At 40.2% G+C, this 53,495-nt stretch overlaps 1 protein-coding gene across 4 annotated transcripts; it reads left to right on the top strand.

The window, feature by feature from the left end:
* The first annotated feature begins 493 nt into the window (after positions 1-493).
* Positions 494-47,967, top strand: ndrg2 (NDRG family member 2). 4 transcript variants are annotated; one of them, XM_022214981.2, is made up of 16 exons: positions 494-808; positions 33,041-33,126; positions 36,625-36,666; positions 37,783-37,888; positions 37,984-38,104; positions 38,651-38,713; positions 40,052-40,112; positions 41,649-41,735; positions 41,951-42,007; positions 42,100-42,203; positions 42,289-42,327; positions 42,420-42,471; positions 42,609-42,656; positions 42,762-42,797; positions 43,482-43,533; positions 45,033-47,967. In XM_022214981.2, the coding sequence occupies exons 2-16, from the start codon at positions 33,052-33,054 to the stop codon at positions 45,194-45,196; spliced, it is 1,107 nt and encodes a 368-aa protein (XP_022070673.1). In that variant the 5' UTR covers positions 494-808; positions 33,041-33,051; the 3' UTR covers positions 45,197-47,967. The 4 variants fall into 4 exon arrangements, with proteins under 4 accessions (XP_022070673.1, XP_051800009.1, XP_022070675.1 ...); XM_051944049.1 differs by lacking the exon at positions 494-808 and adding an exon at positions 928-950; XM_022214983.2 differs by lacking the exon at positions 494-808 and adding an exon at positions 9,538-9,698.
* The last annotated feature ends 5,528 nt before the right edge of the window (positions 47,968-53,495 follow it).

Here is a 53,495-nt window from a genome sequence, read left to right as displayed (position 1 = left end):
AAAGGTCACTGCATGTGATGGAAAACTTTGTGCTCCAGAGGACAGAGTGGGAACCAGAAGCCCCCCTCTCCCCCAGACTTCTCCCCCAGGATGGAGGCTTCCTGTCGGGCTCCTTTAAGCACAGACGACCCCCCCCCCTTTTCCTTCCGGTCCACGTTCTAACTCACAGGTGTGTTTATTTACCTGGCGGCCTGGTCCAGGGGGGGAAGCCTCGCGCGTTCGGCTCCGCTCCACAAGCTCAATAAGACTGGACTGTACCAATGTGAACCCGGGAGAGGGGTGGCCAGAAACAGAAGCGCGCTGCTTTCAATAAAATTCACACCAAGATTTAGTCTGATCCCACTTTGTAGCTCCCACAATTTGTTTAAAGCGTCACCTTTAATGTATTGGAATTCAAATAAACCCCCTTACTTGTGTTAAATGTGAGGAATTAAGTTCTCACCCCCCCCTAAAAACTCCATGGCTCCATCTTGCCATTTTGATTGACCGCTACATATTTTTTCCCTGTGTGCTGAATTTTCCTCCTGCTGGAGAAAGCAGAAAAAAAACACACACACACAAGACTGGGGGGGCACTGAGAGCAAGAAGGAAAATAAAGGAAGTGGAGGAAAAAAGTGAAATAACAGGAGATTAGCGGGAAGATTGGAGCGGCAGGTTGGAGAGAAAGAGTGAGAAGAAGAAGAAAATTGCGCGAGTGGACGACGAGACTTGCCATATTATTATTTTTTTAACAATTCACCTGATTTATTTTAGTTTTTTCTTTTTGCACGAAGATTCTTTTTGTTCCTCATCTGCGGAATTGAAAAAGGTGAGTTTGTTGTTGTTGTTTTCTCCCTCACATGCAAATGTTTTGTGTCAGAAAAGTCAAAGGGGCGGAGGTTTTGTCATTCAACAGTCGTGCAATAAGGCAATAAAAGGTGTTTTTTTGGAGCAATGCACGAGGATGCAAGGTGGGATTTATCGCTGCACGCGCCACAGCAGCCATACACACATTCCTGCATGGATTTCTACCTTAAATGAATGCTTGCATGCACAAAAAAGGAGATATTTTCCGTGCGTAAAGAGTGCGCTTGTGGCAGGGAGAGTGCGTGTTATTGACGCGCACATGTGGCATACCCAGCGGGTCTTTGTTGCTCTCCCCTCTTGCCTTCTCCTAGTCCCTTCCCCCCTTTCTCTCTCTCTCCATAATAACCGACCCCAAGCATGACAGCTCAATGGCATGGCTTCACATCCCCAGCAAACAGAATATAGGCCACTATTGACATTTTTATTTATTTATTTTTGCATTAATCCATTCGTCTCTCCTCTTTTGTTCCCAGCCAAGAAAAAAAAGCGCATCAGTGCTGTTTTCTTTGTGCAGTTCTTCCTGCAGCTACATGGGGAAATACTTTTTAAAAATTGTTTTAATGTCAGGTTGTGTTTTTTTCTGTAAGAGGCGGAGGGGGAGGGTGGATATTGGAGTGCTGGTGGTCGAGGAAGGGGGCTCTTTGCTCGCCGGAAGAGGGAATATAATATGTGTCAATGTCAAATGGAGGTGTGTCCCCTTGTATGTGAGTGTGTGTGCGTTCACTGGCCCCTCTGCTGGCTCGGATAAAAACATCTGAGAGAATAAAAGAATATGCAGCAGTGGAGAATTGACAAAAAAGGTGCGTTTCATTAGAGTCTCCCTTCATGGATCATGTTATAGTCGGAGCCCGGCGCGTAAAAGAAGAAATATTTTTACTTCAGTGTGTCGTGCCCCAAACCAAGGACACACGCACACACACACACACACACACACACTCGTCCTCACACAGGTTTTCACTGAGCTGCACGTACCCAAGCGCGCACGCACATTCAGTGAGTCATAGCGCATTTGGAGACTCGCGGCCTCGCTGCTCTGTGACTGAAGTGGAGCCCCTGCTGATAACGCGCAGACTGCAGCGTGCGCGCGCAGACGGGCTCTTGTGAGAGTAGACATTGTTCCAGAAATTGAGATGTACAAATGCAGGCTGCTTTGCACGAGCTGTCCCAAATTGCAGGGGCCGTGTGGAGATAAACGAACCACACGAACGCACTCAAACAGGAGTGCGTTTGTGTGATGGTTTGGAATCGCTGCTGGTGGGTGTGGTGTCACCAGCAGCCATGTCTTCATGAGGCTGTTATCTCAAATAATTAAGATGGAAAACTTGCCTTCTGGAAATAAGTGAATTTTAAGAAGAACTGGGGGGTTAAAGGGTCGCAGATTTCAATTGTGATTTAGAGAAATCCGCCTGTGACATTTCCTCCTGTGCCCCGTACAACACAGGTGCATGACATTTTGGCATTTTTGTGAGCGGGTGGTCTGTCTTACATTTTTCATGCCACATTAACAATGTCACATTTCAGCGCTCCAAGCAGCACAAACATCACATTCGCCTGTGGGGTGAAGAAGAAATCTCTGATATCATGAAACCTCATTATTCCTGCTGTTAATCAACATTTTGTAAATGATAAGCAAAAGTGTTGAGCACAGAGAGTTTGCATTTGCACTTTTGCAGATTGCAGACCTTTATAAATATATCAAGCTGTACTGAGCAGTCATTTATCACATTAAGATTTTAAACACAATCTGCTGGTCTAAACTACCCAGTAACATATGGAGCACTTTCATTTTTAAACCTTCTACAACACGTTTTCCTAGACGGCTTTCATTCTGTAGCTTCAGACAGACGTTACCATGACGGTACTTCCATGCATTTCTCCACATCTGTGTACTGGACTAAATACACGCAGCCATACTCTGTCTGCTGACTGAGTTAGAGGGAAGACGTGCTTATTGACCTCAAAGGATTTCTAGCCCTTTAATCTGTAGCAGCATCACAAAATGATAAAGCATGGGTTATTTATCAAGGTCACGAGGACAGATTGTTCTGCTGTGCATTTTTACCATTAACATGATTAGGAATCAGTCTTGTGTAACGCTGACACACCAGTGACGCCTCTTCTTCATATGGATTCTTGATGCAGTCTGCATTCAGGAAACACCAGAACTGCTTAATCGATAAAATTCATACTCTCTTAGCACGCTGTTGTTCTGAAACCATTATTCAATTAATATACTGACAAAATGAGCAGTGGCCTATAGATAATAAATGTGCTCTCTCTGAGCTGATGTACATTTGAAGGGAAGTGTTGGTGTCAGAATTTAGAAAAACACAAACTCCAACACAAAATCTAGTTGAATTGGTTTTGTTTATCAAATGCGGAGATGTTAATGATTAATCAGTTAATTGCTGTGACTATTTTTAATGAATTAAGAATATATTAACTGATAAGGCAGAAAGACTTGCAAATCGGAAAATCTGTTTTAGATTGGCTGTTATGTGGTCCCTTGGACTACTGGCGACTTTGTTGGGGAGCAGAGAGGATTATGGGAGTTTAGCTACTAATGGGGCACCATGAGAAAGTCTCCAGTGATGCTTAATGCCAGCTGGCATATTAGAGTGCTATACCACTTGACTTTTGAGTGGTAGTGTACATTAAGACATGGAGTGCTGTCCGCTGGGCTTATTTTGTGATACTGACTACTCGCTTCTTTACTGATGAGGCTGCTGGTTATTGGTTAAGAAAACTGTGCAAAATTCTAATCTATAAAATGGTGAATATTGGCTCTGACAGTCCCTACATGTAGGAATTTGGTGCTCTTCATTGCGCTCCTGTTGGTTACAGAAGTTTAAGCACACCAATGTGCCATTTGTTTCTGGCATACTCTCAATTCAAATGCAGTAAAATACCAGAAGTTGTTCCATGAGTTCAAGTACAACTTCAGGCTCAGCACAAGATCATAGCAGGTTGCAGCGATGACAATGTTGCTTTGAAAGATCGTTAATGTGTCACAGCGGCGGCTTGTTTAGTTTTTTTGGAGTGGTTTCGTACACATCTGTCAGGCTGAAAATAAACCCTTCTGCTGGAACAGTTGCTCTTTGGTCTGATGCTGCATCCCCGAGTGTTTGCGCTGAGGCCAGACTAATAATCCAAGGAGATAAAGTTGTTGACATCACTAAACTGTGGCGGACGGGGACAGTTTCCTCTGAGCGGACATACGCTTGTAAATCCACTGAGAGACTAAATGGAACTATGAGAAGAAGCATTCACTGAGGATTTGTTTTCCATATTGTACTTTGGATAAAAAGATGTTTGTGACTGTTGATGGTGTCCATGTTTGTTAGCCTCAGCAGCCATGTTGAATTGTCTCTGCACCACTGAATCTGTTGGTGGCTATTGACCAGCCTGACCTCATTACTAACTGTGCCATCATCGTACTCTGCCAGTGCTCATTTGGATTTTCAGTGACAGTCTGACCTTTTGATCTCCAGACAGGGTTGACCTAAACATCCATAGGGTTCCCAGCATGCATTGTGAAAAATGCTTAATGAAGTTTTGCTGTTGTTTTGACATGTTGCAGGCTTAGGAAATGTGTTACATGCTGAGATACAAAGTGAGAGCGGAACAAAAGTAAATAGAAAATGGCACCAGTGGATGATTAAAAATGGAAGAAGGGTTGTAACACTGAGCATTAAACAGTGCGATCGCAGACTTGCTCCATTTGCCAAAGCACAAATGCACTTGCACTTGACTCCGCTATCGGTGGAAACCTACTCGAGCATACTCAGACTGTCACCTTGCCTGTTTACTCTACCAATATTAACATTTACTCCCGCAGTGTTTGCCCATCCATCATTGTCGACTGCAGGGAATGATGATATGCTTGACCTGTTACAGTAGTTGTACAGAAGTGAAGTTCAAACCGTGGCTTATTTCTGACGTTGAATACTGGAGTGAGCGGATTCACATGTGGAAAATGCAGCCCATATCCACATCTGATGCCTCTAAAACCAATTCCATGATTTATTTTCCACGGGTTTTGACTAATTTAGTCATTTTTCTGACAGCAAAACTGATTATTATTTGAAAATATTGAACGATGAAGTTAATTTCCTGCCTTAAACTGAGCAGCGATAATAAACTGACCAAATATTCTGCATGTTTAACCTACACCGCTGCAGCTCTGAGGGCTCCTGCTATGAAGTAGCTGATAACAGTTTTGAAAGGTAGATGAATGTGGATATGCAGCCAAACTAGGCCAGTAAACAGCTATAATTGGACTCCAAGTATTGCTTCAGAGGTGGATTCAGGTCCCAGAATATCAGAAATGTGAATGCTGTTGTCATCTCGCTTTCTCGGAAATGCTATTTGTCTATGTTGAGGTGTTGACGACACCGAGTTGGTCTCCTGCCAGCCGGTGGGTGTTTGAGCTCCTGCTGTGATGCACTGCAAGTAGTGCTTTTCAGTGGAGCTGCGATACCGAGCGGGCTGAGTAAAAGGGAAGTATTGTTGTACAAAGTGGACTGTGTTGTGGTGTTTGATGGTGTTTCAGTGCTGATGCTGCTATGGAGATGATGTTCGTGTCTGTGGGTGTAATTGCCTCTTCTGAGTTTGAGATTTGTTTGTAGCTGAGTGGAAGGACCGCCTTCATTTATAGCAGAAGTGCTGAAAAGTGTTGCAGGGCTGATGGCCAGTTTAATCTCTTTACCACTGAAACAAAAACATCTAATTTTGAAATATATGAGAGGAAACTTATCAAAGTTGCACTAATCAATATATTTTTTTGTTAAAGTAACAATAGATTACCCTTCTGAAAGCCTGCTGGCAGGTTTGAAACATATCTTGTCTTTACAAAATCACACAATTTATCAGAGCCAGAAACTGTTATAACCAAAAGAATAATTAGAATTTAAACCTTCTAACCGTCCTTGAACTAATCATTTGTGCCATTCAGTCCAGAAATGTAACTAAATCTAAGCTTAAAATTGTGATATATCTAGCCTCCATTTAAAAATAAGCCAAAAATAAAGTGCTTGCTTTAATCAGATTCTGTTAAAAACAAAAAAATCTGCACTCCTTGTCGCATCCATGAAGTCATGACTGACTCGGGTGCGAGCAACAGTCACTTAACAACCAAGAAAAGCACTCAGAGCACGCAGTACTCCGCCAAGGCTGCTCAGTAGTTGTATGATTTTCGAAGGATCAGTCCTGATAAGTCCACAGTGGTAGCCTAGCTGCGCTAGACAACCCACGGCAACTAATTTAATTCTCTGCCAGGGTGGGTCTAGTTACCCTCCATAAGGCTCCTGGTTGGATGCTCCTAAAACTGGCCGGACGAATCACCATGAAGTGTAGAGTCAGAAGGCGGGCGTAACTAAGTGACGACAGAGGCGTGACGATTCTGACAGAAACAACCGGAAACAACTAGCCTAGCCACGCTAGACAACCCATGGCAACGAATTTAATTCTCTGCCAGGGTCGACAACAAAAACGACAACAGTCGTTGAGCTCCATTAGCACCGACTCTGAATAATCTTTCTGTTAACATGTCTGTAATATACTTGAGCTTCACCCATTGACTGTATAAATAAGGCTTCACCGAACTCCCGCATCCTCTGATTTCCGGCGCTCTAGGAGCCTATTTGTTGCGCTGATTGGTTATATACCTACCCAATTGCTGCAGAGTGATTTGATAGGCAACCTTTTAGCCCGCCTCCCTCCCTGTCGAGCGTGCCTAGACCCTTGTGTCTTCAGAGCATGGGTCTAGCGCGGCTAGGCTACCACAGTGGTGGATTTGTAGTAGGATCACAGTCATGTGATCATCAGCACGCAGCTGATGTAGTGTTCACTTGTCATAGTTACAGTGACGCTGTGCCGCTATCTTGCAATGAAACAGAAATCTTTAACAAATATGTGGATCCAGACTATAAGCTGCCAAAATCTAATCACTTGGTCCTTGTGTCATTTCTGACCTTCCCTGAAAGTTTCATCCAAATCCGTTAGTCTGTTTTTGAGTAATGTTGCGCACAGACAGACAGACAAACAGACAGACAAATTGCTGTTCCTTGGTGAAGTAAAAATCATTTAACTACAACAGACTGAACTGCAGGTTGTGTTTTTACAGTTTTTGAACATTGCAATATTTTTTTTTATTGTATTTCAACAATCTTTAATGGAATTTATTTTTCCTTTTTTGTCACTCATTTGTTAAGTCACAACCATGTCACTAATGGCTTCACATTTTCACCAAGAAGTGCCGAATTTTTAGATTTTTTTACAGAATCTGATTGGAGCAAAGGCTTTATTTGTGATGAAATATGAAGTGATACCCATAGAATGAATCAATATTGATGCAGAGCCCATTTCGAGGCTTTGACTTGATTAAGTTTCCTGGTACGGAACTCCTCGCCATGAATGTGTAGTTCAAGGACTGTTGGAAAGTTCATTCTCCCATTTTTTACAAATACTGATACGGAACTGATAAATGATGTATTTTGGTCTTATTTCATGGCTTTCATTTAGGACTTAAGAGAATTATAAACGTCTATTAATTGTACGATGATGCTCTAAATTCTATGTAAATTGTGATTTGTAGTAGCCTAGCCATGCTACACCCATGTTTCTGACGGCACAAGGGTCTAGGGAAGCTCGACAGGGAGGGAGGCGGACTAAAAGGTTGTCTATCAAATCACTCTGCAGCAATTGGGTAGGTATACAACCAATCAACGCAACGAATAGGCTGATGTAGTTCCTAGAGCACCCGCGGATTGTGGCTAAGTCCCATTAGCTTCCCAACCAGCGAAGCCGCGGAGCCAACTGGTATATTAAGGATTTGCCATATCCCGTCGGCATAAGTCCAAATACGTCTTTCTTCTCAATGAAACACTTAAGTGCCGTCCTTTGTTTATCTTTCAAGTTGAATTTTTGCTTCAAATCTTTAAGGGCTGTGGCCAAAGCCGAGTCGAAAGATAACTGTTTATTGTGCGCCGGTTGTTTCTGTCAGAATCGTCACGCCTCTGTCGTCACTTAGTTATGCCCGCCTTCTGACTCTACACTTCATGGTGATTGGTCCGGCCAGTTTTAGGAGAATCCAGCCTCGAGCCTTATGGAGGGTAACTAGACCCACCCTGGCAGAGAATTAAATTAGTTGCCGTGGGTTGTCTAGCGCGGCTAGGCTAGATTTGTAGTACAAACCCTGATCTAGATATAATAAAATGTGTTAATGTATCGTGTATATGAAAGTAAAAACCCCCTTTGGTCTTTTACTTACACGCTCCAGTTGCATCCTGTATGGTCCACCTGAGTGCAGCTACTGTAGCTAATACTGTCTAGTGTTGCACTTCTGCCTGTTGGCAGCAACAGAAACATTGATTTTTCTCTGTTGACAGTAGATCCAGCTCAGTGTGTTAAAGCCCGGCCAACACGGCACGAGAGACCGTTAAAAGTGTAAAAACAAACATTGAAATTTGAGCTCACGGGCTACTAAAAATGAATTGTTTGGACAGCAACCAAAGCCGCTGAACATGTTTTCCTACTCAGACCTGCAGTTTTGGCCGTGCAAAGTCATTTTAGTCAGTTTTGCGTGCAGTCTTTTACCAGGGCGTGTCGTAGCATCTTGGGCAGCAGCAGATAAGCAAAATCACTTAAACGGAGATGACTTCCAAGAGGTTTTTGTCACTACAACCTCATAAATTAGTTTTCATAGCCCCGAAAATAGCATTCTTCTCCAGGTTAATTCCTTGACGCTGTGAAATATATTGTCAGTTTAAATATTAAAAACGCTCGGGGATGTAAAAGCTCTTCTGTGTTCAGATATTGCCTGGACAACTGAAGATAGGCCACTTACTTTGATATGACTACTTCTACTTCTGTTTGACAGCACTGCACTCTCATACGGGTTTTTGTAAAATGAGCTCAGTTGTGTTTTTACTGTCTGTACAGTGAAGAGAAGCACATTAGCTGATGACTGAGACAGCGTGGAACTACGCTCGCTGCGTAGGTGTTTGAAATCAGTCTAGTCGGAAGAAATTCTGACCATGCGAGGAACCTTTTCCGCGTGTTCCTCATCTGAATTGTTGTCAGATATGGGCAGTGGTAGTGTCTTGGATGTATTAGCTGGTGTAAAAATATGGATTTTTCCTTTTTATATTCTGCATGGGCGTATGTGAGCGTAACAGTCTCAGCATCTGGGTCAGAGCGTATGGATTTCATACTGTGTAGGTGTATGAGATTACAGCGGTCTCCATATGTAAGCATCTAGGCCAGCGTGTGTGTGTGTGTGTGTGTGTTTGTGTGTTCATGGGGGAGCAGCTCAGTCCTTTGCCTGATGGCTAGAGGCCAGATAGAGATAGGCCGGGCAGCACAATGCCCTGTCTGTTCCCACGAGTCCAAACAGGCCTCCACAACACCCTATTTATAGATAAATGCTCTGTCCAAACTTCATTCATATTTCTCAGGTTGGAGCGCTGTGCACATCTTTCTCACATCTTTCTTTTTCTAACTGAACTGTGTGGTGCAGTTTGTGCACTGTGACCTAAATGTGTTCAAATGTACATCCAGTCTGGTGCCGTCAGAGGCGGCGCTTCACAATATATGTGTGTGTATGCGTGTGTGTTACATAATCAGGAGAGTTTGTCAATAGATCCACAGGCAGAGAACGAGCAGAGCGGGGCAGAAAGTGAACGGCACAACCATATAAGCGGGGGTAATTCCGCTCCCTGCAGCCACGTACGCCTCATGTGAGGTGTTTTTGTGTTGAGTAAATTGTCTGCAGTTGTGTTGCAAATCTCCTAGCAACGGAAGATGGAGCCGTGATGGAGGTCGAGGTATAGCTGTAGGACAGGAGTGGACAGGTATGTAATGTAATAACAGAAAGACAGCTGCCTGAAACAGATGGTCGTGGTAGCGGTGTAACTCTGTTTAGCATTCATTGTCTGTCAGTCATCAACCATGTAATGTTTGAATCACACATAATGCTGGACGATACTCTGAGTGAATCACATTAACAACTAGAAAAGCACTCGGAGAGCGCAGACCTCCGCCAGGCCATCTCTCAATTGTACAGATGACCAATCATCATCGGAGTTTGTCTGTTTGTCTGTTAACAGCATAACTCAAGAAGTCATGGATGAATTTTCACCAAATTTTTACAGAATGTCCGGAAGAACAAAAGTAACAATCGATTAGATTTTGGAGGTGATCCGGATCACCGTCTGGATCCAGGATTTTTTTGAAGGACTCTGTACAATTGAGAGATGGCCGCCAAACAAACTCCGATGATTACATAACCTCCTGGCGGAGGTAACAATGTGAATTTCTCACAACCTGCATGTAAAAAACACACATGTATGTATGTATCTATGTATGTATGTTTTGTATACTTGGAAAATGGGACAGTGTGTATTAATGAACACTGACATGTAAATAGGAGTGATTATAGCCATACGGCCATCTCGAGTCCCATTCGCAGGTTAGAAATAATAATAAAATAACACGGACAAATGTAAGCCGATCGTCACATGACTCCACCACATTCCTTGGTGGAGTAACCAGAAGATGTACAAAGCACAACAAGGTGAAGGTGCTGCACAGTGGGGAGGTTAAGGTTCCACCTGGATGGTCTGGATGAGATATCACCAGATGTGACCCCACACAATTCCATAACTTTATCAGCCCTCTGAAGTTCATTGCTTAAGTGGTGGAGGTGGAGACACAGGACTGGGGGTGTCTTTAGACTATGAAGCCCGTCTCACAAGGGCAACTAGTGGCCGAGACATCCACTCAGGAAGGTCTGTGGGCATGGATGGGCGTGAATATAGACCCAGGTGCCTGCAGACTAGCGCACCTTAGAAGACCTGCACAGCAGTTAGAGCAGAATGATGGAGAGTAAAGGGACTCCATCTTCAAGGTGTGACAGGCTAGTATTGAACCAGACTCTTAGAGTTTGTTTGTGGAACTTTGCTTTTTTTGTGATGTGCTTTCATGGCAGTTTGCATTTGATGTATTTACGTGTAAACTATCAATCAGTTTTCTTAATGCTGTTGGTGAAGTGTCTATCGCCTGTACAGTAGACTATTGTTTTATTGGCCAGGTCTGTGATCAAATACCCACTGAGTTTAACATCTGATCCAGAAATCCGAATATTCAGATCTTAAAATATATATTTGGATACCACCATCACGATCGAATATTCGGGTCCAGCCCTATTAAGACATGTTCAGCTTTTTGAAAAGTATAGACAGTCGTAATTGTCCTAATCAAGATGAGTGGAGCTCAGAATGCAGTCAGTTTAATGACTTCCTTTGTCTGGTGTTGGATCTTCATGAACTTCCTGTCACCACTATTAGAAAGTATCACTAACAATACTAAAACAAAGCTACCATACTACTTAACTTAAGGGAGACAGTTACTGATTTCTGCAGCCGTCAGTCTCAGCTGACAGAAAGCAACAATCGCTGCAATTTGACACCTGCTGTAATAATAGCACATGATTACTCTATTTCTATCTGCTGTAAGCTCTGTTACAAGCTGACACTGTGATTAGGGAGGAGGAGATATTTAGTGTACGTTTAGCCTTTGGGTCTGGACGTCCAATCTATTATTCATTTCTACATATTAAATTAATCTGCATAATCAACCACAAACATGGTAATCCTCCTCATTAAATGTTCACATCTGGGTTCATGGCGCTGACTGACATCGTGTTGGTCGGGTTTCTGCACGGCATTAGCGATACTGGAGTAGCTGCTCTAATGATGATTTCATGAAGCACCACAGCAACTCCCCCCGCATAATAGCATCAGCTATTCTAGCAGCAGAGGAGCTGTAAACGGAGGATATTAAGATGGACCAGTGGTGACGCAGTAGCAGGCAGCCATCTTTGTGTGATTCATTTAATGCATCTCATCAGGGTGACTTGTATGGTAGATAATGCCTTTAGCAGCTATGTGACCACCGTAGGCTAAATGTGATAGAGAAGGAAAGCAATACGAAATGGTCAAAAGTATGTGGACACCCCTTCCTATATTCTGTTTGCCCCCTCCAAACCCCAAAACCTGTTACGTTTAAATAAAATAGCCAAAATCAGACAATTTTCTGAAGTTGGAACCTGTAGAAGCAGAAAGAATCTCTGATTTTAAATTCTCCAACAGTCCTTGAACTAGTCATCTGTGGCGTGTCGTTCCATTGGGAAAAATGATGAAAATCTAAGCTTAAAATCACAATAACTTGTACCAAAAATGAACTTCCAATTGCCACTTTCTGTAAAAAACTAAAAGTTCCATGCTCCTTGGCTCAACCAATGAACCACTCAGCTGCAATCAACAGTTACAAAAATTCTGGGATTATTTGACCAAACTGGGCTGAACTGCAGGCTGTGTAGTATGTAGAACCACCATTTTCCAGTGTTAGAAATATCTGTGGGCTTGTTGGAAAATATTGTATGTGGTGATTCCAAGAGCTGTATTTTTTTGTAAAAAATAATCAAAGAAATTCAAGTTTCGCTTTTTGTTTTTTTGTGATTCAGGGCATTATATCTGTAATATACTTCACAAAATACTTTTTTTTTAGTTATCTCCACTTCTTTCTGTGGTTGCTTGGCTTTGTATTGCACTCAAAAATGAGCCCGCAGTGAGTAAAAATGTGGCAGGAGCAAGAAAACGACCAGAGATGGCATGATTTTCAGTTTCTGTTTTTTTCCAGTTTGCCATCTTAATTGTAACTGAGGAAACAGTATGTGCCTCCCACTTGGAAGCAGAAATTTACTGGGATTTTTAATTACCCTAGATGATAATCGCACTCTAAAGCTGATGTTGCTCACTGACTATTCCTCTTCAATGGATATGCCCAACCTCGATTGCACGGCTGCTGCTGTGTTTATAATAAAGGAGGCAGCAGGGGCCACTGCTCGCTGTGTGAAAGCACCTTAACTGTTAGCCAGACCTTAATTCAACTGCATTAATGCTCTTGTGGCTGCAAAGGAGCAAATGTCTGCAGTCAGGCTCCAAAACCTTATGGAGATCCCTCAAAGCAGATTAGATGTAGCTAAAGCAGCATACACACGTGGACAAAATTGTTGGTACCCCTCAGTTAAAGAAGGAAAAACCCACAATTCTCACTGAAATCACTTGAAACTCACAAAAGTAACAATAAATAAAAATTTATTGAAAATTAAATAATCAAAAACAGCCATCACTTTTGAATTGTTGATTAACATAATTATTTAAAAAAACAAACTAATGAAATAGGCCTGGACAAAAATGATGGTACCTCTATAAAAGATTGAAAACTATTTGACCAGAGTGACATGATTAACTCAGGTGTGTCATTTAATTGACATCACAGGTGTTTCCAAACTCATAATCAGTCAATCTGCCTATTTAAAGGGAGACAAGTAGTCACCCTGCTGTTTGGTGAAAAGGTGTGTACCACACTGAACATGGACAACAGAAAGCGAAGGAGAGAATTGTCCCAGGACATCCGAAAAAAAATTATAGACAAACATCTTAAAGGTAAAGGCTATAAGACCATCTCTAAACAGCTTGAAGTTCCTGTGACAACAGTGGCTCATATTATTCAGAAGCTCAAGACCCACGGGACAGTAGCCAACCTCCCTGGACGTGGCCGCAAGAGGAAAATTGATGACAAATTGAAGAGACGGATCGTTCGAATTGTATCGAAAGAGCCCAGAGCAACCTCCAAAGAAATTAAAGGTGAACTCCAAGGCCAAGGTACATCAGTGTCAGATCGCACCATTCGTCGTTGTTTGAGCCAAAGTGGACTTCATGGGAGACGACCAAGGAGGACACCACTGCTGAAAAAAACTCATAAAAAAGCGAGACTGGAATTTGCAAAAATGCATGTTGACAAGCCACAAAGCTTCTGGGAGAATGTCCTTTGGACAGATGAGACCAAACTGGAGCTTTTTGGTAAGGCACATCAACTCTATGTTCATAGACTCAAAAACCAAGCATACGAAGAAAAGAACACTGTCCCTACGGTGAAACATGGAGGAGGCTCAGTAATGTTTTGGGGCTGCTTTGCTGCATCTGGCACAGGGTGTCTTGAAAGTGTGTAAGGTACGATGAAATCTGAAGACTATCAAGGCATTCTGGAGAGAAATGTGCTGCCTAGTGTCAGAAAGCTTGGTCTCAGTCGCAGGTCATAGGCCTTCCAACAGGACAACGATCCAAAACACACAGCCAAAAACACCCAAGAATGGCTGAGAGAAAAGCGTTGGACTATTCTAAAGTGGCCTTCTATGAGCCCAGATCTGAATCCCATTGAACATATGTGGAAGGAGCTGAAACATGCCATTTGGAGAAAACACCCATCAAACCTGAGACAACTGGAGCTGTTTGCTCATGAGGAGTGGGCCGAAATACCTGTTGACAGCTGCAGAACGCTCATTGACAAATACAGAAATCGTTTAATTGCAGTGATTGCCTCAAAAGGTTGTGCAACAAAATATTAAGTTATGGGTACCATCATTTTTGTCCAGCCCTATTTCATTAGTTTGTTTTTTTTAAATAATTATGTTAATCAACAATTCAAAAGTGATGGCTGATTTTGATTATTTAATTTTCAATAAATTTTATTTATTGTTACTTTTGTGAGTTTCAAGTGATTTCAGTGAGAATTGTGGGTTTTTCCTTCTTTAACTGAGGGGTACCAACAATTTTGTCCACGTGTGTATTAAGCTTTGTGCTTTTGAAATGAGATGAGTGAAGTTGGAGGGAAATGGAATAATGTCCAATTTATACACTGGACAAATGAAACAGAATGAAATAATAGGCAAGCATCAAAATGGAGTAAAAAATACCTTTGGACAATGATCAGTTTACTGTATTTTGGCTTTTTTTGACAATAATTTACAAAACAACACTCTTACTATGTACTAAAATGATGGGGTTCACTCTTAGTTTACATTTTTTATTATAGTTATTTGCCATTACTTTGTAGAAGCCAGTTTTTATATACAGATGGAGAATATATCCCCTTTGCGCCCCACAATCCATTCTGTTTTTCAACAGTGTAAGCTGATCCGTTCCAACCCCACAGTGTTTGGAATAGCATCCCCAACTTCCAGGCATGATATCCCAATTTTCCTATCTGGAATTCTGAATGGATGGCTGGTTTTATTAATTTGGAAATTAAGAGAAAGAAAGACCTCACTGGCTCTAAAGGCAGCCAAAAAAGGTGCTGCAACTGGTCAATGTTCACACCCATTCCCACATTCCTGCCCCCCATTGGTTACCTTGTCTCGACCAGTTGTATCCTCTTCTACCTCCTTTTCTTCCTCATAATTCTCTTCCTTATTATTGTTCATACCATTTTGTTATCTCCCTCCTTTTATAGAGTCTTTTTCTGTAAGTTCTTGTTAAAAAGAGCTCAAATTGACCATGATTCAGTGTTGAAAACCAATAGAAGAGAAAAGCTCCCAATGTGGGTGAATACTTCATATACTCACTGTATGTCACAGGGAGTTTCTTGGGTAAATGCAGCTACTAAAGTAGGTGTAGACTCGCTCGATAAGGTTCTAAATATACAGACAGTATATAAAATCAGTAGAAATAGCACTCTTACATGTGTAAGTCATCAATGTATTATTAAAGCTGAGTGCTTTGGGAGCTGCTGCCAGAAGAAGAGCTCTTCCATGTTTGGCTGCAGCAAAAATTCTGCATCACTGTCTATTTATCTCTATCAGCTCTTAACCAGTGGCTCCTACATATCAATTTACCCCAGCTTGAAGGTCAAATAATGTGTGTGTGTGTGTGCACGTCTGATTGCATGGGACTCTGTGATGATGTCTGTTCCCAATCGAAACAATTGATTCACCCGTCTAAATCCCTTTCGAGTCTTTTTTTGTTTGTTTTAAATAGCTGAACAAACATTCACATATCTGACCTGAACAAGATGAACCACTGTCTGCTGTACAGTCACATCATTATTCAAGCTAATTGCTGGTCCTCTTCATGCCCCACTCTGATGCATTCTCACAGCTATTGAGCGGGCAAACTAAAAGCCTATCAGCCGGCTGCCATTAGGCGCTTGGGGGGTGAACAAAGCTGAATGAGAGAGAATATGAATTTCATAGACAGAACACAAAAGAAGAAGCACGTACTTGTTCAAGCAATTTGTTCTCCTGTTCAGTGTGATGGACGTCTGGAAATTCATGTTTGTGCTCGCCATTGAATTAACAAAGAAATTAATACCGTTATTGATTATTATTTATTTCACTAGCTTTGATTAGTTGACAGCATTTTTCCTGTCTTGATCTATTAATTGCTGAAGTAAAAGGTGACATCTTTGAATACAACAAAAAACATGAAAATTTACAAATCCAGGCTGGAGACCATAGTTTTCTGCTGGAAACGGGTGGAGTGCTCATGTCTAGGTTGGGGGAAGTTGCTGCCCCGAGTGAAGGACTTTAAGTATCTCAGGATCTTGTTCGCGAGTGATGTAAGATGGATAGACGGACTGGTCGACAGTATTGCAGGTATTGTACTGACCTGTTGTGGTGAAGCAGCTGAACTGAAAGGCAAAGCTCTCGATTTACTAGTTGATCTGGATTCTGAGCCTCACCTATGATCAGGAGCTTCGGCTAATGACCGAAAGAATGGGGTTGCGGATACAAGCGGCCAACATGAGTTTCCTCCATATGTTAGCTGGGTTCAGCCTTAGAGATGAGATTTTCTGGTTTTCCGGCCGCGTCCTGTAAATCACTGCAAATATTACATATCTCATCTGGCCTAGGAGAGCCTCAGGATCCCCCAGGGCGAAATAGAAAAGGTTGATGGGGAGTTGGACGTCTGGAATACCATGACCCATCCCATATATGTGGAAGAACAGGGATGGATGGAACTGAAATTTGTAATATGACACAAATGGTCCTCTATGGCACATCATTGATTGCCTTTAGCCTAAGATGTATATTTTTCCCTTTTTCAGCAAGCCCAAATATTCGGATACCAAAATTAATATCCAGATACCGCCATACGAATATTCGGATATTCGTGATATTCGGGTACAGCCCTAGTTTCTGTTTCCTTTTTCAATGCTTTTTTTCTTGGGGGGACTTTGTATAGTGGCGGTGGAAAGACAAAGGGACTGTATTGCAAGAGAGCAGGGGAATGGCATGAAGCAAATGGTCTGCAACTGGTCTCTAACCAGAAAATGCTGCTCAGGCCACTTGTGTCCATGTGGCATGAACCCCAACTGCTCTACTACTGCAGCACCCAGTGTGCCATTAACAGTTTAAGCCATCTCTGGCTGAGCTACATTCAACATTTAGGAGGAATAATTGTGTGGTTAGGTTTGTGTTCCCATTAGGAAATGTGAGACAACAAGCCAGGCTAAGTGTTTACCACTTAGAAACTTGATGAAGCCCCACTAGACATTAGTTCTTGGAATCTTAACACCAGCTGAGTCATTAACCATTCCCACATACTCAGTTGTTGGTTTGTTCCACGACACAGAAAGTTTTAGCTATATTGCAAATTGATGGATGGCTCTCTGTCATGGGTCTAATTGCAGGAAAAGCAAACGAGTAGCAACGAGTAACCTCAGTGCTCCATCCATTAGCCCAAGATTTCAAATCTTAAAACAGACTGATGTAGGGAATCACGGAGAAACTCAAATTTGTTGTTTGTGAGTGGCTGTTGAAACTCAAGTATATTTAGCGCCTGCACCCACTTAGATATTGAATCTAATTAGCAGTTCTGAGATTGAACAAACCCATATATAAATACATGTAGGTGCTTCACCCACCTCGTCGAATGCTTCAACACCACCTCCAAATTGCAGAGGAGCTGAAACAGTTGAAAACACCAGACTTTTTTGTTACTTTTTTGTGTTCCAATGAAAGAAATGTGAAATCCAAGCACAGATGAAAAAGTGTTTTACAATATTTTAGTGTTTCAGTTGTGCTGACTTTAATATTTCACAGCAAGTAATCCTTCTCTGAAGCTAAGTATATTAAAGTGACTGTTGATGCTACGCTAAGTTAACTATCGGGTGAAGAAAAAAGAAAGAAGAAGAAGAAACTGTTGCACTGTAATCCTTTACAACCTGCTGATACATTGCATACAGGATTTTTTTGAAAATATGTGTAAATAAGTGTAAAAAAGGAATATATGTACATTACAGGAAGATGCATTGATTACAGTTACATTTATGGCAAAAATGAAACTTATTTCAGTTTAATTTCAGGGATTTTTGCAATAGATGTGTAATATAAGTAGTTGGAAAATGGCTTCAGCTCACAATGTCATATCCGTACTTTCACAGCGATCTTTCTCAGGCCTTAATGGATCATTTGCTGTGAATGACCTTTGTCGAGTGTTCATTCACCTCCTTCTAGAGACTGGATGTCTGAGTGGAGGTGAGGTCATGATGGAGGGAATAAAAGGTGGCCTGACAATGAAAAGAAGAGCCGAGCTGAGCTGTTGAGCGATGGACGACGGAGAATTTGAGGAGACAAGAGGCCAAAGTGATGTGCTGAGAGACAGAGAGAGAGAAAACAGGATTTTCTAAGGCCTTGGCTCGACGACGAGATGAGGGCAGCTTTGGCTCCTCTCTGGGTCTCCATGGTGGCTGCTGTTGTGCTTTCCTTTCTCTCCAGACGTTTGTCGCTCATTTTTCTCGCGCCGCGTTTTGTCCGGCAGACCTAGCAACAGGCCCCCCGCGAAAAGCCCAAACGGTTAACCTGACTGTAGGCGAGTGTTTAGAAATGTCCACAAGCAGCCGTGAAGGAGAGCTGCTATGTGTTTCATGAGATGCTGCTCACTCGCAGATTGTTTCTTGCATCAAAGCACAGAATGAATTCTCTGCTGATGCTTTAACAAGTTAATACTCGGAGAAACTTTTGTTCTTTCTTTCACTGAAGCCTCTGGCAGTCACATAGAGCCTGAGGGGCGATATTTCATTTTCATCTCATTTTCAGGTGCAATATTTCATAATCCTGTGTGATATTACTTATTACGTCAGTATAATTGCCAGCATTACTTTGTACTGTGCTTTTGCAGCCTTATTTGATTTCAGAATAGCTTTGTACTTGTATCCTTTTGCTTTTCCACTTTTTCAGAAAGTGCATTTCTTATCTTAACTTATCTTATACATGTTGATCTGTTCTCTATGTCTTACGAGGATTTCCATGTAAAAATCCAGTCCGTATAATAAAAAAAACAGCAGTATTCACTAAATTCTTCTATTATTTTGCTTTACTTTCATGTTTGAAGATAAGTTTATCCAAAGGAATTTCGGTTTATGGTGACAACAAGACTCAGGAAAGTCATTATGTCTCTCACTTAGACCTTCATCGCTTTTCCGACACACTTTTTTCTGGGCTGGCTGTTTGTTGTCGTTCCTAGTTGCTAATATCTCCTGGCTGTATAGTTTTATATTGCACAGGTACAGTGGTGTTTTAGCAGAAATGCAGTGAAAACTAGGACTTTCTGTTGCATCTTTCCATGTGTTTACGATCTGTGTACGACTGTGGTGAACTGTAAAGAAGACAATTTGACTCCAGCAGACAGAGCTGCACATCACTGTTCACTCTGTACACATAAAGCTGCCATAGCAGAACCCAGGTGTGACAGCAGTGAAGTACTGCAGACTAACAGGATTTATTTCAGGACAGGGAACAGATTCAGTCCTAAGAGTGTTTATGTCCTCAACACCTGGGTCTCTTAACTGGGTTTGTATATATATATATATGTGTGTGTGTGTGTGTGTGTGTGTGTGTGTGTGTCAGCAGGATGATAAAGTTGTGTGTCTGCATGCTCACACATTTCATTATTGTCAAGTGGAATTGAAAAATCTCCTGTGATTTTAGTTTTTTAATTGCAACAAAGCAGAAACAAACAAACCAAAAAGCGCCCTAACTTTAAACCATGTTACTATTTTCCAGTGTACCAAAGGACAACTGCAGTTTGTGTTTTTTGGGCAACTTCTGACCATCTATCACAGCCTCTGTTTTCACTAATGACCACCATATCTACCTGTGTTGTTACTGTAGTGCAACACTTAAAAATACCAAAACAATAAGCTGATGCTACAACACTTATACTGGAGGAAACTGTGGAACTGGATGATAATTCTGAGTGGGTTCATCACTACAAGTGGTCTGTTTTACATGAGAATAGTGATGTTATCTTTTGCTAATTTGAAAATATTTCTTCAACTTTTCACTTCACTGTTTTGTTGCACTTTATATTTGAGCTACAATTAGCTCTAAATGAAAAATTTGTGATCAACTTATTTGTAAGTAATAATGAAAAGGAAAAACAAATGACAAAAACAATCCTATATATTAGTCCAAATATGATTTACCATATCAGTGCTATACCGGCTTCAAACAAGCATTTATCTTTTGAACATACATTCTTAACTAATCTACGAGGAGTGATCAGTGTATAAAAAACTATAATGTTCCCATTGAACTCTGAATTAAATTAGCTGCCATTCCCTTTGAAGTAGTCTTGTGCTGCTGTGGTGTACTGCTCCTAGTGCTCCTGCAACGCTTCTATAACGCTCCTTTGAATTCCTCTTAAGTAAACATGTCAAGTTCCATGTGTGGTGATGAATCTCCTGTGTTAAAACAGCAACCCTTGAACTTCTATTTCATTTTGGGGGAAGGGGAAGAAGTCAGGGAGCCAAATCTAGCAAGCAGAACGGGTGGGGGTTGCTAGTTTTGCAATGTAGCCAAAAAACGCGGTGATGACGCTTTCTAGCGTCCCGAGATTTGGATACAGACCACAACAAATAGCGATCGCCAAGTAATGTGAAGGTTTTCGTTCACTTCTCATCTCTCGTATGTTGTGGGACACTCGTTGAGACGATCCGAGCCGGTCAGTGTGGGAAAAAAAGCACGTTAGGGCGGACTTTGATGCGGGGGGCAAGTTGCCCATACTTTTTGCTAGCTCAGCTGCCTGCCTGGCTAAATACTATGTCGAAAATTCATTTCTCCATCATTCACATGGATGAAATGACATATGAAAACAGACCCCAGGTTGAAAAAAAACGAAGTTCTGCTTTAAGTTTGACCATAGCGTAGTTATGTCATCTTGACACAAAACCAGTGTGCATAGAAGAACTCAGACTGGTTTGGCCATGCTGGGTCACATTATGACACAAGATGTGACATTTACAATCCACAATCTGTAGAACATGAAGCCTCAAAGTTTTTTTTTTTAAATTTTAAAATGTCATGGACTTTGAAGATGTTTGAAAAGACAAGAAGGAATTAAGTACAAAGGCCTTTACCTGTTCATGTTTGACCTCAAATATTTTACTACCCTTCACCCTCTTACACCCTCGATAGCAACGCCTTCCCGTGTTGAAGCTGCCGCGCTTGTCCTCCAAATGCCACAGGTTTAACCTTTCAACATTTCAGCCTTAAGCCTACATTCTCATTATAGGTGACCTCAATGCTCAGTGCCCTACTTTAGACCACTGTTTGTGTGTCTGGGTTGTCTGTTTCCAAGTGTCTGGCTGCCCCTCTTTGTTCAGAGCTGCAAACACTGCTGGCAGCTGAGCGAGACCAAATGAAAGAAAGAAGCCGGCTCACTGAAATGTTTGCCCATTCCTCCTCTTCGCTTGCTGTTGGGTGGCAAAAATGACACAGGGCGAGACAGAAAGAGGGCGGCAGAAATGAAACAAAGACCTGCAATGACTCGGAGAACGAAGAGCGATGACTGGCAGAAATCGAGAGGGAGACGAATGAAAAGTCAGCAGCGTGAAAAAAGATGGATGGAGAGAGATGAGGAAGAGTGCAGAGCTGCGAGAAAGTGAGAGGAAGAGATTAAAATGAAAAGGAAGAGGGCAGATGGAGGGAGAGCTTTTCTTTTTCGACAGCGACTTCTTCTATCGGCTCTGCAAACAACAATCTAGCAGCTGATGACTGACTGAGGAAAATTTCAAAGTAATTTGAAGTGCTTTTATTTCTGTCTGAGAGGAGGATTTTCTTGCTATTTTCCACTCGAAACGGTTTTTTTTACTGTACAACAGAAAAGTGGAACAAATGGCTTCTCCTGATTACTTTGCTGGCTGCTGAGTATGCTGGCAGAAACTATTGGTGTTGGGTGACCTCTTCCTCATTGTGGTTTGTTCAGATTTTCCTTTAGACAAGACATTTGGAGGACTGCACAATGTTGGAAAGAACTGACATTGTGATATTTAGTTTTTCAAAATGAGTTAGCCATGTTGCCACGTGTAGTGGCGACAATTGCAAGACACTGCCGACGTATTTTTGGACATCCGAAACAATTACTTGTAACGACTAGGGTTGCATGATTCTGGTTGCTGTGATAATCGTGGTTATTCTGATCGTGACTAATTTCTTTTACAGGCAAAATATTTTTATTGCACTTTCAGTTTTAAAGAAAGTGCTCCCATTCTGTGCTTCATTCTTGCTACTGTACAAACATTTGCATCAAAATGTCACCTAAAATAAATTTCATCTGCAGACACTATAATTTACTGATTTTCCCTAAATACCTCACATGCAGGCTACAGTAGAAGCTAGCTAGGCGGTCGTGCTCAGAGACGCCTCTAGTCTCCACTCAGTTATTGCTGGCAGCAACTCAAATGGCCGTGTGACCAACAGTTACTTTTAAGAGTGAAATAGGAATAGCTCTGACTCAGATTTACTGGCGCTAAAACTTTTTCTCAAATTTTCCAATAAGTGAACGATTTCAGATGTCATGATCACAGTCAATATGCTCATTTAAGTGTGGGAAGCCAAAAGCAGGACGGTAATTATTATTCAGATAGTTTTGCAGCCCTCCAGATAACATTGTGTTTGGTTTCTTTGCATCTAAATGTACCTTTTTAATGTCTCTTCCCTGTTCCTAAGCTCATTTTGCTCTACACATGCAGAGCCTTTATGCTAACCAACTTAGCATGTTTGAAAGAAAGCTCTAAAATAAAGCAAAAATACATCTGTATATTCAAGAACCTACAAGCAATTTATGAATATGCTTGTACTCAAACCGCCTTAGTCGCTGCTTTTTCATGGATGCTACAATTTACTGATATTTTCTAAATGCTTTGCATGCAGGCTACAGTAGAAGCTTTCTTGGTGACGGTGCATAGAGAAGCCTCTAGTCTCCACTCAGTTACAGCAGCTCAGACAAATGTGTGACAAAAATTACTCTCAAAAGAGTGGAATAAGGCATGAGTTAAAAAAAAAAAACACCCATGTGTACCCAAGAAGTCTTAAATTGAGGTGAATTATCTTACATCTGTCAACAGAGAAGCCTCTAGTCTCCACTCATTTACTGCAGCACAGCAGTGCAGACAAGTGTTTGACTGAAAATGGCATTAAAATGAGTGAGGTGAAAGTACAATTAAACAAAACAACTCTGTATATCTAAGAACCCTTATATTGCGTTAAATTATCTTACATCAGACGGACTTCTCTTGTAGATTAGCATACAGCTCTATTCGAGAGGAATTTTTGGTTTGCTCATAACCTGCTGTGTGTAATAGAGTCAGTATAATCCAAACTTAAAATAGAAAGTAACAGTAGACTTAACCTGACCTTGAACCAGACAGCAGCTTCAGTTATCACTGCAGAGCAGTCCTCTGGAGACCATCCTTCCTGACAGTTTCACAAGTCGCATATCTGAAGCAGCAGGGAAGCAAAACGATACTGACGGAAAACAGATCAGCGCAGATATGAAGAAAATGAAAATATTATGCTGTAAATTTGCCAGTACTGCTTGCAAATTACTGGCAGGAAGTTTCAGCGTTGCTGCCTCACAGACACAAACCTAGAAGGTTTTGAGTATTGCTGAAGTGTTGTTCAGAAAGCATTTTTTCTGTGTCTTTTTGGCAGATCAGCGTCTAAACACAGAGTGTGACTGTGAGTTGGTACCTCTGGCTGCAGCAGCTGAATAGTGAAGCGTATGTTTTAGCAGAGCTCAACAGCCACAGCAGCAGGTGCATCCAGCCTGAAGGAGCGACTCCAGTCAGTCTGTAATACTTTGTGAGGTTGTAGTGTTTTTATTCGATTGCAGCAGTTAGTTTGGCACTAATGTAGACGCTGAGGAGGTAGGAGAAGACGAAGCGAGGCTGCCTTTATTAGACCTGGCAAATGCCAAACTATAAAAAGTGTCAGTGGTTCATACTTTGGCAACATTTTGTCAGATTTTAAACTGCTAGTGTGTATTTCTCACCATTATGAGGAATCTAATTTAATTCCCACTCTTGATCCAAGAGCCTTAAAGCATCAGTGAGTTGGATGTAGGAGGGATGTATTAGTGGAAATATTTTACTCCTATTCATATTTTCATATCAGCTGTTGCAACAAACTGTTATTGTTGTTGTTTGAATAATTGTGTGGCATTATACAGAAATTTAATTTTTTGTACAGATATTTGCTACTTTTCCACATTTTTAAATTTTTTTTTTAAATTTTTTTTTTACAGTTTTCAAATGGCACGGTATTTCACTGTTTTTAACATATTTTTCTGGCATCCTTGCTGCCAGATTTTTTTTTTTAAAAAAAGGTTTAAATAAAAAATACAGTTTTACAGAATAGACAAGCCAAACACTGGATGTAGAGAAGCCGTCCTCAATATATCTACTCAAAATCCTGCCTTGCCATTTTTTCCCCAAAGCTTTCTATAGCATCTCAGCACGCAAAATTTGCTTAAATTGATTGAGATGTATTTCTGGATAACTAATAATGCCATAAATCAGATGCCATTCCTAATCTGGTTTAAATATTGACTCAATTTCTGTCTTGCACATTAGAAATAGCCACCATTCTCCAGTAAAGTCGACACCTTATTTTTTATCAACCACTTTAATCAAATACTCAAAGTCACGAGATAAATAAATCAAATTTGTCAGCTTCAATGACTGATTTCATTTAATTGGATGCATGCAGTTGAAAGATCAGTCGCAGAGAAGACAGACTTGGAGATTAGACGTAACAGCTGTGGTGAGAAAATCAGAAAACACAATAAAAATCATTTGCTCATTTCTGTGTTGTGACTGCCAGAGCTTTCCAGAGAAGCATCAGCAGACTGGCAGCTCCAAGTCTTATGCAGCTCAGATCCACGGTTACCGTTTGATGACATTGCGTTGCGTCAAAGGACGAAGAGATGGAGTCAGCGTGACAGAGTGAGATGAGGAGAAAAACGGGGGGGGAAGGGACGAGGAATGGCAAGGGAGGATTGACAAAAACAGATTGTGACAGGCTGCATGGAGGTGGCCTGCTAACAGGAATGAAATGCCATCGTTGTGTGTGATCGTGAATACAACCAGTTTGGATTAATTTAGCCGCAGCAATTATCCGACACAGGCTGATATCTGAGATGTGGAACCTGTTTGTTGCAGCAGATGAACTGAACAACTGTTGTCTGACAGCTGAAATGTACAAGCAGCAAATGAGAAGCAAGCATGCTTTCCTTTCTTTCTTTCTTTTTTGTTTGTTTCTCAGCCACCAAACATGTTCTCCTCCCTGGTTTCCAGCCTCCCTCCCTTCTCGCTCCTCATGCAAATCTGTCTTTTTTCCCCCTTCATCATTGTATTCGTCTTTCCGTGGTGACAGACGGTGCCTCCTGTGCAGTTTAGCGGTTATTACACGCTCTAAAACACACTGACTCAGAGAGGCAGAGATAAAGAAAGATGGATGATGGAGGGGAGCTGGGCTGATTAAAACGTTGCAGCATCAGGAAAGCGTACGTGTGGATGTGAGCAGATTAAATACAATGCTGGAGAGACGTGAGATCTGTATCGATGCTGCTTAATGCACGGTGTGGTCATGTGACGGCCGTTTCTGCCTCCTCGTCTGTCTGCAGGCTTCGGCAGTACATAATTTAGTTGCTTCTCACCACTATGAGATCTTTAATCAGTATCAGCTGAAGTAGTTTTATCTCCACAAGTTAAATATCTTTAAGGGCTGGTATAATACAGCAAATGTCATTTTTATAGCACAAAGTGGAACAACATGCAGCAAATACAAAAATATATGACATACTTGTTGTGAGAAATTATTTTTATATGTTCTTTTTGCAGAAAAGTTGATTCTTTACCTTGGAAAAAGCAGCTTTTTGGCTCTTTGTAGTGCTTTTTAACTGTATGGTTTGCTCATATAGCAGCATTCTAGTTCAGCTGATTAATTATTCAACACATTTACACTGATTTTGATAAGAAGTTGTGAATTAAAGCTGCCAGTTAACATTTTTGCATTCACAATCTGAAAACAGCTGCATATGATATCACAGATGTAGCCAGTAGTGACAAAAAAACCAAAGAATTGTCACCTAACTCTACAGCTAATGATAGCGTTTTAGCATCTTTTAGCTAATTGTTTTGGTTTTCTGTTTAATAACTTTGCTGTTTTGGTTCACACTCACCGTTCTCAATAGAGTAAACACACTGTGCATAGCTCAGTAGGCTAATAAACAGCTGACAGTTATTAGTGGAGCATTCAGCAGCTGATAAAACAGGTGGTGGAGACCAAAAGGGAGCTAAAAGTAGCGCGAATATTAGACCTAAATTTAGATGGGGCTCAAGGGCAAGGCTGGATGTATCTACGACATCCCAAAATGGCTCCTTGCAAAGCTTTCCTTGAGCATTTTCCTCACATTTTTGTACCTTTCTCCTGAAATTCGAGTGTAGTAGAGAGGAGGGAAGAACCGCAAGACAGCATGTTCTAACAAAATGAGATGTCTTTGCTCGGAGCTGTCGCTTTTAAACAATGCCAACGAAATATAACGTGACGCACAGCTGCGTCATCTGTTATTCAGTTTACATTTAATTTGACAAGAATGGGCGGATGTTGTGTGGAAATGACTCCAGCAGAGGATGTACCTGAGCATCCTCCGGCAATCTTCCTCCCTCCTCAAGTTGCATTTTGAGGAATTGAGAAATCCCTCAAGACAGTGCGCTGAGATCGATTTCCGGGTCATGAGCAGAAGCAGAAAGGATAACGGAGGCTTTAAATAGAGAAATGAGAAATGTGCATGCCGCAAAAGCTTGGTCGTATTTCATCGTTTTATGCATCTGTGTGCTTGGGCTCATAGATCATGTGCACTAGTCCTCTCAGGGCGGGTGGGAGTGGCTGGTCTGGAGTGACAGGAGTGGGTGAACACTAAACAGAAACCAGAGCAGACAGGATTAAGGCTGCATGTCAACAAGCTACCTGCTCAAGAGTCTTTGAGGCTGGAGTCCTACCAGCTCTGGATGTGCTTTTATTTCCTTAGCTTGAATAATGAAGCTTCTACTACTGATGTGCTGTTTATTTGTGAGATTAACTAACGAGCGCTTAGATGAGGGAGCGTAAGAGACTTCATTGTTAGAAATCAGGTAAAAAGAATCGCATGCTGTTGCTACTTGTGTTTGTTTCATGTCATACCTCTTATTGGGTGTCCAGTAGTTTTTCAAATAGTGCTCTTTTGTGTGCAATGTAAGATAATATTAATGTAGTTAAGTCAAGATCATACAATATCATTTTATAGTGAGGAACCCAACAAATCCAGAGATTCTGTTTGAGCAAACACTTGGCGACAGTGTCAAAAAAATAAATAAATACATTTTTACAAGAAGAAACTTCCAACAGAACCAGGCTTGGGGATGGTGGGCATCTGCCTCGCCCAGTTGGGATGAGGTGAAGGTGAAAGAACAGGAAAGCAGACCGAGCAATAGCTTAAATTCCTGGTTCACCAACCATTTTTACCGCTCACACCTGTCTTCTGGTATTATTATGGCATTTTCCTTGTTTTATTAGATAATCGATGATAAGTACGGAAATGACAGAATTAAAAAAATTTACTGTAAAAAAACCAGCAAAAAATTGTAAATAATTTCTACATCAAAGGTCTGTGCTTTCAAAAATTGTAATTAGTTCTTTAATGTTTGCCTGGGCTGGAAAAAATATTCTTTAAAGATTTTTGCCAAGAATATTATTATTATTTGAAATAAAATGTAATAATTATGAAGTATTAAACATTTCTAAACTATTATTTTATTGATTTATTTTCCTATTTTGTTCAATTACACGTGAACGTAACAATGGGTAATATCTAGCAAAAGCGAGAAAAAATGATTTACTTTAAAGAAAAAGAAATGCCAAAACTGTATTTAATATAATAGATTTTCCATTTACCTTTTTTAAAATTTACATCAGCTAAAAATCTAATTATTTTACAGATATTTGCTGTTGAATTCAGCAATATGACACTTTTTGAACACGAGTGTTCCACCAGTTTTTATTGCATTTTCCTGCCAGATTTCTCTCTCTTTTTAACGAATTTTAGTGTGCTTGCGTCATGTGTTGTGTTAATGTGCTGGATGCTGAAGGCACAGTCCAGAAACAGGCTTGATGAAGCCTTCAGATGGGGAGGGATGCTCAGGCTGCAGTATTTGTCTTAATTTGCTGCCATTTCAAGACGCGATTGTCAATACTGGCTTCGTCCAAGATCCAGAAGTATTTCAGATGTTTATATAATCACTGGAAACAGACTAGAATTGACCACTGCACGGATTAGCACATGTAAAATACAGCAGTGTTCTCCTGCTTCCTCTTACTGAACAGATTGATTCTCTCCTGTAGTTCTTTCCTGTGAAACATTCTTACCTCACTAATTGGAACAACTCTCGAAACCCTGACATGCTTTCTTTGTCCTGCAGTGTCTAATTTATCAGCTCGGCTCCACACCTCTATTTGTTTTAATCCTCTCGATGCAGTCTGTTGCTTTTATTGTTTTATCTCCAGCTATTTTAATTTGTGTTTCTTTAATTTGCCACTTGAATTGTTAGTTGCTGTTTGTCTTCATTGCGCTCTGAGACGCTCTCATGCGACAATGGGCTAAATTTGAACTTGGAATGACTAGTATGAGTACAAACAAAGGTTGGTTTCATTATTGATGTATCAAACATGCATTTTTTTGATTCACTGATTAATTGTTTGGGCTATAGAATGTCAGAATCAAATGTCCAGAGTCCATTTGACATATCTGGCTTTTGTCAAATTAAGACAAAGAAGTTGGAGCTGCTAAAGTCTGAGCTCTTATCTAGATTGTTTATACCTTCTCTGTCAATCAATATTTTTTTAATGGATTGATCAAGTGACAGAAAATCAATTTGCAATGATGTATGATTAATTAGCTCAAAACATTCACAGACTCCAGCTCCATAAATGTTCATGATTTGTTAATTTTCTTTGTTTTTCATGATTCTAAACTGAGGTTTTTGATTTGTGGGTCAGAGAAAACCTGAAGCCGTGACTTCAGGCGTTAAGAAACTGTGCATTACATTTCCGATATTACAGTTCTCACGCTGGCAGTGATGCTGCTGCAAGGAGGCAGAACTTGGCATTTCTATATGCAGACCTGATTAGTGCCAAACGCACAGATGGGCCTCCTATATATGATAGTGTCACATATAGGAAGTGGACATACATGATTGGACAGCATATTGAGCACGTGACCAAGAACTGACCTCCCTGAGCTGCAGCCGCGCTCCATTCAATGGATTAATTGATAATGAAACCGATAGGTAGTTACAGCACTAAAATGGATTTGGGTGCAGTTTTATAGACTGATTGTGTCTCTCGTGGCTCAGAGATCAGTCCGCTGCAATCCATCTGCAGGATTTCCATTAGATGATTAACTTTTTGCTCTTTTGTTTTGTTTTGTTTTTTTAGCCCACACTGCCTCGTTTCAATTTTAGCATTCGGGACCAGCAGCCTAGTGTTGACTTTTTATTTGTTCCGAAAGATGAAAATGACAAATCTGAGTATTTACAGAGGTTGCAATAGTGAAAATATAAATGAGGGTAGTTGACGGAGGATTGAATCTGACATTAAGTGAAATAAAAAGAGAGGGACATGCAGACATTGGCAGAGGTAGAAAAAAAAAGAAGACACTGACAAATGCAATATCTGCGAGGCTAATAAACAGATGAATGTAAAGAGACGGCAGGAGGACGGATGGTGAACAATGGGAGGAGTGCATGTGTGTGTTTGGGTCCTTTGGTGACTAATCATTTCCGTTTGAGACCCAGAGAGACACAACTCCCCCGAGGCTGTAGTTCATTTTCTGATGAGTGCACACATGCACACACAAGAGCGCCAACAAACAACGCACACGGCAAAACGCGCCTCGACCCCCCCTCTGATGTAATGCCAAATCTGCAGATAGAATCCAGTCATCGGTTGATGAGAGCGATGTCAAAAGGTTCCATATTTCAGGTTTAAATGTCAGACTGAGCGTGATGCTGTGAGACAGACACAATAACAACCCGAGTGTGCTCACTTACTGCGTAATATTTCCTTTTAGGCTTGATGAACTCTGAAAGCAAATCTAAAAGCGCTGTTGTGCGACAAATGGGAATCTCAGCGTGGGTAATTTTCCAGCATAAGATTTTTATTGGATACATTGTTGATGTACATTCAAAGCTGATGGTTTTTTGTTTGTTTTTTTGTTCACAGTCTACAAAAGCAGGACAAAAACAAATTCAGTCCTGCAAAAGGCAAATGCAGCATTTAGAAATAGTTCTAAATGACTACACAATGGAGCCGGAGGATGCAGGCAAGCCAGCAGAAATAAAGGATTGCAGTCATACGGAGCTGTTCTTTTTATGCACACCTACTGTGCAGACGTTTAGTTGCTTCACATGATACAATGTCAACCGCTTTCTTTGTTTCTAAGCAACAATTTGTCTAGGTAGCTTTGCACTCGAGAGCAAAAACACAAACTGACGTATTCAGACATAGTCAGCCCTGCACACAGCAGGCCTTGAGGTTTGCTTTGTGTTCCAGCTTCCTTTGGTTTGTTATTATAATTCAGGTTGAGCTTTAGTTAAAAAGTCTGATCATCACAATACAGTGAGAAAGTAAAGTAGGACAAAGTTGTAAACAGAAACTCAAAGTGCCTGAATGTGTCCTGTAACACCTGGCTGACTGGAGTTCTTGTTATTTTGGTGCAGACCCAGTTCCAGAACAAAATGATGAGGTGGGGTTGCACTAGTTCAGACACCTAGAAGTAAATGTTGTGTGGTTTATCTGGAACGAACTGTCATAATGTACAAATAATTTTAATGTCTGTCCATGTTAACAACAAAGGTTGGATGCATTGCAATTTAACCTGAAATTTCTACTAAACATAGCAAACTATAGTGTCATTTCAGGGATGTTCTTGCCATTCTTACCACCATTTTTAAACCGAACACCTTTACATTTTGTACGGATGAGTTGGGCACATTTTTAAACAAACTTGCACAGACTCAATAAGAATGTGGTTCATTAGAATGCATGATAGTTTTACTTCATGCATTTGTAATGTCCTCGTAATGTCTGCCCATTTGCCATATATATCTTTTGTCCTCTGGGGTCAAAATGGCCCCGCCTGGTTTGACTGTTATTTAAAGCGTATAGTAAAAATTGTCAATCAATTCTGTGTGACACCTTTAGTCTTACTTCAGTCCAACCCATTACTACAAATTATTCTCTTCATTTTGGAATTTAGGGCCTAATAGACTTTGTTACATAAAAGTATATGACCGCAAAGGATCTTACTTGGAGTCAGAATGACCCCAAGGACAACACGAGGGTTAAATACATTAAATCCAGAACTTTATTTCCATGACCAAACTCCAAAACTCTCACATGGATTCTAGACAGACGACCTTACCTTGATAATGGAACTTCTTCACCCACTGTTGTTGGGTGCCGTACAGATCTCCTGAGGCATGCCGGTCTAGGGCCACCGGGGCCTCTCATCACCTCCATCTGCATCACAGGGTTTTGCAATCTAAAACTACCCACCACTCTTTGTCCCCTCCACCTAAGCTGCACACTCCCAGTGGCCTGCTTCAAGTTGAAGGACCATGAACTTCTGTGCAGTGCAGTGGCTTCACCCTGGTCACCCTCTGTGCACCTTCGGGTAAAATTTCTTCTGTGTACCTTAATAAATAGACTCCATTTAAAATAAAGTTGTTTTTTATCCTGGCCAAGCCCAAGTTTGACAGTCGTTGAAGTTGTGGGCCAAGGTGTGGGGCCAAGTCAGGCAATGGGAGTGAACTGTTGATAGCAGGCGCTAATCTTGAAGCAGCTAGGCTAATTTTGGCTGGAGTCTCCATGACCTCCCCTGGTGTCTGCAGCTGTGGAGGTTGTGTTGCTGCCGCTGTTCGACTTCAGCCTCCTCAACCGTTTTTGCATATTCATGTAACCATATTTGCACAACTGGCAAACACTGTAGACTGAAGTCGTTTTACACATCAAAGTCCTGAGGGAGCTGTGCGAAACCCGATAAACTAGCGGTTATCTGGCGATTAAATGTCACTGATGTAGCATGTGAATGTCAAGTGGGGCAACAAAACAAATAACACAGTCAACTAATTCTTGAGTCAACATGACTGACTGATCATGACGGTCTTTCAATCCGCGTGACATTTTGAAGGAACTTAAAGGGTGAAGCAGCACTTGAGCGCGCGGAGAACGGCGCGTCACGACTGTCAAAGCTTCACTTTGAATTCCCAGACACGTAGGGAGATCGGTGTGGAGAAATGAAGCGCTCCTCCTCTCAGGACAATCACCTCTGCGATGCCCTTGGGCGCAGAATTTAGCCCCAAGCTGCTGTGGTGGACACACACAGCAACGCACACTGAGGCTGCAGAAGTGTGAAGGTGTCTGGAATGAAGTGGCATGCCCGACTAACCGTCCTCAGATAAAAGTAATGTAATACAAAGTCTTTTTTTTTGTTATCAGGCGCTTGCTTGTCACAGTCAGTCCTGCCCTCAGGTGACTGTCATTTCTTATAACCGTGTCGCAATTTTTCACCTGCCTTCATTCCTCTTACTCGTGTCAACACACCATTTCTCATAATCTATTCCTTTTTCCCGCTGTTTTATCTCACTAAAAATGTGTAAAATATCCTTTTTCTATTGAATGAAGATGCATCCATCTGCCACCTCTCCTCTTCTCTTTCAGCTCTTTCTTCTTCCACCCCACAATCCTTTCCTGCTCGTCTCTGCTGTCACTAATTACTGATTAACTCTCATAAGGTCCCACAGCCCAAACAACATCCCAGGGGATAGCAGCCTCATGCAGTATTTAATCACTGTGGGTGTGTGTGCATAAATCAGTGTGGGCCTTCGTGTTTGACACATCTGTGAGCGTTTGTCGAAGGATGACAGTAAAAATCCAATGCACTCATGGTGTGTTTTTTACCTGTACCTACAGGAGGTGACACCATGACAACAGAGATGCAGGAGATCGCCATCACGGAGGACAAGCCTTTACTCACGGGTCAGGCTGACAGCACCAAGGTCAGAGATGGCACCATGTATAGAAGAATGTACAGACGCTGGCTTTTATATAGTCTGCATGCAGAAATGTACACATATGCTGATATAAAGTAGTCCAAAAACACATGAAAACACGACCTGAAAGCACAGAAAACTGCCAGGACATACGTGTGCGTCCCAAGAGGGAAGACAAACACGAGCTGTGTTGCCATGTGTCCCTTGCACATATGCGCATGATTGCAAGCATTTGAGTCTGAGCAGAGCCTACATGAGACAACGTGTGTTGCGAGCCTGTGTGTGCACGCCTGTGTGTGTGTGTGTGTGTGTGTGTGTGTGTCGGCGTGTGTTTTTGTACAGCTGCAGCGCTGGCTCATATCTGCTGGGTTGACGTCAAAGCCCTGAGGGAGCTGGAGCTGCTCCTCTGCTCTGCTGCGCTGATGTTGCCGTGCAGATGCAGCGCTGCAGAGCGGCCGGCTTCGTTGCTCACTGCCGACACCTGGTGGACAAACAGCTAAACGCAGGACGACAACAAAAACAACCCAGATTTACAAGGGGCTGAAAGGATTATACAGTTTAATTTGATGTCTAGCGGGTGAAAGGACAAAGACAGACAGAAGGATACTGCTATCAAGGAGTATGAAAATAGAGAGTAGCAGATTTAACCCTCAGATGCACAACTGATTGGACCCTACACTCTTTCATAAATGGGTGTAAAAAGACCCATATATGAATCAGTGTGTTTTTATACTTTTTTTTTTGTCATTTTGATTAAGCGTAATAATTAATATTATCGTTTTTATTGTATTTTTGCCCATACAAGAATGATTTCATGTTTGAAATGTGTTTATTTTTCCTCTTTGTAACAGATTTTGAACATTTTGATAATTGGAAAAAGAAGAATATTACACAAAACAGCAATAGAAGAATGTCAACATCCATTTTGTTGACATGTTTCCACTCTTTTCCTCCAGCTGTTGTTGCTCTCCTCTCACCTCTTACATGATTTTATCTGTGATAAAGAGCTTGGGGTAGTAATACAAATATTACAATTTCTTTACCAAATGATACCAAAAAGATGCTTTCTGAGGAATATCTGAAATATGAAATGATAAATACTTTTCATTCTAAACATATTGCAAGAAAACGACCTCACCAGTTCATTTTTGACCCACTGATGCATCTAAGGGTTAAACACAGAATATGCTGTAAGATTTAAAAAAAAAAAAAAACAAAAAAAAAAAACTTTTTTTCCAAAGATGAATTATTTTGTAGTTTTTAATTTGATCTCATTTGGATGTGGAATGAACAAATGTTATAATTAGGGTTTAACTGATGAATTGCATGGTCTAGAAATGAACTATGTTTCACATTTTGTGATATAAAGCTGAAATATGCAACAACAACAACAATCCTCACATGTGAGAGGTAGAGCCCAGAGAATATAGCAGTCTTTCACTAGACCATCAAAATAGCTATTTGCCATCTACATTAAGCTTCCTTACTACAATGCCTGCTATAATTATACTGTTTCAAACATCATTTTACTCGAATAGTTCAGTCTACACCACAAGTGTAGTGATGACTTGATGAACAATAGAAAACACTGACAGCCAGTCAAAACACATCCTGGCTAGAAATGGCAAATATGAAATTTTAGTCCTTGATTTCCCTTCTTGTGTGTGTTAAAGAGAAAATGAAACAGTTAATTAATGTGTGAACCAAAGTGCAGGTGATTTATGAAGGTATGTTGGTTTCACGGGGGAGCGTGCATTAGTAAAATGGTTTTTAATCCGAGTTTATGACAGCAAAAAAGTGTGGGCGTGCTTAATGAAATAAACTGTAAAGGCTACTTTGTACCTGTTTTCTAATTATTCTTATTAATAAGAAGAATAAATACATATTGATGTTACATCTGCAGTTGCTTACGACCTCTTGTGTAAGTCAATCTATGGCGCAGAATACTTTTAGGTGGTCTGGTCACTTAGTCTGTTTGTGGTTTAGTACTTAAATACGTCTATTCTGATGGCTAACAAGTAAAATTTTGGTATTATCAGAACAAAGAACCCTCTTCTAGTTGACTTCAGAGTCTTTCACATGCCTTCTGGTAAACTTTAGTCAAGATTTATTATGAATTATTTTGTCAAAAGTAGCTTTGTGTGTGCCAATCTCCCATAAAGTTTTGTCAGGTGAAGAACAGAAGCTCCTTCAGAGGAGTCATAGGTGTCTTGGTGGCCTCCATTACTAGCCTATTTGCTGCGCAGTCATTCGGTTTTTTAAGACGGCCTGCTCTGTCTCAGTCACTGGACCTTCCATATACAGGAATCCTTATACTACAACCACTGAAACACATCCACTGCACTCTGATGATCTCCATTTCATGAACTGTGTGACTTCAAGCACCAGTCTGATGCACCTGTATTGAATTAAGTCTCTTTATAGCGGGAGAATGCGTAGGCGATTACTGAATTTACATTTTATATTTTTAATTAATTAGAATTACTTTGGAGAAATCTGTTTTAACTTTGACCTGAAAGAGTTTTTTTTTTTTAATTGTTGCCAGTAAAGACAAGTTCAAAAGCAAAAGGGGATAACTTTCACTTTTTATAGGACTGTGTAGCTTTAGATTTAAATCCTTGATGATGTGAAATTTTAGTAAAATTTTTCATTGTTGTGTAATGTAATGTTACATCCTGCTTGATAACCTGCTCAGTTCTGCCAGATGGGTTGTTGTAGTTGGCCTGTCAATCTAATTTTCTAATTATTTAAGCAAAAAAAATGCAAGAGAACATTAGGAAAACTTAAAAATGCAGTGAAGTTGTAGTTCTGTGTCTGAAATTCCTTTGTTCACTGAGATCCACCTCCACTTCAACTACCCACACTGCTAATTACTAAGAACTTTTCATTGGTGAGATAAATGGTCAGACAACTCCATCTGAATCCATATGAATCACCCTGACAGACTGCCTCCATATAATACCCAGCATGCAACAACCACCTGCTCCTCTGAAGAGATTCTCTGCTGCTTCATGAGGAGCATAAAGCCGCCCAGCCTCCCTGTGTGGGCGTTAATTAAGAGGCAAGACTTCACTTAGCATGAAAGCACAAAGAACAGAAAGAACATAAAGCTGAGATTTTTCTCTTGCAGATTTTATTCTTATTCATGGGTACTAAAAAGAAAATAAGAACTTTCTTCAAAAAGTTGTATGAGCTTAACCGTGACAAAGTGATTCAGATCACGAAATTAGAACAACTTATGAAGTTTTCTGCAGCCAGGTTGGTAACTTGAATTCTTTACATGATGGATTCTGTTTGGATATGCTTTGGTGGTTTTGGAAATGAATATTGTCCTCTGTTAAACCACATGCACCTGCTCCTCTCCACTGTCCACTCATCAACACATTTCAAATTACTGTCAGCTTAGTTTCTGTCACACATTTCTATCTGAAGTCAAAAAACAGCATGAATTTTTATGTCCGTTGTACAGCTTTTGCTAATAAATACGTCTTTTATTTCTCACAGGATGCTGAACTGGCTGCTAGGATACTCCTGGACCAAGGACAGGTGTGTTCATTAAAACACAATTCATGAAATTCTATGTATTTGACATTCGCATCATTTGGTGAATTTTCAAGAGTTTAGTTTAATATGTGAATGTTTTGTTGACTTAAGTACATTATGGTATTATTGCTGTAGCTTTTTGTTCTTTTTTTATTCTGAAGAAATCTTAGAAAACAGGCGTAGCATATAAATCAGTACATGACTGCGATCTTAAGAGTCATGAGTTAACTTTAAAATGTTAGCACTGAATTTCACCGCATTTTGGTGAAGGTTTCTGTTTGGAACGTGTGTTATATGAACTGACTGCTTTATGCATCAAGAGAAGTTTCAGTGGGAATTTTAATGCTTTCTTTCCACAGTAGTAGCACCATAACATGTTTGTTATTTTGAAGCTTTTCATTATATGCAGGATCATGGTAAAGAGAATTCAAACCTCTTTTATTCTCTTTTATGCAGAATATTGAAGTTCTAATACCATAAATCATAAAACTGAAAAAAATACATTTCTTCTATTATTTATTGAAGCTATACTGAATTGAAACTATGCTATAAATGCACAGTATATACAAGAAATATTTTACATTTTGAACTTCTTTCCATACTCGTCTCATGTCTGCTCTGTGTGAACACAGCCTGCAGTTCAACCCCAGTCAACCAGAAAGTCTGAATTTTTGTGATTTGACTGTTGGTCACAGATGAGTCATTGAAAGGTTTTCAGTTGCACTTCAGAATGCAGAATTTTTTCTTTTTTACACAATGTGGTTAGCAGAAAAGGTTTATTTTTGGCTGTTTTTTAATGAGTCGTGGCGAATAAAGGAATTTAGCTTAAATATGATGATTTTAGGCTTAGATTTAGTTAATTCTTCAGAAAAAAGCAAAAGTCATACATGAGCACTTCAAGGACTGTTGGAAATTTGAAAATCCAGTGATTTCTTTCTGTTTAATCAGTTTCTTGCTCTGATAAAGGATATAATTTTGGCTGAAATTTTGCAGAATATCATCGCATACAACCAAAAATATTAAGTAGTAGCATGTGAATGAAATGTTTCAGTTGCACAAAAATCCAACAGCGTCCATCCCAGCATATTACTATCAACCATACATTGTTGCTCTCTGCAGGAGCACAGTGTTGAGACCCCACACGGCGTCCTGCATGTGACCCTCCACGGCACACGGACCACCCGTAGACCCGCCATCCTCACCTTCCATGATGTGGGCCTGGACAGTGAGTAGCTCTCTTCAGCCTCTTTGTCTCTCATTTCTTTGTCTCAGTCTCTCACCTGTTTGTTTCCCGTCTCTCTCTCTCTCTCTCTCTGGCAGGTAAGAGCTGCTTCTCCCCTCTCTTCAAGTTTGAGGAGATGCAGGAGATTGTCAAGAATTTCACCCTGATTCACATTGATGCACCAGGACAGGAGGAGGGGGCTGCTGCCTACCCTGCAGGGTACGACGTTCACTTCCCCTGTAATTATGGTCGCATCCCTCAGTGGCCTGCAGTAACCTCGCTTTTTTTCAAGTAAACTTTCCGACATGGAAACAATCTTCTGTGCAGGCTTAAACGTAATCTCCTCGAAAAATATTTAACATTCTCTCACATGTCCCCCCCCCTCTGCTCTCTAATACGCTCTTGTCAGAGGTTTAAACAAAATCCTTCCCTTTTCTCTCTCCACACTTCTTATTTCTCTCCCCCTCCTGCGCTTCTTTATCGCTCCTCTTCCTTGCGTGATTATTTTAGTGGCTCAGGAGGATTTTATTGCGTGTATTATCACGGCATCTCCACCGTGACCCTTAACTCCTGCAGCTGATTCCACAGATTGAGGCTCATTCTGTTTTAGGTCTTTTTTTTTTTAAATCCCCCACTGTGGATCAGAGTGTCCTGTGCTTATGAAATCATTTTCCTTGAGATCTCAGGTTAGAAAACGCTGAACAACATCTGCGTATTGTTTTCATTCCTTCATTAGACTGAGATCATTTCATTTTGCTGTTGCAGCTACCAGTATCCCTCCATGGAGACCATAGCAGAGATGATCCCTGCTGTCCTGCAGTTTTTCAAGTGAGTTAACAACATTTATGTTGACATAAATGCAAACAGAGCATTGCTTTTGCTCACCCACACAGAAGGTCAGTGAATCGATGTGTAAGGGTTCTGTTTCTGTCTTGTTGCAGAGCCAGACAAAGCTATTAAAGGCTCTGTGTTATTACGGTTGGAGGTTTAGATGCACCAGTTAATGTAGTTTATTAACTGTTATGTATTTATATATTGTATGTGTAATTCATTGAATTGGTCCAAGTTCAAAGCTTTTATCTTGTAAAATGTTACTGTGGTCAAGCGTCTACTTTTGTTTTCTTTCAGGAAGCAGAATCACAGCAGAGGTTCTCTCTCTGTTTACATTTGTGTCTCTACACTGCAAAAACTCCAAATCTTACCAAGTCTATTTGTCTTATTTTTAATCGAAACATCTCATCTCACTTGATTTAAGATAAATTCACTTAACAGGTGACATTTCAGGAAGATGGACTTGTTTTAGGACAATGCATCTTAAATCTCTTGTTAAGTCAAACCATTTTGAAATGTTTTAATTCTTCTGTCATCCTGCTGCTGAAGTTGACCCAGTTAAAGTTTAAAAATGTGGAAAAATATTTTCACTGCGAACACTTCCACGTTTTCTAAAATTTAGGGGGAAATTTTTGAACATTATTTTGGTGGAAATAAAGAAATATTTCAAAAAATAATTTATTAAGAACATTCAGAAAAAAATCAACCAAAATCCAGCGAAATTTGCTGGATTTTGGTTGAATTTTTTTCTGAATGTTCTTAATGAAAATATTAGAAGTTTTATTAATATATATGCACTCACTTTAGATATTTTAGGAGTTTTTCGAAGATTTTATTTATTTTTTGAAAATATTCGCAATTTTTCCATTTTTTTTTTTTATTTTTAATTCTTGCCAAATTTGGGGATTCTTTTAAAAATAATTATTTAAGGGAAACTTTTAAGGAATTTTCTTCCAGGAGGTTTCACAATTTTTTTTTTATAAATTTGGGGAATTTTTGCTGAATTTTTTGAGTTTTTTTCAGGCAAGGAAGCAATATTTTTTTCTGCCGTAAATGAGGACAACTGGTGAGATAAGACACCTAAGCTTGACAATCCTGATGAAACACAGCTTAAAATAGGTTTTCCCGGCTAATTTTTAGATCTCAAAATTCTCAGTATCATATCTCATTTCGAGAAATCTTACCAAGCCATGTTTCACTTGTTCTATTGGCAGATTTTTTCACTTGTTTCAATGTAAAAGTTCCTTGAAATAAGTTTGCTTTTCCTTGTTTTGAGAGGGGCATTTTTTTCCAGTGTACTGTATGTGTTTCTGACTTGGTGTCTCTTTCCGTCAGCTTCCGCACTGTAATCGGCGTCGGTGTGGGAGCCGGAGCCTACATCCTCTCCAAGTTCACAGTGAGCATCGTCCTTTGTTAAAGCTGTCATGTTGAGTCATTTCACTGTCTGCGCGAGCACTTCACAGTGGTCTGTTTTTTGCCATCGAGGCTTTCGCTGTCAATATTTTCCACTGCTTTTGTCGGTCAGACTGTTACAGGAGACAGTGGTGTGTCGCGGTGCCAGAAAGGAGGCAGCTTCTTTCAACTCGTCTGTTTTTGTCTTTAAATGGCATTTCATGCTACCAGAAGACTCACCAATGGCTTGTTTAAAAGTTGTGGTGTTTCTTAGTCATTGAAATGTCATTGAAAATGTCACCACCATCAATGAGTTTCTTAGAGATTGATTCCCTTTAGGCAAACTAAATATGTAAAAAAATTGGCATTTGCATACAGGCAAACATACTTAAATTATAATATTTTAATAATTAAGTTTTCAATAATGATGAAATGCTGAATAGATATTTATATGGGTTTAAATGTTAAAAAGCTGCATATAAACTCAGCACAGATAGCTAAACTCTAGTAAATACTTTGCCTGTACTTTTACATTAATTACTGCTAAATTTCAGTTTTCTTTCCATTGTTTTATTCAGATTTTAAATAAAGAGTTGCCAAAGGATTTTAATGAAGTAATCCCATAAAAAACACCAGTAATGTCTGTGAATATGCAGAGGCACAACATGTTGGAAACTTCCTGGGTTCTGTTTGTAGTCCAAGTATTTTCCATTTATCGTGTTTGACGGGACTTTGGTTGCATGAAGAGAGTACAGGTTTATCTCCATTCATATGCAGATATGTGTTTAAGGAGATCAGCCAAAATGTATTTAGACCTGGAACAGAAAGTCTTGGCCCAGATATCCGTTATCTAGGTATCTGCTGGCTACACCGGATTCCTCCAAATGTGCTGGGTTTCCATTACAGGTTTTTGCAAAATAAAAGCGATATTTCTAAAATTTCGACAAAATATATTTGCGCTTTGAACGTGTTTCCATTGAAGGTTGTTCTGGGCAGAAGCATCGTAACTCTCGTAAAATATCATCCTGCGAGATTTCACTGCAGGAAGATGGACGCCCAAAACCTGTTTCTATCTCCTTATAACACTCTGCATTCATCTGCTGTTTGCCGTGTCGTATGGCAGTGATGTTTTTCTCAAGAATAATGGCAAGAAAAGTCTCGGTCTCCTCTTCTGTCTACACGTAACCCGCCATGTTTACTCTGAGAGAACTGGTCATGTGACCAGGTACGTCACGTCCAGTGACGTATAATTGTGGAAAAAGTGTTTCCATTGCGCTTTTGCGATATTTTTCAATATCGAAACATCTGAAGAACCACCTCATGAGAGCGTAAAAACTTTTTAGCGAATTTCAGGCATTTCCGTTACTGTTTTTATTGCGCTATTTACATTTTGCGCATATCTAAGGGTAATGGAAACCCAGCCTTCACGCTTCTACACATACATTGAATCTGTCTTCTTCGAGTCCATTTCCTTCCTTTCCTTCCTTTCCTATCGACTCACTATCTGCGTCTGTGTTGCTTACTTCTCATTTCTCTCCAGCTTGCAAACCCAGATTCAGTGGAAGGTCTGGTTCTGATCAACATCGACACCAACGCTCGGGGATGGATAGACTGGGCCGCTCAGAAGGTACGTCTGCTTACTTTCTGTCTTTCTTCTGAATGACTCAAGACTGTGTGGTGCACAGAAACATGGTATGTTAATCTGGTTAGTCCTGAGAAGAATTCTTCATCAATTTAAGTTTAGATGTGTTTATAAAATTATGCGGCTTCATGTGTGGTCTCTACAGTACTATTGATTATATTATATTATATTATATTATTGATGTCTCTCTTCCTCTTTAGCTGAGCTCTGTGACGTCCTCCCTCACAGAGCAGATCTTGTCCCACCTCTTCAGTCAGGTATGGTGTTTTCTAGAAAAGCGTGGTGAATTTGTTGTAGAATTTTGTAGTTTTCTGTGTCAGACTCGACTCATTTTGAAACCTTTCCGCAGGAGGAGCTGTCATCAAACACAGATCTAGTGCAGTCTCACAGAGAGCGTATCAATAAAGCTCCTAATGGGGTCAACATAGAGCTCCTGTGGAAGACTTACAACAGGTAAACGCACCAACACACAATAGTACAAAAAACACTAATATGCTCAACGTTGAGCTATGACTGACGGCATTTTTTCCCCCTCCAGTCGTAGAGACTTGAACATTGACCGCAACAGCACCTTCAAGTAAATGCCCTCTTTTTATATTCAAGCTTAAGCCTCTAAATTATTAAAGTGCCACCTGTCTGACCTGTAATCTCCACCTGTTTCCCCCTCAGGTGTCCAGTAATGTTGGTGGTGGGTGATCAAGCTCCATATGAGGACGCCGCCGTAAGTTTTAGAGGCTGAGAAAAATGTGTTTTAATGGAAGCTGGATTGATGCTTGTCGCGTTCATTGGATGTTTTGCAGAATGACAGAATGAGCTGCAGTGGCAGATGTTTACAGGTGTTCTTTCTGTGTCCACCAGGTGGAGTGCAACAGCAAGATGGACCCAACAACAACCTCATTCCTAAAGGTGAACGTCATGTTCGTTTATTTGGCATCTAGACAACCTGCCGTTCTCCGTTCTGACACTTAGTTGTGCCTTTTGCTGTTGCTCATGTCTTGCTTCTCATCCCAGATGGCCGATGCTGGAGGCCTCCCTCAGCTGACTCAGGTAAGAAAAACACAACCCCTGAAAGTCTCTGATTTACGTCATATTGCGGATAGTCAGCATGGATGTTAAAGCTGAGCCAAGATTAATTTAATGTGGGGGAAAAAAGGAAAGGATATGAAATGTTGCCGGACCAAAATTAACATGGGCAGGCCAATTGACTATTTTGTTTGAAAATGCTACAAAAAAATTGAAGTAGAATGTTTAATATGTAAATTGAAGTAATCATACTTTGCCCAGTGAATGTGTATATTTGCAAAGTGCTGCATTGTATGTCTGCACCATTCACAATAATATGTTAATTCCACTGGGGGATGTTATGTGCAATTGGGTGTTAAAAATATGCACATATATCAGTAAAAATCCAATATCATGCATCCCCAGTTTGTTTAATTACACGTGAAGTGATTAAGACTGAATTTGAACCAGCAGCAGAAACTCCACGGAGTCGAGAATCACATTTCAACTCGCTGTTAGAGTAAGATATTCAGTGCTCCATCCCATGTAAACACAACAGGAGAAGATAAAAGAGGCAACAGTCATGAATGAAAAACACTCACCTTACTGGAGTCGTCTTGTAATTGCTCGTTGCTGCCACATGGGGTCACTCATGTGCATCACTTGCAGGTAACAATTGGTGATTACTTTGATAGAACACATAATATGATCTTGTTTTTTTGCTTACAGCCTGCTAAACTGACTGAGGCTTTCAAGTATTTCATCCAGGGCATGGGCTACAGTAAGTTCACCGAACTGACCAATCATTTAAGTTGCTGTTTACAAATACAGAGATGTGCAAAATTTATGTTGTTTACCCAATACATGCATTTGCCGTGGCTATTTAGCATTTTGGATGCTGTTTGTCATTTAATACTCATCACTGTGAGTGTATGCTGAAGTTGGTTATCCTTCACTTTCTGTAAAACCTGATAGACACAGAGTTTTAGTTTTCTATGAGTTACCTCCCTGTTTAGTTACCTACCTTCACTCCCTACCAATCTACTGTCATTTAGTGTGGGACCTCAGCAAACACGCTCAAATGGTTGGATTTACTGAGCTTAGAAAATGCAGTTATACTCAATGTGCAACTGCAACACACACAATAATCTAAAGATTAATTTATTTTTATGCTTCGGGAAATTTAAGTTTCAATTTTTTTTCTTGTTTTACCTCCAGCTGTACTTGTTTTAGTTCATTTATTGGCTTTAAATTTAAAATTCTTAGACTATGGGTCTAGTGTTATTATTTTACCAATTCTGCCTTTTATTCTTAGTATTATTTTGAACACTATTGATATCCAAGTTTCTTGTTTGTGTGCATAGCTTAGTTTCCTACTCAACTTTGTTTTAAATGAGGCCTTAAAATGTCAATATAATCTGAGTTTAACAAAGAGCATGGGGAGCAAACAAACCATGTGTGCCGCTTTGCTCAAAATATGCATTTTATGTGCAAATTGCATTAAAAGGATAAAACATGTGCATTATTGTCAACAAATCTCATCATATTTACACTAACAAGAAGTTTCCATGTCTCCAAAACACAAAAAAGAAACAAATAGATGCAGAGTCAGTAACTTCTTAGAAATCACTTCTGAAAACACACTTTTTTAGACTTGCTTTTATGAGAAGTTTAGCTTTGATTAATTTTAGTATTGTATTATGTATTATATCCTGTTTATTTTCCATGTTCCCTCTTGTTTTATTTTAATTTTAGCTTATTGCTTCTTTAATTCTAATGACCTTCAGTCTTATTCTTTAATTTTTAAACTACTTAGTTCCATTGTTTGACATGAATGTTAAACTAGCTAACTATTCATTCAACTTATTATCATATATATCATTTTTAACTGACTGCTCGGACTTGCATGTTTCAACTGTTAACGTACTTTGTGAACGCTGTTTGTAAGGATGCTATATAATTAAAATTCTTTTCATTATTATTGTCACACGATAACATTTATTAGAAGTTTATTTTGGGTTCAGCAATCATGCATTAGTTGTGTGTTACTCCACTGCTGAAAATAGACCCTAATCAACCCTATGTTTACTGCTGTTTAGGATTTTTTTAGTCAGAAAGTTGTTACAGATTGCTTCATGCATTATTTTGTATTTTGGTGACAATATGACAAACATACTGTAATCATAGAGTCATCATTTATATATTCTGTACTTTCTGGATTGTTTTCCAAGCTGTGAATGCAAACTCATTGTGCGTTTCTGTCTTTTTCTTCCTCCACAGTGGCTTCCTCCTGCATGACCCGCCTGTCCCGCTCCCGCACCACCTCCCTGTCCTCCTCCTACTCCATGGACGGGTCGCGCTCTCGCTCCCGCACCCTGTCGCAGGGCTCGCAGGGCGGACAGATGCCGCCCAGCCCCTCCCAAACCATGGAGGTGTCCTGCTGAAGCAAAAAAAACAAAACAACAAAAAACGATACAACATAGAACGAAGAGAGAGAGAGTGGGAGTGGGAGAAGAGAGGAAGCAAAAAAAATGAAAGGAAGGGAAAGATGAAGCATGACAATAATGCAGGAACAAGACGAATGGGTTACTTATTTGTCACTAAACAACTCCCATCATTCCCCACAAGAGCAGAATACAGAGAGAGGGAGGGAGGGAGAAGGGAAATGAAGTGATTTCAGTGGAAGCTAGAAAGCCGTCCTCCGCATTTTGCACCACATACAAGTCCAGCCCTTCAAATCCCCCCTTCCAGCTGAAAACACAGTAGACTGGGCTGTTCTACGGTAAATGTAAGAAATGCAGTCTGTAGAAGGCGAGAAGAGATTATGAAAAAAGGGATGAGGTGAAGAATGGCGACCAGTTCTCTCTCCCTCCCTCTACTGGAGCCTCTATCAGCCAATAGAGCCCTTTAATTTAGACACAGTGCAGCCTATAGACACAAATATAGACGCGGCACACCTTAACCGATAGTAATAACTCTGAAAACGGTATTGTTGTTGATGCTGATGATTATGTTGTTGGTGATGATGAAGCTAATGATAATGAAATAATAGGAAAAAAAAACAGTAACACTTTTCTCTTTAATGAAATGACATAGATTTAAAAAAAAAAAAAAAAGAAACATACTATAGCAGAGATACTTACAACAATGTGTGTCTACTACTTTTTAAGCTAGTTTTTATTGTGTTATTTTTATTTCTTTAATGGGATTTTATTTTCTTATTTGTGACCTGTCTCAGCAAGGGGCTGACGGCTGCTGATTGGCTAACCGGTAACGCGTGGAAACAGCCATTGAGAGCATTTATAGTGACTACTCCCTCCTTGATGTTGCCAGGTTGTTTATGTCTTCCATTTGCCCCCCTTGTCTAGAAGTGACTGTTTCATTTCCCCCAGTCGGATTTGAGGAAGTGGGCCGGAAGCTTTTTTTATTTTCCTTCTCTTTTTTCTGGACTGGTTGGAAGATGCATGCCTGGTATCAGCCCATGTGAATATTGATATTATTATTATTTCTTTTATATTCTGCTAATGAGTTGTGAGAATGCGTGTGCTGTTTTGGTCTAAAGGAAAGCATAGGTGAGACTGAGGGTGTTTTTTTTAGCTTTGCAGCTAGCTCGCACCCTATTGTTAACACTAGTCGCACATTTAATAGTGCTTCCGATATTGTCCGAACATCCAGCTGGTGTGCCACTCAACAGGGAGCGTCACATCAGCAGTAGCATGCCGGTCTGGGTATTGCATGTCAGCATCAGCTGTGGCCAAAAGGGATCACTGTGTTTGTCACCTGGGTTGTAATCTCTTAGCCTTGCCCGCGCATGGATACCTCCTAACAAACCCAGCCGGCATACTTGAGTTTATGTGAGGTAAAATGAACACACACTCCTTCAACTTTACTCAAGCGACGGGGGTCAACAGAGAGTTGTGTTTGTGATTGTTCAGACGTGTGCGAGGAAGCAAATGTGAGGCGCGCGGGAGTGTTCGAATCCTGGAAGCTCAAAGATGGAGAAAAAAACAGGGTCCTCTAGGGAAGTTTAGTAGTTAATTTTGAGACCAACATACCCCCCTGTGACTTATTGTTGACAATGAACCAGCCCCTTCACTGCCACCAAACTCAGTAAAAGCTCTAGAAATGTTGGTTGTTGGCATCAGATGTGAAAGAGTTTGCCTCTTTTTGTTTGATCGGCCAATATCTGAACTTTAAGCTTAAGCGTACTGCCAAAACTGAGGTCCCCAACAGAATAGGGGGCATTTTTAGTCCAAATTCTGTCATCAGAAATGCTGTGAGGCTAAATGTGCACCTTTTAGGACCATGTATAATGTCTCAATTTAGCTAAAATTCCCTCGAAACAAAGCTTACCACTGCCCTGTGACGTGTAGCCATTAGACCACGGACCCCTACCGGAACCCAGTCTGACATCATTGGAGTGCATGTGCATTTTTAAGCATGTCCCGATGCAGCTTTGCATCTGATTATTTTTTCTTCTTCTTCTTTAATAAGCAGTAATGTTTTTATGAGTCCGCTGGAGGTTGCCTGTTTCTTTCACATGCTGTTTAGTGCTCCTTACCCAAACCTGTTTGCTGAAGGTGAGACGGAGCGATGATTTTGATGAAACAGAAAAGTTAGCGAAGGGCTTCAGATTTGAGCTTGGAGATGATGGTGGTGGTGATGATGATGAACCAGGATGCCACTTGGGTTACTGTCCAGAGGGCTGAAGTGTAGAATGTAAATGTTTTGCTCATCCCAGGCTGAAATTAAGACTAAACAGCAAATGGAACATCTACCAAATAAGGGATAACAGGCAGAGCCTAGAAAACAGAGCGGTACTTCTTCTTTCTGGAGAGTTGAGCAGGGCTGTGTGATTGTAAATGCTTGTCCATTTTGTCTTTTGTTTGTCTCTTCATTTTGACTTTGCTCATATTTTTTCTTTCCCCTTCTATGTTTTTGTTTTTTTTTTACTTTTATTTTCTTTTTGGGTCGTTTTATCTATATGAAGTGTTAGTTTACTGTCCCGATGTGCTCACAAGTTAGTTACGTGTGATAGTTCTTGTGTAACTTTTTTAGCATTAGCGCTTATAAGGGAGAATAATATAATTAACAATAAAAAGATTAAAAGTAAAGAGAATACAATTCAATTTACTTGTGTGACTAATTTCTCTGTGTACCACAATGAACATCCTAAAAAAAGCAAACTTAAATATTAATAAAAGCTTAAGAATAATCTTCTGTCTAATGTCTTTCTTCAGATATGTCTGCTTCTTCACAATTTCTATCATTTTTTTGGACATTTTTGTAAGTGAATGAATGAAAAAAATTAATCTTGAAACATTGGGGCTTAATCCATCTTACAAATCTTTACATTTTAACCTCTCATTTGCACAATTTTAGAGTAAGACGAATAGAATTCGCAAGGCACTCAGGGATGGGAATTTTCCGCGGATTTCATTTCAAGGATCCGCGGATTTCCGCAGATCCTTCCGCGGATTTCTGTGGATGCTAATGAACACATATTTCTATATAAAATAATAGACAGAAGTTATATATCAGAGAAAATGAATATATATAAATCATACATGGAGTATCAACATCATTCACATATATATATATATATATATATATATATATATATATATATAATAGATAAAAGTTATATATCAGAGAAAATCATACTACATATATAAGTCATGTATGGAGTATCAATATAATCAGTATATCAGAAAACTAACTGTGTTCATTAGTATTTTGTTTATATATGTATATATAGTGTAATCATATATTGTCTCTTCAAATTATTAAAATAATTGACTTTACTGCCATTATCTGCTTCTCTAACATATATTAGTGTGTGTGTGTTTACAGTGTTTGCAAAATACCTGTCTACAGTCGAGCTTAATATCAGAATATTCTATTACCTATTATTATTATTATCTATTATTCCCACTATGGATATTAAAATACGCTGAACCATTTGTCCTGTATCATAGCTACATGTATGACGTTTGCAGCAAAAAAATAAAAATAAAAAATGCGTGAAAATCAGTTTAATATTCAGAGTTAAGATGGATTAAATGCGCTGTCAAACAGCGCTGAGTGGAGCGGCTGACCGGACCAAGATGGCGGCCGTATTTCTCGCTGCGCAGCACCCCGAGCAGCGTCTACTCTTTATTATGTCTATGATTTTCAGTACCACATTAGTACCACACAGTGGCAGTAATGAAGTGATTATATTTAGTCCGTGTTCATCTTGTGTATTGGAGTCTATTTTAAGTTGTGTTTGTTTGAAGAATGTCCTTAACATAAAAACCTGGTGGCCCTACTATGAGTATTTCTCACACTCAGGTGGCACAGTGTTTATACACCTTTCAGTGACAATATTATGGAAATTTTAAATTGCTTCAAAATCTGTGTAAATGTTTTTCTAGTCGATCAGAACTACTTAGTTGTATCTGCTTGAATGCAGGTTGTGCCAGTAAAATGTGTCTGTATTGGCACAATAAGTGAAATGGTTCTGCCAGGACAATAGTAGTTACTGGATGTAGTTTTAACTCTATGAGTATGATCATAGACCTGTAGCCAGCTACACTGTATGGCTGTGTTCTTTATCTCCACTCCTGGCTGTAAAGAATAAGCACGACTCTCATTACCCCTCAAAGTCAGTATAAAAATAATTTCCGTTCTGTTATTTTTGCTCCATATGTAAATGTACTGTAGTAATGTATTTCAAATAACTGCCAGTCTGTGTGTCGTAATTATAGCTTTATTTTAATTGCACAGAATCAATTTTGCTTTAAAATGTCATAAAAATATGTCAACAGAAATATATTCCTTTATCAACAATTATGTCAGTGGCATTATTTCCTCTCAGTGTTTTTATGTTCATATCAGTAGAGTATCAGTACCCCAGCATTCATTTAAATACAGTTACAGCACACGCTCAAATGAATTTATATTTGTGGGTAATTAATAATATTTAAAATGAAGGGGAAAAAAATTTCAACAAAAACGAGTATATACATGTATCAGTAGTCTCAGTACCACAATATCACAATATTACTGCAAATAACAAAAATAATGATAATAAATAGAAATTTAAAAAAAACTCTCAGCTGAGTAGATCTTTCATCAAAATCAAATGAAGTCAAAAACTTCAACAAAATGAACATAATTATATACTGCATATAGCTATTACTCATTTGAACTGACACCAAATATTTAAAAAATATTCCCATATTATGTGTCCTGTAACAGTGGAGACGGAATGTGTTTTAAATCCAGTTTTAAAATTATTTCTGAAGGATGAAGAAATTCCCCAGTGTTTAAGTAAAGACTACAAACAAAACCAAAAATATTAACTCAGAGTCCCACAGCATGTCAGAACTGTGCTGTGTTTTTAGTTCATGCAAGTTTTTAACACATCATTGTTCACTTGAAGATTTTGCTCAGACAGTGAATTCCTTCCCTCTAATCAAGAGCTTGACGTACTTTACGACCTATCTTTGAGAAAAAGCCCCCCAGAGAGAACGGTATATCTAAGGTATAGACCTGAGTCAGCCCCAGAGACTCAAGACACCTGAGTTCATTGAGAATGTCAAAGGAGGGATGGCTGACAAGCTGGCGGATCCTCAGAAGGTCTCTCTGACGAATTTCACGCACTGATCCCATGGTCAGGGTTGCCATGGGCAAAAAATACACAAGTGGAACCAGGAAGTAGACCAGTTTTTTCTCCACCTTTACATTCCTACCCATGTCTCTGGCCCTGTCAAGCTTCTTTATGGCCTCTTTAATGTTTTCCTTGAAAAACAGCAACACTCTGTATCTGGCCATGATGTGTCCATCAAACCTGGTGATTAAATCACTGCGGAGGTCCTCGATTTCTGCTTTGGAGTATCTGTGAGTGACCTCAAGCTGTTCACAGTAAAGGTCAACAGACTTCAGTGCATTTTGCAAATCTTCCAGAGCTTGTTTGATGCAGCCCCAATCCTGCTGTGAGTTTTGCTGGATCAGAGATGTGAAAGCACGGTTGTAGTAGGCAATTGCTGCCCAGCAGGGGTCTGCCTCTGTGGCTTTACTGTACATTCTGATGCTCTCTGGAAGATTTCCCTTTTCACGTAGGTCATTGCCAAAGGCAGTGTAGTGGTGCAGGTTTGATGAGGGTGACTCTCCCTTTTTGAGTTTTTCCCTGGCGATGATGAGGTCTCTGCGCAGGCTGCTTTTCAGATCAGTGATAGAGTCTTTCTGATCGAAGCTTGTGAGTAGCCACATACCCCAGAATTCATTCAGTGCAGACACTTCTGAAGCTGTTGGCTTGTTGTTACTCCTTATTGAATTTCCCTTCGGGGATAAATGAAGTGATTTTGATTCTGATTCTATATATACCTCATCTAGTATGTCCAGATACTGAGTGAAGAGCTCTTCCTTCTTCTTTATTTTTGGGATCACACCCGTCAGATAGCTGGATAGTTCTTCAGCCACTGACTCGTCTCTGACCTCTTTAGCGATCTGTATGTCTGACTTGGATTTTTCAGACAAAATATGTGACAGTTCCAGTGACATTGCTTTAGCTTTTTCAGCACTGTGGCTTCTCTGATACAACCGCAGTTGCATCACAAACATTTTTTGATGAAGTGAGGTGACATCTAGTATGTTTTCAAGAAAAGCTAGAAGTTTCTTTGTCAAAATTAGTAATTGAAGTGGCTCTGAAAGATGTTTGGAACAGACAATGAGCTGAGCAGACCCAGGGGATCCCTGTCTGGCAGTGCGGCCAAATGCCTGGGCCTCCACACGGGCGTTCTTTGGTAGAAAGGTCTGTACAACAAACAAACCTCCAGCTGTTTTGACTTCATCAGAAACCTGAAGGTCTGTTCCTCGACCGGCAAGGTTTGTGGCAATGATGACCTCTTCTGTGGTAAGCTTCGTGGCAAAGATTCCATTATTGTCCATGTTGTTGTTTATGTAACACTTCTTGTTTGGGACCTTATCTCCCAGAGCACGATGGACAGCCTTTGCTCGATTGATGGTCTCACAGATGACCAGCACAGCTCTTGGACCCCTGTATGGTGTCGGCCTGGTTTGTCCAGTAACAACATCACAGATTTTCTTAATCCATTCTTCTTCATCCTTTACAACCAGTCCTTCAACCTCAAACAGCTTTCTGCGTTTGAATGAAGGTATCTGACAGGTTTTGATGCCTTCATAGATTTTCTGCAAAGTCTCAGTCTCTGCTTGTTGGCCAAGAGTTCCAGACATTCCATAGATCTGATTTCCATATTTCTGAAGCAAGCCAACATTGGACATAAAGTTTGTGATGGCTGTCATGTCACTCAGCTTACCCTGGTGCTTCATTTCAAGAAACTGATGAAGTCCATCCGACCATTTCATGTAGTTTTCAACAACACCTGTGCAGCTGTAGTCCACAGGCACTATTCCATGTGTCTCTATTATATATTCATGGTCCGTTGTCATGGTTTTAGCATGGAATGCATTTGCAATCCAAACTTTGAGTTTGGATTTAACCAGATCGGAGAAGAAGCCCGGGATATAGCAGCTGCTTTTAGCCTGACTAAGCTGACATGGTGTGAAGTACAGAGCACGCTTTATTTCTATTTCTGCAGCACTCAGCGCACTATTTTCATCAGAGTAGATGTACTGACAAAAGCCACCTTCGACTAAAAGCAATGACACGCTCTGTCTTCCCTCATTTTCCCTTAGAGATGCTTTGTGAAGTTCCTCAAGTGCTCCATTGCTGTTTATGCAGTAGAGGGCAAACTGACAAGATGGAAATCTCCTCTCTACTCCCTTAAAGAACTCAGCCAACTGGTTAACAGAAACACTTGAAAGTTTTTCAGTAAAAAGCTTTGGGTTCCTCCATAGGTCCTTGATAGACCCTTTTGCTAGTACACCTGTGTCCTCAGCTATTTGAAGAATAGCGAGCTCATCAGTTTCCTTCATGTTTTCAAGCACAACTTGATGAAAGGAGTATTTAGGCCCCGCAGTCTGCCCGGCACCAATCTCACTGTACTGATTAACAGTGGTCCATATAAAAGCCAAGAGGGGGTTGAGGTGTTGCAAAGCAGGCATGTCACTACTTAAATAGACCGTGTGATGACCTTTGTCGAGCATCAACGAATCCACTTCATCCACGATTGCGCATTGAAATTTTCTTTCCCCAAATATGTCTGTCCTGTTGAAGTGCTGCCGAAGCCAGTCTCCAGCAAACTCTTCCACGGTGCCATAAACAACATCACACTCATAACACTTTTTTGAGTCTTGACCTTGTTTGTTGGTGTTACAGTCTACTTTGAAACCCAACTTTTTATAAAATGACCTCCAATCTTTCAAATCTCTCTCTGCCAGAACTGAAGAACTGGACATGATGTCTACTTTTTCTCCTCTCATGGCTCGATAAGCTGCAAACATTGCCACTATGCATGACTTCCCCTCTCCGGTGCCAACCTGAATTAACCGCCCTGTTTTGGAAAGAGCCAGAAGACACCAGCTCACCATCTGTGTCAGTCGTGGTGTTAATTTAGCTGTTTGTTCCACTGCCCAACAAAGCTTCTGCAAGTCTTTTTTCAGTTCAGTCCGTTCTGATCCATTGTCCTGCACAGGTTTTTTTCATACACAGATGACACTATATCTTTTACATCGGCTAAAAGTTCTTCATCAACTTGGTTTAACTTTTCTTGACGGATCTCTTCAAGAATTTCATCCAGTGTCTTCTCTGCTTCATCAGCTAAGCATTTCTTGAAG

This window comes from Acanthochromis polyacanthus, chromosome 23, assembly GCF_021347895.1.
Source record: "Acanthochromis polyacanthus isolate Apoly-LR-REF ecotype Palm Island chromosome 23, KAUST_Apoly_ChrSc, whole genome shotgun sequence".
NCBI classification, from domain to species: domain Eukaryota; kingdom Metazoa; phylum Chordata; class Actinopteri; family Pomacentridae; genus Acanthochromis; species Acanthochromis polyacanthus.
The sequence above is the reverse complement of the archived record's forward strand: the minus strand, read 5'-3'. Positions and strand labels throughout refer to the sequence as shown.

Bases quoted from the DNA above. Each gene is read 5' to 3' on its own strand.
- ndrg2 (XM_051944049.1), top strand. The intron at 33,127-36,624 runs GTCAGAGATGGC...TATTTCTCACAG, and splicing joins GTCAGGCTGACAGCACCAAG to GATGCTGAACTGGCTGCTAG. The intron at 42,472-42,608 runs GTAAGTTTTAGA...TGTGTCCACCAG, and splicing joins CTCCATATGAGGACGCCGCC to GTGGAGTGCAACAGCAAGAT.